The sequence below is a fragment of the Amphiprion ocellaris genome, chromosome 8, assembly GCF_022539595.1.
Source record: "Amphiprion ocellaris isolate individual 3 ecotype Okinawa chromosome 8, ASM2253959v1, whole genome shotgun sequence".
NCBI classification, from domain to species: Eukaryota; Metazoa; Chordata; class Actinopteri; family Pomacentridae; genus Amphiprion; species Amphiprion ocellaris.
This window is the reverse complement of record NC_072773.1, coordinates 30,204,789-30,275,701: the sequence shown is the minus strand read 5'-3', so window position 1 is coordinate 30,275,701 and position 70,913 is coordinate 30,204,789. Positions and strand designations below refer to the sequence as shown.

The 70,913-nt window shown below is 39.4% G+C and overlaps 4 protein-coding genes and 2 long non-coding RNA genes across 9 annotated transcripts; 2 read left to right on the top strand and 4 right to left on the bottom strand.

The window, feature by feature from the left end:
- Window positions 1-3,155: 3,155 nt before the first annotated feature.
- Window positions 3,156-4,510, bottom strand: LOC129349499 (uncharacterized). The gene is made up of 3 exons (XR_008602528.1): window positions 4,250-4,510; window positions 4,081-4,159; window positions 3,156-3,965 (listed from the first exon to the last, which is right to left on the bottom strand). It is a non-coding gene; the product is annotated as an uncharacterized LOC129349499 (long non-coding RNA).
- Window positions 4,511-11,099: 6,589 nt separating this feature from the next.
- On the top strand, window positions 11,100-15,330 carry copz1 (COPI coat complex subunit zeta 1). The gene is made up of 9 exons (XM_023291310.3): window positions 11,100-11,188; window positions 11,641-11,709; window positions 12,395-12,476; window positions 12,566-12,657; window positions 13,426-13,481; window positions 13,611-13,688; window positions 13,813-13,864; window positions 13,949-13,987; window positions 14,665-15,330. The coding sequence occupies exons 1-9, from the start codon at window positions 11,171-11,173 to the stop codon at window positions 14,710-14,712; spliced, it is 534 nt and encodes a 177-aa protein (XP_023147078.1). The 5' UTR covers window positions 11,100-11,170; the 3' UTR covers window positions 14,713-15,330.
- Window positions 15,331-26,499: 11,169 nt separating this feature from the next.
- Window positions 26,500-32,751, bottom strand: znf740b (zinc finger protein 740b). Of its 2 annotated transcripts, XM_023291299.3 has the most exons (7): window positions 32,652-32,746; window positions 30,920-31,062; window positions 30,518-30,751; window positions 29,908-30,036; window positions 29,681-29,810; window positions 29,158-29,276; window positions 26,500-29,010 (listed from the first exon to the last, which is right to left on the bottom strand). In XM_023291299.3, the coding sequence occupies exons 2-7, from the start codon at window positions 30,962-30,964 to the stop codon at window positions 28,861-28,863; spliced, it is 807 nt and encodes a 268-aa protein (XP_023147067.2). In that variant the 5' UTR covers window positions 30,965-31,062; window positions 32,652-32,746; the 3' UTR covers window positions 26,500-28,860. The 2 variants fall into 2 exon arrangements, with proteins under 2 accessions (XP_023147067.2, XP_023147069.2); XM_023291301.3 differs by lacking the exon at window positions 30,920-31,062 and having other exon boundaries at window positions 32,652-32,751.
- On the top strand, window positions 29,008-42,741 carry LOC118471710 (uncharacterized). The gene is made up of 5 exons (XR_004849058.2): window positions 29,008-29,664; window positions 32,713-32,865; window positions 35,149-35,199; window positions 38,240-40,429; window positions 42,325-42,741. It is a non-coding gene; the product is annotated as an uncharacterized LOC118471710 (long non-coding RNA).
- csad (cysteine sulfinic acid decarboxylase) lies at window positions 34,012-40,861 on the bottom strand. Of its 2 annotated transcripts, none has more exons than XM_023291296.3 (14): window positions 40,728-40,861; window positions 40,491-40,636; window positions 40,281-40,407; window positions 40,105-40,195; window positions 38,277-38,499; window positions 38,064-38,143; window positions 36,931-36,985; window positions 36,090-36,206; window positions 35,906-35,970; window positions 35,694-35,775; window positions 35,381-35,580; window positions 35,101-35,152; window positions 34,923-35,012; window positions 34,012-34,751 (listed from the first exon to the last, which is right to left on the bottom strand). In XM_023291296.3, exons 1-14 carry the CDS (start codon window positions 40,750-40,752, stop codon window positions 34,578-34,580), a joined length of 1,527 nt encoding a protein of 508 aa, XP_023147064.2. In that variant the 5' UTR covers window positions 40,753-40,861; the 3' UTR covers window positions 34,012-34,577. The 2 variants fall into 2 exon arrangements, with proteins under 2 accessions (XP_023147064.2, XP_023147065.2); XM_023291297.3 differs by having other exon boundaries at window positions 40,491-40,633; window positions 40,728-40,809.
- zgc:174906 (uncharacterized protein LOC571548 homolog) lies at window positions 41,737-45,160 on the bottom strand. 2 transcript variants are annotated; one of them, XM_035957709.2, is made up of 4 exons: window positions 45,037-45,160; window positions 42,691-43,021; window positions 42,515-42,586; window positions 41,737-42,428 (listed from the first exon to the last, which is right to left on the bottom strand). In XM_035957709.2, the coding sequence occupies exons 2-4, from the start codon at window positions 43,004-43,006 to the stop codon at window positions 42,148-42,150; spliced, it is 669 nt and encodes a 222-aa protein (XP_035813602.2). In that variant the 5' UTR covers window positions 43,007-43,021; window positions 45,037-45,160; the 3' UTR covers window positions 41,737-42,147. The 2 variants fall into 2 exon arrangements, with proteins under 2 accessions (XP_035813602.2, XP_035813603.2); XM_035957710.2 differs by having other exon boundaries at window positions 44,896-45,154.
- Window positions 45,161-70,913: the final 25,753 nt, after the last annotated feature.

Below are 70,913 nucleotides of genomic sequence, written 5' to 3'. Positions count from 1 at the left end.
TATCTAGAAAACCATGAAAAATGTCTGATATCAGCTCTGAAATTAGACTCTTATCAGCTATTTTTATTGTTATCATTATATTTATCCAAACAAATGTACCTTTAGTGGCACCAAGCATTAAAATGAACAAGAACTTGAAGAAAACAAGCGTGGTCTGATCATTTTTATCCATGACTGTAGATTCAATACTTTAAAGAACTGCATTATGACTCGGAGGTAATTCTGTTAAGCTTCCTTTTCAGTAAAGTAAAAGCTGCTTTACCATTTAATAGAAGCATAATGCATTTTTATCAAAGACATTTTTAATCTCAACTTTACTTCAGTTCAGAAAATATGAACAACAGATTGTATTAAGGTTCTTTCTGAGCCGACAGATCCAGTTTATAGAAGCTTGGTGGGGGCCTACATGGTCTTCTGCTGATTGCAGCTGAATAATGAAACTCCAGGGAGAGTCAAGAGAGTTTTCATTCCAATTTTCAACCTGAATGTGTCAAATTTATAAAGGCCTGCAGCGAAGAAAATGCTTACCTTGATATTTAACTAGTAAGGCTGTATCTTTTAGAACGGTCACACAGAATAAAGGCAATGATCTCCAACAATTTCTTTAATTGTTGTGTATCAGAGTGAGATTATTTCTTTATGTTTATTATTTAGGTGTATAAATGCAGTTATTGTGTGTTTTTCATTGTTGTGTCAACATTACCATGATAAATACCATGTACAGTCATTTTAATACATTGAGAAACAAATCACAATCTTTGAGTTTCGGAGTTCTGAAACAAATTTCAGCTCCTCTTAATGTCTTGTAGAGAAAAAGAAAAACTCTGAGTTCATTATTGTTGAGTTTATTATTCTATAAGCCGTTCTTAACCCTCCTGTTGTCCTCGTTTACGGGCACCAAAAAATACTGTTTCCTTGTCTGAAAAAAATCCAAAAATTCAGCAAAAAAATTCCCCCAGTTTCTGAAAATTTGCAAAACCTTCAGGAAGAAAATTCCAATAATTCCTTAAAAGTTTCCCTTAAAAGTTTTATTTTTTAAAAAAATCCTCCAAATTTGTCAAGAAAATATTTTCAAAAAATGAGCAAAAATCTTCCAAAAAATCCTAAAAATATCTAAAGTGATTACATATATATCAGTAAAACTTCTAATATTTTCTTTAAGAACATTCATATAAAAATCTACCAAAATCCAGCAAATTACGCTTAATTTTGGTAGATTTTTATGTGAATGTTCTTAAGAAACATTTTTAACATTTTTTTCCACCAAAAAATGTTCAAAGATTTCCCAAAAATGTTGAAAATGTGGACATCAGAAGTTTCACTGTGAAAATATTTTTTTTTTTCCCACATTTTCAAACTTTAAAACGGGTTAATTTGACCTGCAGGATGACAAGAGGGTTAATTTGACTTCCTTTTTTTGAGCCATGTCAGATTTCTTCACATGAAAATCACACAAGCTGCTTCATATTGTCTACCTGGTACATACAGTACATCTGTCTGTTTCTAGTGTCACTGGTCGTAGATCAGTTAAAGCTCTGAGCTTAACATCACATAGTAGGATGCAAGAATTTGGATCCTGTCATTAAAAGACAGGACCGGATCCTCACATTTGAAACAGATGGAGTAAAAGTAAAAGCTGTGCTCAAAGGAAACCCTCCATGCAGCCGCTCTTCTCTTACAGGTGAGTTCACGGCTCAGACTGATTGACTGTGACTTTAGTTTGATTATTATCGCCCCTTTAATGACTGTTGTTAACGTACCAGATGGTTGTTTGGTGGTGCAGCGGTCTGAGAAATGACCCAAATCAAACTAATGACCGTGTTTGATGATGGAAGCGTTACAATCACACAAACACTGTGGGCTCAAATACACTTTTAGAAATATACCAACTTTTAGTCTTCTGTCCTGAATTATTGCACTTTTTCTTTATTAAATTACCATTAAAGTATCTTCAGCTCCAGATGGTTTCCTACTGAAAGCTATAGGTGGAGTGTTTAAACCCCAGGACCAGATGGGAAACTGAACACTAAACTCCAGTCTCCTCTAACATCTGCTTGTACTCCTGCACAACTTCTCCTGGAGTTTCTCAGAGGTGAACGGTGGCAGATTGTTGTTGCATCTGGCTGTGTTGAAGTGGAACTGCAGGCCAGAGTGGGATTGTAGAGACAAGGACCTGCTTAAAATAGAGAACACTGCTCAGTGAATCTCCCTCGGATCAATAAAGGTGAAAAACAACACCAGACGATGAACTGTGCAGCTCGGCCAAGAGCTCTATTAATCACCTCTGGAACAATGTTAGAGGAAGGGAGAAGCAGAAGATTAAAGGGAAGCAAATCTATGATAATGAACAGGTGAAAGTGATCCTCAAAATTTCAAAAGCTGAGGAGAGGTCACAGTGATTCAAGAAGACTAAATAAAGTACAGAAAAATTTTTAAAAGTCCGATTTGATCTAAGTACCAATTGATCAATCAAGGAAAATGGATGAATAAAATTCCAAAATCTGATATCAGTTGAAGCCTATAAAGCCAAGAAAAAAAAAAGTAATTTCAACTAAATATCTTACGATTATGAGGCAGAAATGTTGCATCATATGACTTTTTTACTGTAAAAATATGAATATAAATTGAGCTCATCTTAAAACCAACAAGTTATTTTGCTCTTATTCGGTCTTGTCTGGTGGAAGCAACAGATCTACAGTAAAGTAATTAGCTCTGGTTTCCTCCCACAGTCCACAAACATGCTGAGGTTAATTGGAGTTTCTTAATTGTTTGTAGGTATAAATGTGTTTGTTTGTCTGCACTGACCCAGTGATAGACTAGCGACCTGCCCAGGGGTCGACTTCAGAAACCCACGACCTTATAGAGAATAAAACAGATTTTTCACAATTTTATAACGTCAATATTTCCAAGATTTACTGTGCAGGTCAATATATAATTGTGGGACTTTTTGTATCATAGTTGACATTTTTGCTGTTTTCAGGCCTAAAATCAACCAAACACCACATGGCATTTTTACAGAAAGATTCTTCTAAATATTATATATACAAGTGAGTAAAATTGAAATTGAAAGTTATTTCTAAAGATATTGTAGTAAACCTGTTGACATGCCATAAATCCACACTTGACTCTCACACTATTTTATATTAAATAACTCAGAAAGCCTTGGAGTCTGGCCAGTCTTTTCTTCAGGAGGAAATGACATCATGTGGAGCAGGTCATGTGATCTGGAATTAACACACTTCCTTGAGAGGTGTTTTTGTAATGGGTAACTTAAATGAAAGTGATTACTTGGACACAAATACAATTTGTTATATTCCATATAAAATTTGATATATTTTCAAAAAAATATCTGTCATGATTATCTCAACTTAATAAAAAGAACACAATCAAAACTATTTTTGAATAAGCTTATTTTATTATTGTTTAGCTAATTTGAAGGTGGTTGTTATTAAGATTGGATGGTTATTTAGTTAACAATTTAGTGATATCCAGTTATTTTTTATTAATAATTGATTGTTTCCATATTAAATAATTATGGAATTTGTAAAGACATGATCATAATGAACATAAAAAAATTATATATTTTTTTACTTTTCATAAAAATGTTTGCAAATTATATCCCATGGACTTCAAAAGTCCCCCAATTATATATTGACCCATGCATTTGTTGAAAAAAAAAATTTGAACATGCACCTCCATGATAGTAAGGCATGCAGTGTGGCGATAAGGCATATACATTTGTAGCTGAGATCAGTAATGTAACATTTTGCAGCAAAAAAAATAGAAACTCTATGAAGTGCACCTAGTGTATCAACTGCTATAGTTACCTGCAACTCTGTGATGGCCATCAGCTCCTGCCAGGCCACATCCATCTCCGTGTCCTGAGGAGCTCCATGAGACCTGACTCCAGGGAAATTAGTTTGCATGGACACTCCTCCACACAGCCTGCCTGGCGTAGCTGCTGCCTTGTATTGGGACAACAAATGATTGGATATTATACTAAAAAACAACAGAAAACATTCATGATTCTATTACAGGCTCAACTTCGTACTGAGCTTTCCACTTCACAGATGGACCTACCTCACAGGTTCTCCTCAGAGGGAGAACATAGTTGGCTGTTGAACACATTCAGGAGAGGCTTTTGCTGCAAAAAATCAACCTGGTGGGCACACAAAGCAACATGTTACTATCACCAACCAGCTTCTGAACTGTAACAGAACAGAAATAAAAAAAAAAACCAGCAACACACATTTAGTCATGTATAAGCGAACCGTTAAGTCACACCACGCCTTCCGACACAAATTCCTTTTAGTACATTACATATCCAAAGACCTGCTGGTGCTAAATAAATGACTGGATGTTGAGAAGGTTCTTTTGGAACTCATAAAGGGTTCAGTTCGGTTGAGGTGACTCCTCCCATGAGCTATACCAGGGTGCAGCTTTGCCAACCCCTGATAAGACAATCTGCGGGAAAACAGCATGCTCTACAAGACACACTGGGGCCTGATGGCTGCGTTGGAGATTTTGGTGTCCAGCTTACATATTGCCAATATTTTTTTTAGCTCTTTTAACTAAACTAGACAACATTGTAGTCTTGCTATATGCTACCTGTATTTCAAAATTTTTCAGTACAATATGGTGACATCTCTATGAATTAAACACACTCAGGTCATATTCACTTTTCACACACATGTATGTGTACATGCATGTACACTGACCAACATAAACACACTCCGGACCATGCACATAATCATGCACTGTATGCATTTGCTCTCCTGCTGTTTAGATTTTGTTTTAATTGTCTACTTGAATCAGTTGCAGCAATTTATTTGTCATGTTATTTAAAGCCGAATTTAAAACCTGAACCAGGGAGCAAACATCTGATGCACTGCTTCTCTTTATGTATGCCGTGTCCCTGGTAAAGAAATGAATAAATAACAAATAACAGTAGAAGTATTCTTATTGGAATGGATGGTTTAAAACTGCTTTGTTTTGTGGACAAATAACAATTGTTCAATTGTAGCCTTTCAAAATAAATGTCACTTTTCAAGTTTGAATGACACTCTTAAGACTGTATTGTTTTAATATATATATTTGAAAAAGCAGAACACTTTCCATCAATACATGCAATAAGTGATGCCATTAAGCGGCATCTACTAGCAATAATACAGATAATATTTTGTATGAAACAGCCTGAGAGTAGTCAGGGTGTGGCTGACTGTAACTTTGAAGTTAGAAATGCTTAAAAGTAAAAAAACAGGAGCAAACAACAGCCTGTGTGAGACCGAGGAACCATAGATGACAGTTTATCTCTGGGTGTAGCCTTAGAAGAGGCTTCAATGGTGTGGATCAATTAAGCTGATCTAGATCTGAAAAAAAAAAAAGTTGAAAATGTGGTGTATCCCAGTATAAGACATGTTTTGTGCTAATTCTTTCCTGTTGGTGATGGAAATATCCATGATCAACATCCTCCTTAACCAAATGTGTTTTTTTAGTTGTTATTTTTCATTTAAAATCACACGTCTAATGTCTTTTTTCTGAGCTTCAAAACAATCCTGTATATTTAATGTTTTGTTAGTTATTATTTCAGTGAAACCTGTTTGTATACGGCTGTTTGCCATCGCCACATGTTAGTTATTTTGTAATCCATAAATGTTCTGAGACATGGATTTATAACTTTTATATTCTACTATCACCAGTATTGCAGTGGTGAGTTTCCTAAAGCTTTTTCTTTTACTGTAAGAAATTCAAATTCAACTGTAAGAACTTCATTCAAACTTTTTCAAAATTGATCCAGCAAAGTTTAAGTTCAAATAAAGAAAATATGTAAATATATTTAAATATATTTCTTGTAATGTAATGGAAATCTGCATTATTATTAAATCACACTGTTCTATAGCTTCATTGTGTTACATGATGACGTGTAAAGTCTTTATGTAAAGTGTTACATTTACTTCACTATAATACAATAAATAATTCAAGTGGGAACATCTCAGCATAGCTTTGGAATAAAAACAGCGAGATATGACAAATCAGTAAAAAAGAAAATATGAATGAACATACCTGAGCAACATTCTCTGTGTCTTCAACAGGTGATGAGTAAAAAAATCACACTCTTAAGATGTGAAGCACGGTCCTGGAGGTGAGAACAAGAAGTTTCTGAGTGCTGTTGTTGTGCTGTTACTTTTAACAGATCACAAGAAGTAAGTAAAACACATGAGGCCTCCTGCTCTATGTCTCATTCAACTGTGTGTCTCTCTGTGTTCAGCAGCACTTACAGCCACCGGCATAAATGGGATGGCTCTGTGCAGACAAACGCAATCTTCCTGTAAAGCACCCACACCACAATTTTTTGCACTCTTGTATCCTTAATAGCACACTTGCACTCCAACCTCCAAATTTCCCTTTTGCCCACATGACAAACCACAAACCAACAGTCTGGCAAACACCACGGCAATTTTTCTGTCAGTCCACAGTGAAGTAGGTAGATGTTTACAAATCCAAAAAACACTGTAAGCAGTTTTGATTCTAATTGTATAATGACAATACACATAAAAGGAGCATTTCAAACAAGCTAAAAGTGAGTGAAAACTAGCCGTATGGTTGTCTCTGTCCGGGCCAAAACGTACAAGAACAATGTCCTCTCAAATCCTCCCAGGTGAAAGGTATGAGGAGTGTGATGTGGAGTACCTGGAGTCAGAGCCGGCGCTGCAGAGAGGGCCCTGTTCAAGCAGGGCTGGGTTGGAGGCAGGATTGAGACTTAGTTTAGCAGAGATGGAATGTACACCCTCCGACAGGTAAGAAAGACTACATTGTTCCTCTATCTGGCAGAGCAACCGCCAAGGGAGAGAGAGGAGCAGGGGGAGAATGGAGGGGAGCGTGTCTTACATAGCAAGTGACCATTAAAATCCTCAACAAAAAAATCCCCTCGCTGCCCTGATCTGAAACACTGTGAACAGTGAGCCCCACAAAGGCTATGTGTTGTGTAGAACTGGCCTATTGTGCAACAGCTTTCGCACAATTACTGATTATAGATATTGCATATTTATTGTTTTAATGCATATTTATTGTCTTGTACTGTGATAGATAGCAGTGACAGTCCATCTCATGGTGACTAGGATGATTTCGGAACTAATCTGGATCACATGAAATATTCAGCACCTTTCATTCTCTCTAACAGATCCCCTACTGTGTACATTGTGTTGAACATAGTGGATGGATTTCATTTTTAAAAGCATTAGTCGATGCTAACAAATCATTTGACAGACAAGCTGAAATATGCATCTGTTAATGCAGCTCCTTTGGCTGCAAAATACAATATATATTTAGGCCTTCTAGGTGTTTAAAACAATATCAGAGTGTAAAATAAGCATGCATGTTAGTAGAATTCCCTAATAAGAGATCACATTTCCTTAAAATTATTCACATAAAAAAACGCGGCATTGTGTCACAAATGCAAGCAGTGTATTAAAAATAAGCAGCTACACAGACTTTCTGAGAAATACGAAGCTGAAAACAAATGTCGCAATCACTTCTCACCCTGAATTGCGGTGGGTAAACTAACTTAGACACCGTTAAACAGAAAACACACATATGTATATGAGACCAACTAACAGAAATAGATGTAATGCGGAACTCTGAAAGCTGATCCTCTCATTTTGCCTCTTTTAACACCAACAGACTTCACCAAAGATTACATTTGTAAAACAATAATACAGGAAAAAAATTCAGTGATTCACAGCACCACCACACTTCTTATTCCACATATATTAGGATGCTTACAGCAGTTATGTGACGATAATTAAGCTTGGAGTAATCAATGCAAATGTTTGTGCTGAATACTAACCTGCAGCTGCATTTGATTGTGAAATAAATGCACATTTTAGGCCTATGGTTAATACTCTCAGTGAAACACTATATATATTCAAAAACCCTGAGAACGTGGAAGCCTTTGTCTGGCCCATTACAATATCACATCCCACTGAGACATAAATCACAATGTTTTCTCTGTCATTGTTCTAAGATGGAAAAAGTAGGTGGCTGACAAAGTCAAGAAAGGTGAATGTCTACCAGGAATCAAAGAAGGGACTTCCCAACTCAAGTTCCTAGCACCCAGCCCCTGACTCAACCACTGCCACAGCATGCCAAAGAGCACCCTGTTATTACTGCGACCACAGCGGTTTTGAATCTGGACACAGTTCCCAGGTCAACGCCCACATTCCCTGTTTGTGTTTGTTTGCTTCAATTAGTCTTTGACATCTCTGCTTTCCAGCTTGCCTGAACCTCTCAGGGCTGTCAGAGTTTACATATTGTGCACCTCAGTGCTACAAACAAGTCTACTTCAAAAACAGAGCAGACGTGTTGGCTGGAAACTGCCCACAGTTGACTCAGTCGAGCTTAAATGCTCAATGACCACCAGACTGTATACAGGGCTGTGTGAAATATAATCTGAATTTAATGCCGAAATGTGTTTGTTTGATTCTTGTTCTCCACCCCCTCTATGTGTGATTCTGTTTCCGTGGCATTTAATTTGTTCATTAAAAATGGAGGAATTGCGGCATCTTGGGTTTTGTTTTAACATCCAGAAAACTGTATCAGACAGGAGTGGAAAAACCACCTCACTACCAAACAAAATGAGTGTGTGCATTGGGGTTGTGGTATCAAAAAGGGAATATTTTTGGAGTCAGCTTCTGGGAAAGGAAAAAAAAGAGAGAGAAAGACAGAGAGGGCAGATGCAAGTGTTTTTTTTTTATATTAGTTATTAACTAGCTGCAATCTTGATGTGAAAATATGAAAATAAGGACTTTTAAAAACGAATTTTTACACAGTTAACATTTAAAATATGATTAAAACAACACTTCAAATAAAGGAAACATGATACTGATATAACATTTACAATTGTTTGACTGGACCTCAAACAGTGAACAGTTTGGCTGATATTCAGTTTCACAAACAGGCCTGTTTCTCCCGTAGACAGTATTAAAGACACACATTTCAATTTGTACTGTGATTTTTTCCAAGGAATTGGTTGCAAGATGATCCTTCTTGCACACAGACCACCTCAGAGAATCATGTAGGCTGATAGAAATGTGGATTTCGAGATAACCTTTCCATTGTTGACCCATAAAATGTCTGTCATGATGGTCACACATTATCACAACCTGAAAAAGATGAAATGAGGAACCTAAACATGCAGCATCATTGTTCTGAATGTCTCAGTAAGGCCTGTCCTTATCTTAAGATGTTTAAATTAAGATAACGTCTTGCAACACCATGTACATGATGTTAGAACATAGAATTACAAAAAACAATATCACCAAGGTATAAAAATAAATGATTCTTGTCTTTGTTCCAATTTTAGATTATGTGAATTAATTAATTATTGTACATACAGTGTGCCAGTGTGTGTATTATATAGACGCCTGTAGGTTCAAGGCAGGCTACAAATACACACACACACACACACACACACACACACACACACACACACACACACACACACACACACACACACACACACACACACACACACACACGCACGCACACACAGAGGGAAGGCAGGGAAAGGAGGATGTTGGTTGGCGGAAGCTCTGCTTGATGCTGATAAAAGGAGCACTTGATTCTTAGGAAGGGAACTGCTAACTGTTGTGGTTGTTGGCATGAGCTGAGGAGAGAAGGGCAGCCCATATTATCACACTACTTCACCTCTGTTGCTATCTTAATTTTATGTTTTATTCTTTGTACACATACGCTAATAACGTATAGACAAAATTTGCAGAACTTGAACAATAAGAGACATATTAGCCTTAAACAGTTCCTCGTTTACTGTTGTGTAGATTTTCAATTTGTTCTTTGCCGATTGAATATAGATGCTTATATTTATATACAACTTATTTTAAATCACTATCTACAGTATGGTTCCTTTTTTTAGGCTTGCCCGTGCACCATCCAGCAAAGTAACATTGTTATTTTTGTATGTTCATTCATCATACATGTTGATTCATCTTTCATCTTTCATTCACCACCATCGCCAAACTCTGCCAGTCATTCTCATCATCACTGTGATGCTTTTTAAACACATACATGTTCAAGAATATACTTTACATCTTGGGTGAGATGGCATGACTGTGACATCTGAAGTTCTTTTAACCTTTAAACATGAACAAGTTCAAGGCAGCATGTTTCCTCTCTAGTCGAGGCAATTTTGAAATCTTAGTGGCTGAATTGTGTAAACATGGCGCAGTATTGCAAAATTTCATGGTTTCCCGCAGCCCTGTCATGAACGCACATCTAAACAGTTTGTATCTCTTTACTGTACATGTTCTGCAGTTAAATAAAAGCTGCACACTATTTGCCTTCCGATAATATTTGAAACTCAGGGCCAAAAATATCCTACAGTAAGACCAAACAATGATGTAATATATGGAGTGAGATAGAGGGAAATCCCCATCAGCCTGGGTTTCCAAATGTTTCCCAGAAGTGGGAACTAAGATAATTGGGGTTGGTTAAATGTAGGAGGATCCTGAAAAAAGATGCTGATGAGTACGAGCAAGCTAAAATGGCTTGTAAAATGAGAGATTTCTGGTTACCATGCAGTCCTGAAAAAAATTTTAAAAAGCAACCACTTTAAGTCAGTGAACTCATAAAGTACCATTAGGTTTAACTGCCTTATTCATTGCAAAGATTTGAACTTTAAAATAAACCACTTGGTGTGCCGATGTACAGATCCCTAAAGTCATCAGCTACGTGGAATTACAAGCTTGGAATTAAAAGATGAACTTTAGATGTATGACAAAAGAAATAAATGGTTGGTAAATTATTGGTACAGAGTACATGACACAATGTAGGTGGAGAGTAATTTTAACTTTACCTAGGAACCATTGCAGAGTTGTAAATCCCCCCCCCCCCCCCCCCCCCCCCCCAAAAAAAAAAAAGAAGAACAATTGCATCTGATGTGGTGGATGTATTTTATGAATACCCCTATTTTCTGACCTTATACATACATTTTAAAGGTATTTCTCTGTCCTGGCTACCCAGTGCAGTGAAGTGATCTTTGTCCCGTACGTACAACGTAACGCACTGCGTCACCCAATAGGAAAGAGCCTCATTTCCTGTACGTGTTACGTAGGCTGCTGTTAGCTTGGTAGCTGGTGTGCTAACAAGAAAGAAGATGGATTCTCCCATGCTGGTAATGTTAGAACACGTTACTATTCAGACCTTCGCTCCTAAGTAGTTCACATTGTTTCTGTTCTTGAGATATCCTTCTCGATGTATGGCCATTTAGCGAGCTGGCGAGGTAGCTTGACATAGAAAGCTAGCAAACGTAAGCGAATTAGTTCTGTTGGCTAATCAGCTAGCCTCCCCGAAGTTAGCTTCGTATATGTTGGTGATGTGGAAGTGTCATGACTTCCATACGACTTGGCGAATAACCGTATATACTTAAATATTCGTTTTCTGACTCTGGTCGCGCTGCTCTTGTTAAATTCACTCCATGTTTTTCCTCCACTGTCGCCCTTTCAGAGTTTGTTTTTGCCGTTTCGTTTTTCGATTATGTTAAAATATATTTTTAATGACTTAATATAATGAATGACACTACGTGTGTACATTAAAGTCAGTGCTTAATGTCTGCTACCTTTACAGGAACCATCCTTGTACACTGTCAAAGCAGTTCTAATTCTGGACAACGATGGAGACAGGCTTTATGCCAAGGTATAATATTTGGCATTTATACTGTGCAATTACACCTACTGGTTAAACATTTCTCACTGGTCCTGTTGGTCCCAGATTTACAGCTTTATCTTCAATATTTAATCTGCTGATGTATTTTGAAAAACCAAGACAATAATGAATTACAGTGAACTGATCCAATTTTAACCGTTGTCTGGAGTTAAACCCTAATACAGCATGCACAGGATAACATATTCCTTTCTTACCATGAATGTGTGCTCTGTAGTTTATTTTGAGGGAATCCGAATGCTGTGGTATACTACTCACTAGTGCACCACATCCACAGCTAAAATGAATCCCTAACAAATGCACCATTTGTTTCTGATTGAATGCCATTTGCTATATCAATGCCATAATGTAACAAGAATTTGTCAAGCATTTATAAAAATAATAAAACCAAACTTTATGACAAGTGTCTAATAGAATTTCATTTTCAGTAACAACAGATCAACTTCTGGTCGAGTGCTGTGGATTGTGTATTGCGTGGGAAGTTGGAAATTATTGAGAGAATGCCTTACTTTTTGCTAGCAATAAGACAAGAAAAAATATCACCAGCCTCATCCTTTAATTTGATTTAAATTAAATATTTTCTGATGTGGATTTTAAATGTAATTTATTTATTATTTGGATATCAAAAATAATAGCTCTCATTGAAATCTGTGTACAGTATTATGATGACACATACCCGACAGTGAAGGAGCAGAAGGCGTTTGAGAAGAACATATTCAACAAAACACACAGGACAGACAGTAAGTAATGTTTATCATATTTAAGACTGTTGGTTTTTCTCAGTCTATATGCCTAGCAATATGCACTGGTGCTTTTTGTGTCCCCTTAGGCGAGATAGCATTACTTGAGGGCCTCACTGTTGTCTACAAGAGCAACATTGACCTCTTCTTCTATGTGATTGGAAGTTCACATGAAAATGAGGTAATTTTAAGTTTTTTTTTTTTTTTTGAAGAACTGTTGTTAAGTAAGCATTGAAACTAAAGTATATAGTGATGAGAAAAATCACATAAACGTTAACCTGTAATTAGTTCTCGTATTCTCCTCCTGTAAGACCTTTCCTAATGGTTTAAATCGTATTAGATCAAAGAGTAAATTTTGAGCATTGATATTTTCTGTCATATATTAATTCCAGAGTGCAAAAAACTATTTACTAGCAGAGTTTCATTTGCATTTCTTATAGACAGAGCTTTTGCAATTGTGTTTTTTTAGTGTCTCATGCACTGCAACCTGGTGTTAACATTAACTTATGACCCTTCTGTTCATTAAACTATCTGAATTTAAAGTAGTGGTAATTTGCACTTTAACATCCTTCCCTTTTTTTTCTGTTGTGTGATTATATTTATGTATGCAACAACTCCATTAGAGATCTGTGCTAACATCAGAAAGAAACTTTGCACTTGTCATGCTGAATGCTGAGTAATTTTGTTATCTCTTATTAAATTGGACATTATTGAAGTATTTTGTGAACTAAGAGTAATTTAGAGGCTGTACAGATTTGACAAGGGTCAAAAATTTAAAGATATTGAAATAGTGTGTGGGGTTTATGGTGCAAAGAAAATATTATCGATAGAATTCTCTGAAATGCATTTTTTTTTAAGTGATTATTTTCCCCCACATTCAAATCATAGAGCATTGCAGTGTGTTCATTAGTTGTGGAGAGATTCTAATGTGTTCTTTTATTTTCTGCAGCTCATGCTTATGGCAGTTCTAAATTGCCTATTTGATTCGCTGAGTCAGATGTTGAGGTAAGTCTTGGTAGCCGTTATTCACAAGACTTCAACCAGTCTTTTTCAGAGGTCTAAAATAGTTAAGCTTAGCATGTATATATATTTTAAATTGTGTCCTTGAACATGTATGTCTTTTTCACTCTGCAGGAAAAATGTTGAGAGGAGAGCTTTGCTGGAGAATATGGAGGGACTCTTCTTGGCTGTGGATGAAATTGTAGATGGGGGGTCAGTAACCGAGCGACATGAATGTTTTGATGCTGACTCATCTTATGTTAAGCAGACTAGCATTTTACTGCAGCCTTTTTCTCTAAATACTAATTGTCGGTTTGCCTCTGTGCATCTCCTGCAGGGTGATTTTAGAGAGTGACCCACAACAAGTTGTGCACCGTGTGGCTCTTAGAGTAAGCTCCTGACTTCTCAGAAATGTTCAGCTAAGTTTAATGCTGGTTATGTCAAATGTAAATATAATGTTGTTGTTCTTGTAGGGTGATGATGTGCCTTTGACCGAGCAGACAGTCACCCAGGTAAAATAGTAAAACACATTCCTACCGTGATCTTCTCGCTGCTATAAAGTTTAAAAGATCCATTAGTTTATTGACAGTTAAAACACATTACTTCAGAACCTGCGAATACAAGGACATTATTATAGCATCATTCTCCTCTACTCGTAGTTTGTCACTGGCCTCTAGGGTCTCATATTTTGCATTGCCTTGTATGTACGACAGTGTACATGATTACTAATTATTCAGTGGTGAGGTGGTAGGTAGCCAACGGTGGATCCTGTCTTTCAGCTCTTACAGGAGCCTGTCTGTGTGTGTGAGCTCCTCTTGATTAATGTTGTCATTTAAGAGGCCTAAGACTGGCTACCGCCATCCCTCCTCTGGCTGTGATTAATGGCTGTGCCCAGTCTCCATGCTTTATGGTTATGATTCAGCTTTCATTCAATGAATTAAGATGATTAATTAGGTCTTGCATATTTCTCTTCATTTATCACTTGTTCATCAGTTTTTTCAGTGTTTTGGCAATTATGTGTAACTTTTTTATCATTGTTACTTTTAACCTCTGCAGTGACGCTACTTGTTTTCATTTTGTTCCATTCTGACAGTTTTCCCCCCGAAGGGTTTATCTCATACTGTAGCCATTCTTTTCACTGGCCAGTACAGTTAAACTTTAATTAGACCAAACTATTTTTCTTCAACAGGTGCTTCAGTCTGCCAAAGAACAGATCAAGTGGTCGCTTCTACGATAGAGTCATGCCTGCACCAGTCTACCAGTGAGCCGCTGTTCAGCCCAGACTTAATGGCACTGATCCTCATTTTCCTTTTCCTCTGATTTCCACTCCTTCAATCAATGCTGTGAGGAGCACCAGTGACAGATCCAGTCACACTCCCAGGATGACTGCTTGACAAAATTTCATTTTCCTTTTATTTTTTTGCCTTTTTTGTTGGCGCGGGCTTGCATTGTACTCGACACAAGGATAAGATATGGTGTACATTCCAGTAACGGCTGGCCTGTTTTGTTTTGTTGGTTTGTTATTTTTTCATCAAGGACCTTGGGTGTTTATTAAAGCAGTGTATCTATCTACAGATGTAAAACGCTGATGAACACCACCATAGCCTGTGATAACATTCCATGTGTCTCCTACAACAAGAATTCTATCCTTAAGGACACCATCCTGTCACCTCCAGATTACTGTTGAAAGAATAGAGCCACTCTCTGTGTTCTTTATTTTACATTGATGTTGTGAATTAAAAATTGTACACCTAGTACTGTAGTCATACCTCTTAATACAGCTGTATGTTTTACATATATTTTTTCTGGGGGTTTTCCATCATCAGATACATTTAATAAACGTTTGTTGACACTGGGATGTGCACAGCTTTGATATTTCTTAGTGTACCTGCTGTGTTGTTTTCTTAACCAAAATTAGCTTTTAAGAGTTAATGTTTCCTAATTTCAGAACTGACACAGTGTACACTTTGTTCCTCAGGACCTCAGCAGGAGACATCTACACAGATGCGAGGGCTCCATCTACTGGTGTCGGCAGCAAAGTGCAAGGCTGAGGTACATAAATACTGTAGTAGAAACTAGAGAGGGGAGGAGACTCACTCATGCAGGTATGATCTGGAGCTTGCATGGCACTGTGTACTGTGACATGAAGATAAGTTTTATGGAGACATACTTGATTCATTTCTTCGCTATGGAGAGCCACTGTGTGCATCATGAATTGTGTGCTCCCATGTATGCACCCCCACCTTCACTCACTAACCTCATATACTCATTTGAATGCAAATGAAGGATACCCTCCAGAGAGGAATGGGTACGAGAATAGGCACTACATCATGTTGGTACCTGATGCATATTACAGGAGTATAAATGATCTATCTGCATTCTTCCAGCTAGGTATCCCCATATGTTCCCTTTCTGATCACTTGAAGATATTCGTTGCCAGCAAGAGATTTGTGTTGCCTGAGCAACAAACGGACCCAGCCATGCCTAATTCAAAGCACATTGGATGGCAGGTCTTGTTACAAGCTCGTGTCTCCTCATGTCTTTCCCTTACAATCACATATGATACTACAGTTGTTTGCATGCTGTAAAATGTTTGTTGATCTGTGTTGAAAGTCATTAGGTTGCTGTTTGTAACCTGTCATACATGGGGCATTTGCCAGTTTTTGAATTCGTTATCTATATCGAAATAGCTTGGCTCGGATATCAAAGAGAAAAACAGTGAAGTTGGATAAAGCGATGTAGAGATGTCTCATCGTGGCCTGGAGGACTTACTCGAAAAGATCACGTTAGTTGTAATGTTGGAAGGCAGACGGTAAATTAGAGCGTTTCACCCTTTATTTGCCCTGTGGGAAATTTTATACCTCTTCACCTGGAAAATAATTAGTTAAATCCTGTGAGAAGATGGCCCTGAAAGTGTGAAATGCAGTCCTGATATTCTGAGATTCTTACATTTTAACTGCTTTTGTGTGCATAATGAACATTAGTATTTCTCTTGGAAGGGACATATATTTACGTTACGTAGCTGAATCAAGAAAAGAACACCTAAAACATCCTAAAATGCTCTCTGTATGCTGTTACAAGATGAGCTGTGTATGTGTTGTTGCCCGGATGCATGTGGGTTGATGTTTTCACCTAACACAAACTAGTGTAGTCAATAAAACTGTTATTGGCTCTGACCTGTGGACCTACTATCTTGGCTTAACTCCAGTTTGTTTCAGTCCTTGAATCTGCGGCTCTTTATGGCTGCACAGATAGCATGAATGGAGGCTGTCTTGATGCTACTGACTAAGTGTTTTGCTGGACAAAGAGCAGCAAGAAAGGGAATGCTAATAATAAATGGACTCCATTATTGCTCCAGTTTACTGTTATCGCGCCAGTTTGCTGGTATAATGAGGACAGCTTATGTCTCAGTGTGTGGTTTCAGTGAAAGGGGGGATGAAGGTTAAAGAGGACGAGGTTAGCAGAAGTAGACAGCAGTAAATGTAATTAGATGAGATCCCAGCGAGGGCACTGCGGGGAAGAGAGAGGGTTAAAACAGATCCCACCCAACGTGCCTGTCCAGACCCTCACTTTTCATCTAGATAGCCCTGCAGCACCATCGGCAGCTCTGTGACTTGCTTTCATCCACTAATTACAGCTGCACCATCATAAAAACCAGCGAGGTAATTTATATTAATTATACAGGAATGAGTATAACAGTTTGAAACGCCATGGCTTGACATGCTGTACATAACATGCAGTAAAATTGTCAGAGACGTGTGGGCTAGAGCCTTGTAATTGATCGATGCATACAGTGAAAGAGTCGCTCTCTTTCTTTTGTGTATGCGTGTGTGTGTGAGAGGACTTTGAGAATTAGAGTCAATAAATTATCATCATCTGTAAGCTTACAGAGTCTTTATGTCATAGTCAATGGGGCCGAGCACCCATCCAATGGCTTGTCCTGCTAAACAGAAACAACACGGGGGAAAACAATGACAGCATGCTGGATCCAGGACAGTAAACGCATTAGAGGAAGTGCCATTATATTGTCTGAACAGGGCAGAGGGCAAGACCCACATGATGTTTAATGACCCACTGTGTTAAAATTAACAAGCTATTTTACCTCTACTGTTTTCACATTTCTATGCAGTACTAACATATAGAAAAACAACCTCATTTGAAAGGAAATTTGCCTACTTCTGGTTTGTTTCGGGTCAACATTAGGTTTCAATTTTCCAAATAAACCAAACCCCGTTCAAATCTACAGATTGACAGTAAACATAGCATTTTGAAATAGGTCATCAAAGGCTGTTCATACAGAATGTAGTTGTGTGTGTGTAGAGAAGAGGAGGTGTGAGCCCAGGCCTGCTCCCCTTTGCCTCAGCAGCGTTGTGGCAGCCTGATGTGGTTTATGGCCCCAGTTGCCCTCTCTGGGTCTGTTTATGGATTCCCATAGAACAGAGAATCATGGCCACTCCAAGGAAAGCCAGCCAAAAACAACACCTCCACCGCTGCACTCCTGCCTGCCTTTGCCATAACTCATCCTACTATTTATGCTTCTGACCAAAGAAAAAAAGTTTTCATAGTAATGACATAAGATGAGTGTAAATTGTGATGCTAATGTTTAATTTTTTTGTTGATGCAAAATGAAAACGACACCACAAATGTGTCTGGTTTATTGGGTGTCGTTACAACTTGGTGAAAAAATTGTGGGATTTGTTAAGGGAACGTGTTTTTTTTTCTTCCTGATGGAATAGCATTGCTTTGCAAGACCAGTTATTTTATGAGATCTGTAAGATTTATTACATGAAAATGTTCAACTTTGATAGGATAATGAAAGTACACCACCAAGGGCACTGTTAATCGAGGAAATATTCTACCTGATGTGTTTTCCCTCTGCTGTTTTCCCCACAGTTCTCTTGTGGTAGGGCAGTGCATTACTCTTCAGTGAAAGCATGCTTGTGAAGAATGATAGGGGACGCTCTCTGGATGTGAAAATACCCCTTGCTGGCCGCGGTTCGATGCGGCAGGATACTGTTGTGTTTCTTCGTGGCTCGATGGCAAAACGAAATCCTCAAGTGCAGTCGTTCAGGGTTTTTGCTGTGCTGAAGGGTCAATTCCATTATCCCCTGAAGGTGCACAACTGGGGCACATCTGGTTCGTGGATGGGCTGAACTGGACCCCGGTTTACCCTCCTCCAGACCCTCACAGGCAAGGTGTAATCCTGAGGCCTGCAACTGACGGGTGCTGTGTCACAACAGTCAGGAGGTTACTGCTGTTGTCAAACAGTCAACATCAAATTTTGGTGTGGCAGTGATGCAAAAGAGCACTAAAGGGCCATCGGTCATTTTCACTGTAGACAGTGAACATCAGACGCAGCTATGCCGGCCGTAAACCTTTATGAGTGTTTCTGCTGGTGTTATTTAGCTGCCACTGCATCCATCAGGGAAGCATGCACTCTGTTTCTCCTTTCCTTTCATGTTTAGTCTTGTTTTGCATGACAAAAAAATCCTCTGCATTCTCCCCTCAGTTTTACTACAACATGCATGTTTTTGTGGCAGGGGCTAAAGAATGTAAAGGAAAGCATTTTCTGTGGCATACCTCTAAACCGTCACGTTGTTCCCTCCTCCCTCTGTCATCTACTCTTTCTCACTTTCTCCCCTCCCTCCCCGTGGATTCCCCAACCACACCACAACACCGTTAACAGAGCGGCCCTGACAGATTTACTGCCACCGTCTTTCCATTGGCCGCCAGCGTGACAGCAGAGATTTAATGCTGCCTTCTGATTGGCCAAGTCCTGACAGGTTAATTTATGGGTGCACTGTGATTTGATGCCTCCTGCCTTTGAAGTGAGTTACAGCTCTGTGGCTTATAGGACACAGAAACGGTGTCAGGTTGCAATCGTAAAATCTTATCCCTGAAGGGAGGTGGCACTGGAGTATAATAGTCCTTACATCATGAGAGCAGAAGAGACCTTCCTGTGAACACAGAGGGAGAACAGAGAAATGCGTGATGGGATTAAAAAAGAAAACTGCCTGGTGTCCATCCAAACACCACAAAACATCATAGCAATGCCAAAGAGCAATCCGATCAGTTTGCAAAGAAATGAAATATGGGGAAATTGTGTGATTGTGCCTGTCTGCGTGAATCCAGACACATCTAACATCTTTCTGCCTTTGATATCAAGTCTTCTACCTCTCAAGTATTTTCTTTCTTCTCTCGTTCAACATCTTTTAAGGTCATGAGGTTTTTGGTTGACTGAGAGGTCAGATGATCCTACATAACAGGTTCAGTCTCTATAATGCAAAGCTGATCAGCAGCAGCAAACTGCCAAAGTCACTTTGGTGTCTGACTACCATATCTGCTCACTGCAGCTCCAGTGTTCGTGCAACACCATCATCTATCTGCAGCCTATCTCTTCATCAGCCTGACAGTCTATCCTGACAAGATCAAGAAGAGGGAGAATGTGGCCCTGTAACAGCCTTGACCCATGGAAATATCTAAGGGTAAATAGCATGGCTGCCCCTGCCCTGTCTATCAACCTCTGGCGAATTCATGCACATTTCCCTTGGATATCAAGTCCTTCTCTTTACTCTCTCACTTCACACTTGAGGTTGTCTGTTCAAGTGGAAAATTGTTGGACAATAAAGAGACTGAGGAAAGCCCTGGACTTACCTTGTCAAGTGGGATTGCATAATTTCATAAAAGACCTTCTCTTGAACTTAATAACTCGGGGTTACACAGCGTGCCCTCTGACAATGTGCCATGTAAGAGAAAGAAAACAGGTTTTACATCTTAAAGAGACATGATCCCTCTAAACTCACACGAGTGATGGATTGTTGGGGTTAAGACAAATATACCTCTGCAGAGTGAACCATTACGAAGACGTCTTTCTTAAGAAACATGCCATTAGCAGACCTTCAGCTTTCCTTTCCTGCAGTTTTTAATGTTTTTACTACATGATTGTGACCAGTAAAATCACTTAAAGGGATTTTTTTTTAACCTAATCTACAGGTTTAAGGCCATGGAATAAGCTTTGTTGAAAGCTGATATTTTCTGATAAACTCACACTAGAGAAGCTAAATGTGATTCTAGTCAGACTTAAAGCTCATGACTTCCTGATAAATAATCAGTCTGAGACAGAAGACTACACCCCTATGCAATGTCATGTAAACATCAAATGATTCAAGATGTTATCACCTTACAGTAACTGCATTACTTCAAAGTTCAAAGTATTTTTTCAAATGTAAAATATAAAACTTAGAGTTCATAGTTACTATATCACAAATACAGACCCACAGTAGAAACAGTGCAACTAAAATCAGTGCGTGCACCATTCATGACTGAGATTCAGATCTTTTTTTTTTTTTTTTTTTAGGTATTTTGTATCTGCACCTTTACATTTAAACAACAGAATCATTACCAGTCATTCTTGGCATTGAAGATATCAAATTTCTAAAGAGATGTTCTGCCATAGTTCAAAGAGTATTTATTTCAGCTGCTACTTGCTGGAGGGGTAGTGCTGCTGTCTTTCTCTTTAAAATACTCCATAAATGTTTTATTGGATTCAAGTCAACTGACACACTTGGTCAGATCATAGATGCCACTTTTTTCTTCTTTAGAAACTCTTGTGTGATTTTGGTAGCATGCGTTGGTTTGTTATCATGCTGGAATATTTATCTTATGCTAAACTCATGCAGACTGGGAGTCGAGCAGTATTTTGGCACATCTGCAGACATTCACGGTGCCATTTATAAAGGTCATCTACAAAACAATTTTTTGTCCTAATGCTGCCCTATATCATTGCTCTCCCACCTCTGAACATCACTGTTGGGACGATGCATTTACTGTGGCAGTCCAGGCCAGGTTCTAGCCAACATGCTGGACTAGATGTGATCAGAACAAATTCATCCTGGTCTTGTCTGATCAATGGACATGCACTGTTCTTCAGGCTTATTTTCATGTTACTAAGCAAAATATAATCTTGCAGTTTTGTTTTAAAGAGCCAGCAATCTTGTCACAGGTATTAGTTTTCCATTAATAACCCATGTGCTAAGTCTAAGGCCGTCAACGATGTGTGGCACCACAGCTCGTTTATATCGCCAAATTACTGTGGCAACTGTGTTTTGATTGATTTTTAGCAGGTCACTGATCCTTCTGTATCCTATTCCACAGCCAAGAGGTCCAAATTGAGTTAATTCTAATGTTTACAGGTGATTTTACAACTCATGCTCACACAATTAGACTAACTGGAAACCAGAGGTGCACCCAAGTTTGTTGCAGTGATCACAAGTTTTCTAACTTGTATGTCAGTGATCACAGTCATATTCCCATTTGTTGCACTGTGTTTCTACTTTGGGGCATGACGTTTCGATACAGTTTTTTTTTTTTCAAAGAATTAGTTTTTGATTTTTCTAATAATGCAAGTAATAAAATAATTCAGTCGTTGAGGGGTGATAGCATTTTGAATCATTCCAGGTTTAGGTGATCTTGCACAGAGGTGTATTCACTTCTAATCTATACTGTATCTCCCCACAGGGCAGTGAATATCTAGCCACTCTGAAACCCTAATGGTGTATTTATAATGAAGGAAAAGGTGACATTCTAAAACTGGAGAGATAACACAGTTGGTCTTCTCATCGTGTTTTAATTATAAGCAGCAAGGCTTAAATTCTGTAACCATGCAGCTGTGTGAGACTCTACTAAAGCATAGCAGCCCTTTGAGGTAACTGCTAAACTAATTGTCAGCGTGCACTGTCAGGGTATTATGAAAGTTGGTATAATTCATTATGATGGGGACATGAACATATGTACCAGATTTCATGGCAATCCATTTAATAGTTGTTGAGACATCTCACTCAAAGCAAATGTCTGAAGGCAGGATTAGAGGAAGTGCTCAGACATCACAAAGCTCAGTAGGATACAGTGTCTGGACAAAAAGGATATCTGAAGCAAATTTTGTGCCAATCCATCCAGCAGATGTTAACCGATGACTGATAGTGCTAGAGGAAAAGTCAAGGGAAGTCTTTAGGATTCGTCCTCCATAGAGCATGAATGTAAAATTTCATGCTGTTGAAATATTTCTTCTGGGCCATAGACATGGACTGACATTGCTATCACTAAATCTGTGCCACTAACATGGCTTGAAGTGGCTAAATCTGTGTATAATATGTACTGAAAGGGACTACAGTCCAGCTTCTGTTTCACCAAATCACCTACATAGATTTGTGCAACAATCCATTCAAATGCTGAATAATTAGACTTATCCAAAGCTATTTTTTGTGAAGGGAAACTATGAATAAAGCTTTGAATTTGCTCATCTCATCTCACCTATTTGTTTGCGATAACAACCATATAGTGTCAGCAACAAATCCTGTATAGTACCGGAGCTGATGACAATATGTCACTGTAAACTATATAAAACTTTAACAGCAGTGTTTCTGTGCCTGCTATAAATGATTATAAAGCAGTTTGTATGAAAGTAAAAGTGTGTTGCCCATTTTACTCACTGACTCAAAGAATCCTGTAAGATTAGAAGGCAGCAAACCACTGAAGTCTGTGATGCTTTCAAATCGCTCTGTTCAAACGTGTCCCAACAAGCTGTAGATTAATAGGGTGGCGTGAGGCCAAGGCATGTTAATCTATCTGTTGAGGCTAAATGCACCTGTGTAAGAAAGTGCTTCTTACACAATCGCTACCCATCCTGTCAAGGGGGATGTGGATGTCTCTTAGGCCATATAAATCTCAGCAACAAGGTCCTGCACGACTGAACTTGATCTTAGTGAGTACATCTGCATACTGTCGAGGTGAAAATAGTAGCACAGGATGCTCAGCAACATCTGGGCCTCCTCTTCTCTCTCTCCTCTCTTTGTGAGCTCTGTCTATTATTAACATCTCTGAAATAGTAGTGGAACGTTTTGATAAAGAGTCCTTTAAAATCAGCAGCATCTCTACACTCACATTTGCCTGTCAGTTCATATTGGCAGCCCTGTGTGATACAGCACATCAGGAACAGTTGCGAAATAACATTTTTTAACAGCAGATGTTTTGGTTTGTCTTTGCAGGAAAAGCACAGGGTTTTACAAATAACATTGAAAGTGACTTTACCCTGTTCAAGCGTCTCAGTAAGCCAAGCCAAGAGAGCACATCACCGGCACCCTGAAACTGAAGCTGCTAATTGAAATTGAGCTGAAAATGCCCAAATTTGTCACGTTTAATATGTTTGCAGCAGCCTTAAAGTCTTTTTTTCTATCCATCACCTCAAATCTCTTGTCCTGTTTCCCCTTTTCTTTCTCACAACCTTCATTAAGCCAAATAGCGAAAAGGTACATTTAAAAATTCATTTTGTGAGCTTCGACTTCACTTGAGGTTCATTTTCAAACATGAATATTCATGATTTTACTATATCAAAATGCAAGTAGGCCGAATTCAAACTTTTCCCTTGTTACCCCTCAAATAGGTGATAGCTTTCGCTCCTCTTCTCCTCTGTTTTTTTTTTTTTGAGTATTGGGAATGATATACAGAGGCTAATTAATCTTGTTGAGCTACACTAATTAGAAAAGTAGTGGCAGACATCTAAATATGGGACACCTTGAAGCCTGACGTGCCCCAATGTTCCCATCAGAGACGTTTTGGGAAGCAGGTGGCTGGCAGACATCCCCTTGGTAAATTACCTACATTTACAAAGATTTTGGAAACCCTGTAGACTCTGTTTATGCACTAATTTTGTGTACACTTTGGAGGCCATTGTGTCCATCTCTGAATGGTGTAAAATGGCTACCATTTGGGAAGACTTTAATTTTGCACCACTAAAAATCTCATTTTGGTGCATGATGCCTTTTGGTTATAACATAGACCAAGATTCAGCCACATAAATAATTTATCTCTGAATAATAGCCCCTAGTATTTGAGAATATTACAATATTTGGTAATCATTAATAAGTAATACGTTCACATTTTCACCGCTCATTGTTTGATGAGAACTTTAGATTTATGGCAAATTCTTTCACGTAATATCAAATGATTATTGAGCAAGTGTGATAAGTCAAATTGATGTTTTTACTTTCATGCTGACAAAGTTGGTTTAACATTAAAATGCATGAAAGAGACAGAGTGCACCAACAGAGACGTGTTCACAGATAATTAGTTTAATTTTCGATTTCCCGCTTTACTTTTGTGCGGAGCACACTCGATTCGTGCTTTAAGGACGTGTTCACTGAGGTGTCGAGGAGAATGGGAGTAACCCGGACAGAGGAATTGAAATTTTAATGATGAGCAGCACCACCATGCTGACGGCCATGGAACACCTCAGACAGCTTAAATATCACTGCTAATTAACACAGAGAGGTGGGCTGTCACAGGCATGATGGATGTTCGGAGGGGGCAGAACGCTGCTTTCAACCAACCAGCGATTCCTTTATTAATCAAAGCCTGAGATGAAAAGGCTCTCCCACACCTCGGGGAGAAGGAGATAGCAGGAGCTATTGTTGGGAGGGTTTCAATCATTTGCACTGAGCCTGTGATGGGTTTGATCAGGGGGCAACCAAACATTTGTAGGAGACAGAACGTTTCTGCTGCTGAGCACTTGTTTTTGTAAACCTCTGAACCACCCATATGTTGACAGAGCCACAGTATGCACAGTCAGCCCAGATTTACTGGTTGTTGGGAAAATTTCTGTTTGGAGGACCTATTTTTTGTATTCCCCTGACAGGAGAGGTGAGCGTGTAGAGAGCCGGCTATCAGTCTTAGAGAGAGCTCTCCTCCCTGATAAAGTGAGCCAGACTGAGGACGAGGCAGCACTCCCACACTTTACCTCTGGACTGACTCCATGATCAGTCTGTCTCGCTGAGATGATTTCGAACCTAGATGATTTCAGCACTTTGTGCATGAAGATGGAGTGTTATCTCCCCCTCACTGATCTCCTCCCCATCTACCTCACTTAAGGAGGTCCATTGTTAAGTGCCGGGGGCCTGTGGGTGCTGTAAATCAGGCTGCAGAGGGAGGGGATGTCTCCCATGGGGGAAAGCGCACACTCCCAGCAGCCTTCAGGCTGATCTCATCCTGCCTATCCTAATGCTGTAATTAAAGAACTGGTCAATAGCAAGGAGGAAGGTGCTAAAGGGTATGATCTGCACTTCCTAATGTACGACTGATGTCGCAGTACCCACAAAGGTAGAATTACAGGGCAATGTACTTGAAGAAATTCTTTCCTCCTCTCTGAACAATGCGGGTATCAGGTATGGCTACACAGATAGTTATGTCTGTTTGATTGCCCACTTGGACAATAATATTTCTGAACAGAAACATTCAAAACAAATTATCTCTGAGACCGACTACTGTGTATTTTATATTCTTCCACTTTAGATTTTAGAATATTTTTAGGATTTAATAAAATGCCACTGTGGGAAATTTACTTTACTGCATTGTACTTGTATTTGCAAGTTCCAGTTAATGGAATGCAACATTAGATGTGTTTATATGGCAGCCAAATCTAGCTCAGAATATCAGATAATGTGTATTGAAAATCTCTTGTCTTGGCTTCAGTAATTACTGAAAAGGGCCTCTGAAACCTGCAGAGCACTTAGCTTTACACAGTGCAACTACCATCTGTTCCTTAGTATCAAGAAAGGTTGTAGAGACACTTTCTTCCTGTAGCCAAGGTTTTGTATAATGGGACAAAATCATGTTGCATTGCGAATGTTTATTAATTTGTGGTGATAAAAAGAATGAATTATTTTGATTACAAGTTACAGCTTCATATTATATATTTTTTTAAAAAGACTTTGCTTATGAGTCTGGACTCTGGCATGTGGAGGTATAGTTCTCTGGTGCAACTTAATTTCATAATAATTCACTGTAGGTATTTTGATAGTAAACACTGTGATCAGTTTGAATTTCTACCAATTTGTGTAAAAAAAACATTTTTCTGTCTTTTCTGTGCAGAAAATTCACCCTCACATGGTCATGGCTGCCACCTGCTGACACAGCTGGTGCATTGCAGGTGAAAATCACAAGAAACTTTGTTCTACATGATATGAACAACATGCAGTGTTTAAAAATCAACACCTTTATTGTGACTTGGGGCCTTTAAAACTCCATTTAGTACAGTGTGACTGAGTCAACACTGACCTCACTTTACTTCTGACATGACAAAATTGTCGGTCCTCACATTATTTTTTTAACAAAACAAAATGTATACAAGCTCCTCCAACAAATACATGCAAATTAAAAAAAACAAACAAAAAACATCCTAACTAATCATGGCTGCTATACTAAAAGGGCAAGAGTGGAAGATTTTACTTTTCTCCTGACAGCAAGTTCAACAATAACTTACCACGGTCTTTTCAGCTGTCATAACAAATGATCAGACTAAGGGTTACAACTTAGTAAAAACTTTGATTTGCTTTTGGAGTTCAGGTCCCATACGCACTAATTTCTACCCCTAGTACAATTTAAATATATATTAACTTCATAAACAGTAGACAGCGATGAGCCCCAAACTCCTCTCACATAATCTAAAAGTCTGACAGCACAGAACTGAACTACATGTCTACTCTGAAACATTTTAGTCTAAATAACTGTTAAAACTTGTGTTCTTCTAAACCTTAACTAATGTCATCAGTCCATTGTTTACAGACTGATTTAACCACATACAGGCTTAGTAGACTTAGTGTGCTGCCATTTATCATTATATAAAAGACCTTGCAGACCTTGTAGCCCCCTTTCCACAAAGTACAATTAGTCATCTTCACTGAAGATGTCCGAGGTTAAACCGGAGATGAAATGACATGGCACTGGATTCAGATCACGTTCAGTCAGACAAAGACACAGCTCTGCACTTGAAATCTGTGGATGAGCCAAATTATATTTGTTTTCCTCTTTCCTGTAAAATTAATCCTTAAACAAGCACAGATTAAAACTAGTCAGAATCAAGAAAATTCTAAAGTACCTCCAGTGACAAAAATAGGCTAATGACTCTACTGATCCAGTGATTTGGAAACAGTTTTCTGACAAGATTTCACACATAAATGAACTCTATCAACCTTCATGTAAACCTAAAATTTCAGATAACTGACCAAAAACACCTATCAAAGGATGAAAATCTGTCAGAAGAATCTATGATAACAAAACAGGAAATACAAACAATACTGTGGTTTCTAAGAAGAGACCGTAAATACAATGGATATATATGGAGGAAACACCTACTTTTGTAACAGACAGGTGAATCCCACATCCAGTTAACATTATGAAAAAGCTCAAGAGTTCAAGAGCTTTGAAAAATCTGGACTCCTTGAAAACCTGCCAGCTTTCCATTGTATTAACAGTCATGACCAAATCCCTTTAAAACAAGGTAAAACGAATATGTGTGCCTACAGCCGCAACACAACTTAATACCAAGATTAGTTGAAAACTTGACATTTGAGGAGCATCTACACTATCATTCAAAAGTTTGAGGTCACCCAGATAATTTCCATGAAAACTAACACTTGTATTCATGTGCTAACATTATTGCACAATAATGTTTGCACATGACATTTCTAAGTTACCTCAAACTTTTGAATGGTAGTGTAGTTAACCCCTAGCGTTTATGAGCCGATTTTTACATATCACCAACAGAGTTGCCCATGTAGTTGCAGCAGCTGGTTGAATAGCAGATAAGAAATTATTACAATCCATTTAAGACTTGCGTGTTGGAGGAAAAAGGCAATCTTGTATATGAAATAAAAATGAATTACTTTTTTTAAATATTAGGCTGCAATGAGCCCCTTTGACATTTAAATCATCAAAAAATACTTCAAATTTACCTACAGTATTTAGGAAATAGATGGTTATGTCTTCAGGGCAGCACATACCACAAGCTGGTGGCTGTTACCTTTTACTCATCAGCAGTAGCTGGTACATGAGAAACACAAAACAAGTAGGACTTTAACACTAAAATGCTACATGGTTTTGTATGTGTCCTTTGGTGAAATGTCCACGTTTAGTAACAGGTTGACCTGGAGTTGACTGCAGGTCAAAAGAAATCTGATAGCTGCTGCATGATGTACTGACTGTCCATGCAATCAAAAAATACTTGTAATCTCTAGGCAGCGATACCAAAAAATACCTGCAACCTTTCAGAAAAAAGGAGATGTGTGCATTTTTCAGTTCAGTTATTGCCATAATACCATGGTCTGTTGTCCAAGATTGTAAACTAGTCCATCCCCTTTTGCTTGTTGCATGAATGTAACAGTAGGTTAAAAAAAGCACAAAAAATCCACTATCAAGCTCTACAAATGAGCTGGCGAGAGCAAACTAAAGTTTGGTTGTGTTTGGGCTACGTTCTTCTCAGGTCGTAACTCCAGTGTGTGGCGTCACTGAGCTGCAAACTGCTGCTGTCTGTTGGGTCTCTATGGGAAGCTGAGGGTCAGACAGTCAGACGGGTGTTTGAAGGCTGTAAGGGGCTCCAGGAAGCTGGATGGCCAGATGCATCCTGGGAGTACTGGCTTTCCTCTTTGCTCATTCCAACTGTACAAAGTCGTCGGTGTCTCAGCAGCCTGTCCGTCCGTGAAAAATTCTGAAACAAGGCCAAAAAAGATGGGTGCTTCAGCCAAAATAACAAATAGTTGCTTTTGTTTAATGCAGTCAAATCCTGACTAATATACAGACACCAAACAGTACATATAAAGTATATTAGTTGTGCTAAAAAAAATGGCTGACCAACCTGATGACAGCGATCACACTGGTACGGTTTTTCTCCGCTGTGCACCCTCTTGTGTCTGTCCAGGTGGTAACGTTGAATGAACCGCATATCGCACGCATCACAAGCAAATGGCTTTTCCCCTATAACCAATCACAGGTAGGGATCAGTAATAAGCATTTATCAGGAGTCACCACATATTTCCCTGGCTACTCTAATATATCACTTGCTCAAAGATTAAATACATTTATTGTTAAGATCTCTTTTTGACATTCCTAGCCAATAGAGCATATATAATGTTGCTCAAAGCAATATAGAACCAACATTTAAAATTAGAAAGAGCACAAAAAGGAAGAAATGCAGCACAGCCAAAAAATAAAAACCTTTAATTTCTTAACAAACACATAAAATTACATAAGAACTGTACACTTTAATGCTTCATTGTTTTTTTCTCTCTCTTTTCAAGCAGATGGAGCTTCAGAGGGGAGGATCCTTGCTAAAGTCGACTGCGTGGACGGTGGCCATACTGAGGTGAAGAAGTTCTCACCTGTATGTGTAAGAATATGTCGCTTGAGGTGGTAGCTGCTCCTGAAAGCTCCATAACAGTGATCACAGATGAAGTTCTTCTGGACTTTTAAGGAGCTGTCATCATCCATATCAAGTGGTGGAATTAAATGCTATCGACAAGAACACAAATAGACAAAACTGAACTTAACACCAACAGCGTGCTATTGCATTTTTAGACTTTAAATAGAGTTTTTAAAGCATCCTTACTTCCACTTTTACTTTGTTGGATGATGCTGATTTTTTGTGTTTCTTCTTGGGTTGCATATTCTGGTTTGCCTGCATGTCCTTTGCATCAATCATCCTTGATGAGTGATAATCCCCGTCTTTTCGGATTAGCTTTTAGAGGAATTAAAGATAAGTATTATTATATCAGGTGCACTCCAGCAAACAGTTTACCACTGAGTTAAATGGTTTACATGTTCGCATCTAATCAAGCACTAAACACATAATCACATATACAGGGAAACCCATTACTTTCAGCATATCGAGATAAAAGATTATAACACATTTTAATATAGTTGGAAGATAGCATATATTATTGAATTTGTCAGTAATTATAGCCCCCCTGGTAGGTATCCAGAGATGGAAGCTGGTTATGAATGGTGCTTGTAAATTTGACATTGGATTGAATTATCATATAAAATCATATCACATAACTTCAATGCAAAAATATGTGGTTGTCTTTTTTGAGACCCACTGGAGAGCCAAGTTTATCCAGCCTATGAGTTTCACATTACTTAAATGTATTTCACGAGCTGCAAAATAAACAAGGCAGCTCTTGTGGTGAACATAGAGTTGTGGATGACATCTCTCTCACCAGGGGTGGACAGCTCCCCGCTGAAGGATGGCCCATGTGGCTGTGGTGGGCTTGTCCGTGGTGAACCTGGTGGCCATGGTGGTTGTGGCTGTGCTGCGAGTGTGTTTGGTGGCTGTCAGGGCTGGCCCTGTGCCCCTGAACTAAGGGTTGCATCATCTTCTTCTGGCCTGGGATGTTGTTGGCCTGCATCAGGGCCATGCTGGACAGCACCGCCTCGCAGCCCAGCAACCCAGCCTGGCAACACAAACAGCATGTCAGAGCAGAAAGAGCGAACTCCAGGACTCCTCACAGAGACAAGAAGCCAGAGGGGGGAGAAGGTGGGGTTGACTAATAGGTCTGACAGATAAATGCAGGCACTAAAACCATGATGGTGATTCTGGAGATGAAGAGACTTCCACTGACCCATTTCATATGGTCTCGAACAGAATTGTTGGAATGGTGTGTCATCGTCGTGGTTTGAATGCGTGCGTGTTTGGGGAGACAAAGGGGGCTTCACTCAGAATGAGGGGTGACAGACACCCACCCAAATCATCAGGGGGCAAAGCCTGAAAATAGAGGTATATGGATATATGACCAGAAACCTAGGAGCAACATTAAAATTTGCTGTTCAGGTTAAAAAAAAAAAAAAAAAATAATAATAATAAAAAGCCCCAATGGTTTGGTAAATGCTTCTGGTTCACATGGTTGACAGACATGACAACACTGAGACAGAAGCAAAAAAAAAAAAGGAAAACTGATGGCGGTATGATACATTAATCCACAAATGCATCATACATGAGGTGATACTGAAAAATAGAAAATACATCTGTGAGAGCAGCAAGTGTACTTGAAATTTCTATCAGAATTAAAGTGGATAATTCAATACAGACAGTGGGAAATACTTTCTAAACTAACTGAAATTTTAACTTTGCCCTAATGCAACTGATGAAGTAAGTCATGGAGACAATAGTAAGATAAGATAAGATAAGATAGTCCTTTATTACTCCCCAGGTCAGGGGGAATTTCCATTGTTACAGCAGCAAAAATCTTTCATAGCAGCACTAACTATATGTACAGTAAAGATAAAAATTACAATAACAATAATATATACAATATATACAAGAATGAGGAATGAAAAATGAATAAATAACGTATTTCTACTCTATAAGTGACATTAGCATAAAGTGGCTGCTGGAATAAAAGTAACTGTAAAAGTGCAGAAAATACCAGTCAGTAGAGAAATAAGAGGCTGAGATGTTAAAGTATCAGGACACCTGCACACAATCTGAACTTTAGATATTGTTACGATCATAGATATGCACAACCAAGTTCCTGTAATGTAAGGATCATTTTTAAAACATGATCAAAATCTGGCAACTAATGTACATGTAAATACACTTGTTAAAACAGTGCAATTAACAGTTTTCTCCTTACAAGAACAACAAAATGCTACTAGTAAAGGTTATATCAAAGGAAAGCATAAGATTACTACAACAAAAAACAAGGAAATCACCTTGCAGAAGGCATATCTGCATATTACCACCATGCACAATGCGGATTATGCAGTAAGAAGCTGCATGATTTTTACAGTCCTATGATTGAACTACTTTGGCAGCTCCTCTAATAATACAGAAAAAACTGTTACTCGTGAATTCAGAGTAACGAGTTTGCATTCATTCTTAGATTTGAGAATGATTTTTTTCGGTTAATCATTTCTGGTTAAACAAGCATGATCTGTGCAATACTAGTTAGCTAGCATCGTCTGCTCAAAGCGTTTGATACCTGATTGGAAAAGAGAAAATCCATAGACAAGTGAGCTTTAATAATCCACTGGGGCCATGTGAACCTGGACAGCCAGTTTGCTGTATTTTAGAACGCAAGCACAAGTGTGAAACATGCTGAGTCTGTGCTGAATGAAAGCGCAAACAGAAAATCAGCTAGCTAGCCAGGAGTTGGGTTTTGGGACAACTCTTGTCCGACTGAGCCCCCACCCCCCGCCCCAGACAACACAACAGCCAGGCAGGGCTTTCGGGCTCAGCGCCGACCTCAAATAACACCTCCCTCACCGGCCACAGCGGCTCCAAACAGTCCGCTAACAGATTAGAAAACGCTTAGAGGGCCGCGAGTGAAACGTGTGGCAAGCGTGATAGCTTACCTTCCGATTTTCAGAGTGTTGAAGATTATTAATTCTTGTCGCACTTCCAATTTTTTCGCAGTTTACAAACACTGACAGGAAACACCACCGGAAGTACTCCCCGGGGAGAACCCTGATTGGTCAGGCGCCTAATCACGTGACTGACGCGGACTGACCCACATTGGCGGCCATAACTGTGAGGGAGTATTGGTGCCAGTATGGATGTGCGAGTAAGGTAAAGACACAACAACTTAATACTACTACTACTACTAATAATAATAATATATTCATGTGGAGCATATTGTGACCTGCCAAGGGACTGCAGATGGAAATTAGCTTAAAGCTAACTCTGGTGCAATACATCAAATGGAAACATTTATGTTTAATATTGTACATGGTCCCTTTTTAAATAAGCTGATAATAATAACAATAACAATAATAATAATAATAATAATAATAATAATAATAATAATAATAATAATAATAATAATAATAATATCATAAATAAGTCTACATAAAGGCAATTTAGGATTGTTTTTACCCATATGCTATATGTTTTGTACCACAAACCAGACAAAATGACAAATCTTTCTAGTAGGTGGTCAAACACTATACCATGAGCTGAATTTTACTGTACAGAAATTGTCACTGACATCATGAATTTAATTACTTTTTATCAGTGACCTCTGGTGCAGTTCCAAAGCACTGCATGATAATGACCCAACAATGTATACAAGGGTGTAGTGTGTAAATGGATGTATCTGTAACAGTACATACATAATTACATTTTTCTGTGATGTTTTTACTACCCTCTTAAATGGAGGTATAGTTAAGTGAAAATGTAGTGCTGCTGCATTTGCTCTTCCAGTGATATATATTTAATTTCTCTCAGCTGTTTAGGACAGTTGTAAAAAAATGTTTTGATTTTTAGTGCGGTTGTTTCAACAAGAAAAGCCCTCAGAGAGCACAGTACTCTGCCAAGGCTGCTCAGCTGTTGTATGATTTCCTACATATGAGTCCTGATAAGTCCTCAGTGGTGGATTTTTAGTAGGATCGCAATCATGTGATCGTCAGCAGGCAGCTGACGTAGCGTTCACTTGTTGTCATAGTTACAGTGACGCCGTGCCGCTATCTCACAATGATACACAAATCTTTAACGAATCCATGGATCCATACTATTAGCCGCATCACTGCCAAAATCTAATCAGGTAGTCCTTATGTCATTTCTGACCTTCCATGAAAATTTCGTCCAAATCCGTTTCTCCATTTTTGAGTAATGTTGCGTACAAACAGATTAACAGAAGGACAAATGTACGCCGATCGTCACATAACTCTGCCACGTTCCTTGGCGGAGTAACAATGATGTACTGTCAGACTTACATATCTTACTCATGCACGCTTTTATTCATGTGTTAACATAATTGCACAAGGATTTTCTAATCACCAATTAGCTTTTCAACACCATTAGCTAACACAATGTAGCATTAGAACACAGGAGTGATGGTTGCTGGAAATGTTCCTCTGTACCCCTATGGAGATATTCCATTAAAAATCATCTGCTTCCAGCTAGAATAGTCATTTACCACATTAACAATGTCTACACTGTATTTCTAAAGCGTTTAATGTTGTCCTCATTGGAAAAAACTGCTTTTCTTTCAAAAATAAGGACATTTCTAAGTGACCCCACACTTTTGAACGGTAGTGTCTAATTAATTGCACATGTTTAAAATTTCCTCAGATGACATTTATCAGGAACACAAATTTTTTGTTTTTAAGTTATTAACTATATTACTTGGTGCATTGTGGCAGCTGTTTGAATCCAGCAAATGATCTAAATTGGTACAGTGATTTGTTTGTTAGAATCTGTGAAATTCCAACACCTGGCTTCACACACAACATTAAATTCTAGATGAACAAGGTGACTCCATCTGAAAAGCTGGGTTTAAGTTACAGATCATCTCCTAGTCTTTCGATTTCGTTGAGGAAGAAGTCCAGGTCTTTCTGGGAAACGAGGGGAGAAAAAACAATCACACGGAAAAAGTTGACCTTGTTTCCCAGAGGTTGGTAGCCCACCATCATCGTGCCTTGTTTCATCATGCGCTCCTTGATGGTTGGAGCTACCTTTAAGCAATAGAAATAAAAACATACATACACATTTAGCTTTAAGATTCAAAAGATGGAAGCCTCTGTGTTTTGTAACAAGCTGAATCTGAGTGTGACAGAGTGAAAAAATCTTAAATGCGGGGACTTTATTGTTTACTCTGTCCTTGGATGTAAAAAACAGAAGCTTACTTTTGCCAGTCGATCCTGATAATCTGCATTTCCTTCCTTCCCTCTCAGACTTGGTGGTATGAACCAGAAGCATACGTTCACAAACTCTGGCTGTCCATGGATGCAAATACAAACATGTCATAATCAAAATTTCATGGTGGAAAAATATACTTACTTTGTGCTTCTGATTTGATCTTACCTCACGTAACAGATGGAACCCATCTCTTTTCTTCATCTGCTCCACTAGATACCTGCAAGAACAAATTTTCATATTCTGTTGGCCTGGAACAGCTCTCAGGTATGACCCTCAGAAAACCCAACATTTCTGTCTTTTCTCATTTTTTTTATTCAATATGTAAACTGCTAAGTCACTGACAAGTATTAAATCAGTTTGACTTAAATCAAATACAAAAAGAAATACTTTGAGATAAGTTTGACTTTACTACCTGACATGTGCTACAACTGCATGCCTTATTTACCTAACATGGACAAAAGCTTTGTCTACACGCTCTGCCAAGCCACTGGAGCCAACAGCTTTCCACATCAACCATAACTTCAGACAATCCACCTTGCGGCTGCACTGCACAGACTTATCTCCGATGTCCAGATTCACATCATAGAATTTGTCTTGCTGGAAGAGGTACGTTGCATTGGCACTGTGGCAGCGCTTCAACAAGTTCTGAGGAACACAAGAGGATTGTCAAAGAAAAAACAAAAATATAAACCTGTTTTTATTAGAAAAAAAAAACATTTCAAGTTTTAATTCTGTAGCTTTAAAGTGTGAAGCCAAACCGTTGTGTCCTTTAGCAGCAAGGCAGAACACTGCAGGCCGGCCACCAGCATCTTGTGTGGATTCCAGGCTACTGAATTTGCTCTAGTTCATCACAGGAACACACACAAACACACACACACACCCACACACACACATTGAGTGTTGCTCATCTGCCCAACTTTGTAGTTCATGTACAGGCTAGATGCTGTCTTTTTGGTATGCATATTACTACCTGTCAGCTCCTTTCATCAGATGTCTGTGTTGCTTGGAAAAGAGCACACTCCCGCCCCAGGCAGCCTGAAACAAATGACAAAACTGTCAAAACACTGCATGTTCTTAACTTTGAACAAATACACCACAAGCTTCATAAAACCAGGACCTGTCTACACAGATTAGTCATCCAGTGGGGGACTCACGTCGACGTGCATCCACAGCTTGTGTTTGTCACAAACATCAGCAATGCGATCCAGTGGGTCAAAAGCTCCCTGTACTGTGGTCCCTGATGTGCAGCTTACAAGGAATGGTACTGCACCCTGAAAGAAACAGACTGAAAGTGAGCACAGTTTACTTTCACTTGGTGTTTTCAGGTTCACACAATAATAAAACAAGAAAAGCACTCAGAGAGCACAGTACTCCGCCAAGGCTGCTCAGTCTTTGTATCATTTCTGAGATGAAATCTTTAACAAATATGACCTTCCGCTGAGCACAGGCGTGTGTTATGCAGGTGTACATTATGTACAGATACCGAATCATGTAGCGTGCGGCGGGAATTGATGGGACTCAGAAACACCCCCACAATTTAATCAGCCGTTCCTTGTATAATTTCCGACGGATAAATCCCGATAAGTCCGCAGCGGTGGATTTGTAGTAGGGTTGCAATCATGTGATCGTCAGCAGGCAGCTTATGTAGTGTTCACTTGTTGTCATAGCTACAGTGACGCCGTGCCACTATCTTGCAATTATACAGAAATCTTTAACAAATCCTTGGATCCAGACTATAAGCTGCATCGCTGCCAAAATGTAATCAGGTGGTCCTTGTGTCATTTCTGACCTTCCCTGAAAATTTCATCCAAATCCATTATTCCATTTTTGAGTAATGTTGCACACAGATAAACATACAAACATACGCTGATCATCACATAACTCCGCCGCATTCCTTGACAGAGTAAAAAAAAAGTGCTACATATATAGATAATCAAATAAATCGGATGTGCAACATGTTATCTCTGAGTTCATATGAAACATCAGTGAATTTACCTGAGATTTGGAGAGCTCTATTTTTTGATCCAGGTCCTCTGGAATCATGCGGCCTCTGCAGCACATGAGAAAGTACAGCAAATTCAAAGAAAAGAAAACAAGATATCATTTAAGCCCCTTTAAGATATACCTTCTTTACCATTAACATGTCAGCATCTGAACAGGTCGGCTTTATGTCTAAATGTTGATGCAAAAGCAACAAACTTTTGAGTTATGTGAAGCGATTTAGGGAATGCTTTTCCATATCAGCACCAGTATTGGTCCAAAAATTTCTAGATAGCACAAGACACAATGTGTGTGTGTTGATATCTCATTCACTTTGGACTACGATTTTAAATTTATTATGAACTGAGATGTCTCTAAAAATAAAACTTTACTGCGATGAAGACAAAAGGTTGTAACTGGATAAAAAATATTACAAATATTTAAAAAATATTAACAGAAGCTCAGGTTCAGTTTGATGCTTCCAGCTGTTTGTCAGAGTATTTCCTCTAAATTTATTAAATAAGCTACCTGCAGCATCAAACAGCAGCAAGATACATACAAGGACAGCAGAAGTAGCTTCATGAACTACTTACAGTGTGTACTTTTCTTCATTTCAGAAATTCGAGCAGTTGCACTTTAAAAGCTGCAGTTTGATCCTTTGTTATATCTTCAGGTTAAGTAATGGACTCCATCACAAATATTGGGATATTATTTTAACATTTGTAAAGTAGCATTTAGATTATCATCACTCATGGACAAACTTTTCAGCTTTTAGGAAGTCATATATAAAATATGCTATTAATTATTTTTATATTTAAGCTGTTAGTTTAGATTGGATGTTTTCATTATTAGTGCATTATTATGCATTATATATCACCTGATGTTTAGTTTAATATTATGTGTATGACAAATATCACGCACACCAGGGCTCCCTCTGTCACTGCCGAGGATATATCGTAATAATTTTCAAATTGTGTTTTATCTGATAAATTGTTTAAAGTCCAAAGGTATTCGATTTTACCATGATATAGCATAGATGAGAATAAGGTACAACCAGATAATTCTGCCATTTTTGCTTGATAAATGATTTCAATGGTCTATGGTTTCTAAATCAATAGTTTCAGCTCTTAAAATAAACAATCAATTACCCATCATCCACTTTCACCATGATCACGTTGTCTGTCCCAATGCCCAGTAGTGCAGCCCCTTTCTTCACAGAGTAATGGCTCTGGAAATAAAAAAGAACATGAGGATGCATCTTTAAGACACATATATCTGACATCGACACTGACCGCCTCTCATGAAATTTCACTCCTCTCAACAGTGTAATCAGACATGCAGCGTTGAACGGCCATCCTGACCTCTGGAGATGAGAAGATGGCCAGTCGTGGGAGACCATACAGGCCCTGGCTTTTGACCTCTGGGAACAGTTGGTAGCGTGCAAGGTTCATGGCATAAATGTTAGAGGTGGAACCCCCGGGGCAGAAAATACCGTCACCTTCTGTCCAGCCCACCAGCTGACGTAGTCCTCTCAGAACCTCCATCTCCATCAGCACAAAGACCGGAGCGACTTCATAGGTGAAGCTGCAATTGACACACAAAAGCATAGTGGTGCATATATTGCAGTTCCACTTGCAATGTCGTCTTTTTTTTATTTTTTATTGAGAAGCACCTTGTGACTTCTTACCTAGAAAAATGCTATATGAATAATAATAATAAAAAACCTTCAGTTGCTTACAAAAATGAACAGAGTTGAAGGTGCTTCAAGATAATTTTTAGGTGCTTGCACATTTACTTGATTGTCTTAATTTTCTGCTACTTTGTACCTTCACTCAGTTACTTTATTGGACATCCATAGTAGCTTGTTGCTTTCCAGATTCTGCTTTAATAATCAATATATAGTAACTGATGCATCATTTCAGATAAAACATTATCTTCACTTTGATCATCGTCATTGTCTTTCTGTGTATATGTATCAAATCTAATCATCCAATTATATGAACAAGAAAAGCACTCAGAGGGTGCAGTACTATGCCAAGGCTGCTCAGTCTTTGTATCATTTCCGGCAGATTAAATCTTTATCTTTAATTTAAAAAATGACTTTGTGCTGAGCACAGGCGTGTATTATACATGTATGTTATGTATGGATACCGAATCACGTGTAAATTACTCTTATAAAGGTCTGTTGATCAGTTCATCAAGCCTTTGTTTTACTAGTGTTAAAATAACCGTACCCTTCATGCTTTTAGTTTGACGGCGTATTTTTAATGTCACGGGCTTTTATTTCGGCACCATTCGAGCGACACAGGAAGTGTTTATCTAAGAAGCGGTTTCTTGATGAGGAAGACGCTGTTGAAAAGTCCGAAAACAAAGACACGCTGTAGCTGTCTAGCAAAGGATGTGTATGAACTTATAAGCACCTTGCTGGAATGGAGACAAGCTCTTACTGTGTTTCCTGAAGAAAGGAGTGAAGGACAGAAAGGTGAATCTGTGTTCAAAATAAGGCTGACGGCTGAACGTAAATAAATGCTTTGTGAAACACCAGGAGCTTCACCATTGTCTAGCTGGGGTTTGCTACATTACGTGACCTAAATATGTAGCGGACGGCAGGAATTGATGGGACTCAGAAACACCCCACTGTTTAATCAACTGTTCCTTGTATCAAAGGGGTGGATTCGTAGGAGGATCGCAATCATGTGACTGGGCTGACGTGACGTTCACTTGTCATAGTTAAAGTGACGCCGTGCCGGCCGCTATGGGAAATCTTTAATAAATCAGTGGATCCAGACTATAAGTCGCATCACTGCCCAAATCCAATCAGGTGATCACTGGATCATTTCTGACCTTCTCTGAAAAGTTATTCCAAATATGTCTGTCTGTTTTTCAGTAATGTTGTGCACGGAAGGATTCATGTACTCCGATTGTCACATAACTAATAAAAATATGAAAAGGCTACAACACTCTAAGCCAATCGGTATAGCAAATACCTTGGATCCTATTTGACTAGACCCAGCTGCTTATTTACTTTCACTCACTTTTAGTCCTGATCTTCAACAAAGTATCTCTACCGTTTCTACTAAGTCAAAGATCTGAATGCTTCTTCCATCATTGCCTAACGCAGGCTCAACAGCTGTTTTTTTTTCATTGCATTTTAATGGGTTCTTTATATACTTCACAGTTTCATCTTACAGGTTTGTGTTGAGAGTCTCAGTGAGGAACCGTCCGGCCAAAGCGTGATAGTCCACACCGGCAAACTGCTGGTTGAAAAAACGCGGGTGACCTGAAATGAAGAAAAAGAAAGTCTCATCAGGAGGGAATGAGAGTCAGCTGGTTTATGTGGGTTCAGCTGTTTCTGCCAGTCTCACTCGTCTTAATGCTGTACTTGGCCACATCTCTGACTCTCTGCAGGAGTTTTTGTTGTCCCTCTCCTCCTTCTCTCAGCTCCAGATCCAGCAGCTCAGCCAACTCCTCAGGCTCTTTCCACTGGCAAACCTGCACAAAGGAAACACGGACTGTGAGTTTTCTTCAGAGTACTCATTAGTGTAATGTGAACCATTTTATGCTTCATGACAGACCTTCTGTTTGACATCTGTGCCCTTGCAGAGCACCTCCTCCACAATTATATTGAAGGCTTGAGTCAAGAATAGCTGCCCCTCTGCATGGTCAATGAGAGGCTCATTCAGGTCACGTAGATTAGCTGGTTCCAGAACATGTTCATCTGCTGTTTTTATAGCAGGTTAACACATAAACAAATGCATGCAAAAGGAAAGGGTTGCAATCAAAAATAGACACATACAGCACACTGTACTTACATGCGAGTGGTAACTTGTCTGCCATTTTCACGTTTTAAAAAGCTGGAGAGTCTCTGCTGAATTATTCCGCTCTGCTGACTGCCAGACTGCAGGAAATGGCTTCAAAATAAAAGTAAGGGATTAGAGGAGTGGGAGGAGGCCAACCTTTGGACCAGGATAAGTTATCTAATGTTCTCTGAGATGAGGGAAGCCAACTGAGAAACAATACTAGATATACAGTACCTTCTGATTTATGAGTTTCTGTCACGAACAAGAAGAGTTGGTTAGTTTTACCAAGTCGTGTGAATCTCTCAAGAATAAAGCAAGGCATTGTGCATTTCATTTAATGACTTTCATCGGTTCACAACCAAGAGTATCAAATTAACTTGTGAGAGAAAATACTGACAACAAAATTCATTTGATTCAATGAAACAGTTTTGCGTGTTATATTTGTCTACCCTCTTTTACATGACAATGTAATGCTTAGCTTGTAACTTATAACACACACCGTGATGTGAGGCTCGTTTCATCTAAAAGACATCCAAGGAACATCCAAACGTGAGCCATCTTATGCACTGGTACACTTTTACTTACAAAGCAATCCTAGACCTACTTCCACATTATTTATGCGACTATATTTCTAAAACCCACAGCAATTACTGTTTACGTTCCAGTGATTTGTACTTACTAAACGTGCTAAAGGTTCATTCTGAATTTGGGTAACACTTTTAAATGCTCTGCACCTGCTGCCTGGAACTCACTGCAGAACACAATGAATCTGAAGGAACTCATCACCACTGGGATTTTTAAAAACCATACGAAAGATTTTGCAGCAGCTACTTATCACACTAGTTGTTTTATTGTAAATTCTTAATCCTGTACTTTAATCTAGCATGCATTTTATTTGTTTTGTTGAGTGAGTTAGTGTTGTCTGTTTTTAATTGTTGCAGTTTTAATGTTTCTCAGGCTGTTGTCTTGCCCCCCTCAACCTTCATTAAATGATGAGTTCAGTAAAACATGAAACAAAACATAAAAGAAATATAATTTTATTCACCTCTTTCAATGCACACTAAAATGAACTGAGCACTGCTTAGTTGTTCATCTAATTTCTAAAAGGAGAATAAAAAATAACACAACAATCATTTTTTACAGCAGTAACAACAGCTCTTAAGAAGTAATGCATCAAAATAAATCATTTACTATTTTTCTATGTCAGCAGCACCATTATATAGAAGTGTAGTTTAAGGTGAACAAAGGTCTCTTTCCCAGAGGCGTAAATGTTACCCCACTGTGGGGTAGTTTTATCAGGTAGTAAAATCATAGTCCTGTTTCTCCCCTGACATAAAATGAGTCTTTATGATGAGAAAAAAACACTAATCCCCAGTAAAAACATTTCCTCTGAGAGGGTTTAATTCCCAGAAGGAATCAGACAGTGAAGGCCTCAGTTGGTCTCCAGCAGAAAGTCGATGCTTTCAGGTGGCAGAGCCCAGTTGTCCTGACTGAGGAGGGAGTGCAGGTGAGCAGCAGTGGCTTTGTCCCTCTGGCGGGTTCTCCAGTAACGCAGCATGGCGAAGACTCGCTCCACATGTAGCTGATGATCCTCTTCGATCTGTTCCAGCTTCACAGACGGGATGTCTAGAGCCAGTCTGCCGATCTCCCGCCAAGATCTGCCAATGGCACGAGCCACAGACATCAGCTGTTTCTCCTTCACTAAACTGGATGCTGCACAAAAACAACAAAAGCAGATAATGAAGGCGATGGCCTTATAGTGTTATTAGTGGAATTAATTTCAGTAGAGTGTAACTCACCATTTTTGCAGATGTTTTTGGCTGGAATTATATCTTGTAATTCAGCACCTTGTTTTCTCTTTCTTGATGTTTCTATTTTCAATTGTAAAAAAAGAAAATGTATACATTTAAGACAGACATCTAACAGTATTTAATAACGGTTGCTGAAAATACTAAAAAAAAAAACTTTGTTCTACCTGAAGACAGCGAGTTGACCTGCAGATCATTAATAAAACAAAGCATTGGGAAGGTTTCCTGCAGAGCCTGGTCCTTCAGTAGTTCCAGTAGCCCTTGTGCTGCTTCAGGACCTCTCTGAATGATATGATCCAAAAGGTCTGTAACCTTTTCACTGGGAACACGGCAAGATTTCACCTGCTGGTAGCCGCGAAGAGACAGCAGACGGCGAGCGTCTGCATGCTGCAGCACAAAATCAGCATCTGCACTTAGAATTTCTATCAGCTTTGTCTTCTGGCTTCTCAGCAACTGGATTTCTGCTGCGGGTTCCTCAGCCATGACTCAAATCAGCTCCTGAAAAAATAAAAGCAATGACGAATTCTTCAAATGCAAGCACAGATCAAATATTCTTATTCTCAGCCATTTGTACACTATAATTTTTATGTCGTATAAGATAAGATTATCCTTTATTATTACCAAAGTGGGTAATTTTGTAGCGTTATGGAGCAAAGACAATACAAACATTTAAGGAATGTAGTACAAGAATATAAATAAACAAAGATATATGCAAGCACTCGTTCTAAAAATAACATTATTGCACATATCAGTGATAGAACAGAAACACACACATACACTTATTGCACAGACTGTACGTACGTAGAAAATTAACAAACTAGCATATATTCTACTGTACGTATAGAGATAGACATTGCACAAGGTTTTAAAAGTGCAAATTATTAAGAATTGAAAACACAACTTCTGCTGGCAGCCACTCTGCCAAAATAAATGAGAATCCTGATGCAGGTTTGCTGATGTAGTTTGACTCTGAATGTGGGATTTCTGGACTCTGGTGCTGCCACAGTTACTGTTTGTCTCCGACAGCTCCACCTAGTGGCTTTAAACATGGAGGATGCAAAGATTTTTATCTTTAAGAAAACAAAATCATTTGTATGCTGTGTTTATATTTTTGTTCAGTGTACATTACTATTTAAGTTCAAACACAGACCTGCCGGAGTTTATTGTGACTCTACAGCAAATCAACAAAGCCGATGTTGTACCAAAAACTGATTGCTGTGTATGGAAGCAATTGTTTTGTCTCTGCATGATTTTATCTGCTCTGTGCCACAGATTATAAGAATTATTTTTACTACCTAAAATAAATTTTAAAGACATATAATGTTTTCAACTTGACAAAAAAACCCAAACATTCTGACTGGCATGTTATAAATGCTTTGAAATGACTTGATTTCGTTTCTCAGGGTTATATTTTAAAGACCATAGCCCACAGGATATTAGGAAAAGAGGCAAATTCACTTTTTTTTAAATCATGAAAATCATGTTAATGATAATCTACAAAACAAACATGTAACAAAATATTAGAAATACCAAACACATAAAGTGTAAATACCTGGGTCAATATATAATTGCGGGACTTTTTGTATCATAGTTAACATTTTTGCTGTTTTAAGGCCTAAAATCAACATGGCTGCCTATAACCAAACACCACATGGCATTTTTACACAAAGACTCTTCAAAAATATTATATATGTACTCAAATGAGTAAAATTGAAATTAAAAGTTATTTATAAAGATATTGTAGTAAACCTGTTGACATGCGATAAATCCACACTTGACTCACACACTACTTCATATTAAATAACAATAATAGCTCATTTTATTATTGTTTAGCTAATTAGAAGGTGGTTGTTATTAAATTCAGACATTTATTTAGTTGACATTTATCCAGTAATTTAAAAAAAAAAATAATGTGATGTTTCCATAATAAATAATTATGGAATCTGTAAAGACATGATCATAATGAACATGAAAAACATTATTTTTTTTATTTTTTAATAATAAAAATAAATAATAATAAAAATGTATGCAAGATATATCCCATAAACTTCAACAGTCCCTCAATTAAATATCGACCCAGCTCGTTAAAGTTTCTCAAAGAAACACTTTTGCTGTTTTATTTGCATGTTCTGTCTGTTTGATCCGGATGAAAGCAGATAAAGACGTAAACAAACTGGATGGATTCAACCGGATGATCCGTTTTCGGCAGACGATCACTTTACGGCACGACACCGGTTCTGCAAGCCGGTTCCAGTAAGTGTCACAATGTTCATGCAATTAGGAGTATTAGTGGGGAAATATTTAAAACAACAGGTGCTTATATTAATTATTTAACTTTAAAATAAAACTAAAGACAGACATGCATTTATTACTTTTTCTTCTCTGTCCTGCATTCTGCAGCCCCTTGATGTTCTGACTTCCGTGTTTTCGTCCATTTCCAGCTGCGAGGCATAAACTCGCTCTCTCACACCAAATACAACATTAAAGTAAATGTATCCCCATTATTCTCTTACCATTTATTGTAAGAGAAAGAGCAAAAGAAGAACAACAGTAGCTTTTCACAGACAAACGAACGACAGCTCCTCTGTCGGTCTGGATCATCTGATTTTCATGTTGCTTTCCTCTGGCGGTTTTTTCTTCTTTGTCTTCTTCGGATTTCTTTTTAAATTTCTGTTTACTTCCATCCAGTGGATGGATGATCCAACTGCAGTCTTCTGCCTCAGCTGTGAGGATTTGGTGGCATCTGCTGGAACTATTTAGACATTACACTCAGGACTGCCGAGACTTTATTGTGAAATTCAGGTAACAACACCACAGAGAGTGACTGAGGGTAAAGAGGTGTTGCAATTTCAAAAAGAGATTTGAAAATATTCAATGTAAATAGAGGTTGGACCTTCATTGATGTGCAGATTCTAGAGGAAGCCATGGTGCTGATATATCTAAGTCATTTTACGGCAGCAAAGGATTATTTTCAGGGGAAAAAACATCTAAGTACATAACTTTTATACACAGATGGAAGGTTTGTTCCAGGGTGCAGGAAAGGATGCCTGTCGAACCTTGAATTCAGGAGGAGCAATGTGGATTCTGTTCTGGCTGTGGAACAGCGGGCCAGATTTTTATCCTTGTGGAGTTGCTGAGGGGGTTTTGGTAATTATACCTTCCTGTCCAAATGTGTTTTGTGGTTTTGTAAAAAGCCTCTGACTATGTACTGTGGCAGTAAGAGGTACTGGCTCAGTTGTTGTGAGTCATCCAGTCCTTATACAACCGAAGTAAGATCTGTGTTGTGATGTCAAGGTGCAGCTGGGGTGAGTCTGGTGTCTGGTTTTGGAACCTCAGACATGCATATTTGGTTTTTGTGGATGACGTGGTTCTGTTGGCATTCATCAACCAGCATGAGAGTCAGCACCAAATCTGAAGCCATACTTCTATTGTTTAGCTAAACTAGTGAACTGTGGGAGTCATTGCCACAAAAGAAGGAATTTAAGTATCTTGCAATCTTCTTCAGGTGTTATGGCAAAATGTGGCATAAAATGGACTAACAGATTGGTGCAGCATCAGCACTGATGCAGGTGTTGTACCAGACTGCTGTGGTGAAGAGGGAGCAGAGCTGAAGGGCAAAACCTATAATTTACCAGTCGCTCTGAGTTCCAAACCTGATCTATGCTCATAACATCTGGGTTGGGACCACAACAATGAGGTCAAAGATATGGCGGCTGAATTTAGTCTTCTTATTTGTGTTTCCTGGACTAGAGACAGGAGAGGTTGGGTGGGGAGCTCAAACATCCTGAGGGAGCTCGGAGTACAATCGTTGCTTCTTGACATCAAAAGGAAGCAGCTGAGGTTGTTGGGCATCTGATAAAGACGCCTCCTGGGTGTCTTCCTTTGGAGGTTTGTCGGGCACATCTAACTGGGAGGAGATGATGGGGTAGACCCAGAACTTGCTGGAGGGATTTTATATCTCATCTGGTCTGGGAAATCTTAGGATCACCCAGAAGGAGCGGGAGTGTTACCGGGGAGTGGGCATTCGGAAGGACCTGCTTAGCCTGCTGCCACTGCAATCCGACCCCAAATAGTGGCAGAAAATGGATAGATGGATACATAGTTTTTAGGGGTCTAATCAATGGCAGGTCATACACTTTAACAGTACAATATTAGGAAGTAACAAGGCTCAAAGTAAATATAATATGATGTAGCATACTGTATATAAACCACAATACAGAAACAGAAAAGAACAAGTAAAAAAAAAAATAGAATTGTATGCATAATTCTGTGTCTGCAATGATCTCAAGTTCGTCAACCAGGAAACAAACACTCACTGCTGCTCATATTCGATGAGTTTGTTAAACTGTAAACTAAACGCCTGAGCACTTGTTCCCCAGAACAAGTAGCTCAAACATTCATGTTTACGCTGAGAAATCTGTTGTTGTTCATACTGAAATAGAACGCTGTAAACATATGAATAAATATTTGATTGTTTTTGGTTGAGCCGAAGAGACTCACTGCGTGAATAACAAATAGGAGATGCTTGTGTTTTTATCTAATGTGTGTGTATGCACAGGTACATGCCAGGCAACGTGAATAATTGAAGCTCTACAGTACATTTTAGGTTAGTGCGTCATTTCAGAGGAAAGGCCTCCGACTGTTACTGGACGACAATTATCAGGAACCACCGGTCACACGGCTGCTTAGCTTGTTTACTAAGCTTCAGCTCGGGGAAATGACAAATCAATATCTTATTCCTGGACAGATATTTGGTTTGTGTGAGAGGAAAAGCCTCTCGAGCCCATTTCATCCACACACAGTGTACACTCTGAGTCACTGTGTGTATTAGCCCTCTGAATAAATCCAGTTTTCTCTTTGCCTACAGTGGGTGGAAAGAGTCGAGCGAATCATCATTTATTCTTCTTATTTATTCTTACCACCCAGGTGAGACTGCTGTGTAAGAGAGGAATGCATAATTTGTCTACCTTGCTGTTCTTCTAATAACCTTATTATGCTATAAATTTGAATTATATTCAGTTTTGATCTTGAGGAGATACATTGCTGAGGATTTACACAGAGCTGAAACACAGTGATCTACTGATGTAAGAAAATATGCACATGTTGACATCCTGGGAGCTTTCAACTCCAAATGCTGTATAATGTGCTTGTGAAGTGTGCCGTTAGTTATTTTGCATTATATTACTGCAGCACAAGTGGAGCATATTCTGTATGGAAAATGACAATGAACTTACTTTGCCGCTGATCAAGCATGATCCCACTCGTACCCTTGTGCTTTTCAGGCCCCATCGCGCTCTCTGTCAAGTGGTAAACCCCACTTGTATGTGCACGCTAGTGGTGGATGGTATAATAGCTCAGACTCTCTACGCTGCTGATGGAGAAGAATGCAGTTTCTGTGTGAGTGGCTCTGACTCTATTCTACAGACCTCTGCACCTGTAAAATTGGGATTTTGTAGATCAGAGTGTGTACGTGTGTGTGTTTATTTATGCATGTATACAATTCAAGAGTGAGCCAGCGCAGCAGCTTATCCCCTCCACGCCTTAAGAGAGAAATTAGATTTACATGTAAAATAACTGACGAGGGAAATCGCTCTTGCTGACAGTCTTTAGCACTCTGAACCGCAAGGGACAAAACGGAGTTGGGTCTACATTTGTGTGGATCAAATATTGCTTTGTGTCCTTTTTGGCAGTAAACAAATTGGGACTTTTATGTTTGTACAAAGACATAAACGTGCACAAAAACAGAAAATAAAGTTCTTGATAAAGAGACTTTTCTCTCTTAATAGCTTCAGACATGAGCCCACATCTGTAGTGATTGTGCACCAAAGCTCCACTCTCCACTTGTATGACTTCATGCGATGAAATAGGTTTCACCTTAAAGATTTTTGTATAAATAGACTGCTGTATAGCACTAAAAATTGATTTTTTTCCCCCTGCAGAATGTACAGTTTGTGTTTGATGTTGCTGACTGTAGTTCAGCCGGGCCTCGCCTGCACATGGAGGCCTATGAGACGTGACCTTCCTGCTCCTAGGGTGGATGGAGCAGCAGCGAGGGGACAGTCATGCATTTGAGTGACTCTGACATGTCTGTTTGTTTAACATGCATTATATATGAAAGACCAGAGTGAGGGAGGAAAGAGCATGGCGGCAGGGCATCCAAACAGAGGGAGGGAGGGAGGGAGGGAGGGAGGAAGAGAGTAATGCAGCTAAAGAGACAGACACTGGGGAAGATAGAGAAAGAAAGAGAGGGCAAAGGAAGGCTGCTATTCACAGCTGAGTGAACACACACTGTAGGTGGAAACTTTCAGTTTCCAGCACAAAGACGCTAGATTTAGAATCATGAAAGAAGAATTTCGGCTTGGCTCAAGTCAGACCTTTTAAGTAACGCCATCTGAGATATTATCCTTACTTTTAGAGGAAGATGGATGATATTATGGTATAACAGCAGGACCATCCATTATCATTCATCATGTTGTATACATTCTCCGAGATCAAATATATATGAAACTCTTGTTCATTATGGGAAGAAGATTGTTTGCGGAGGACTTATAGATTGAGTCTGTCATGAAATTGATGGGTCCATTAATGCTGATAGAAATGTAAATAATTTACGTGTGTGTGAGAGTGTGTTCTCGTCAGCAACCCTACTCAGAGCGGTACTGAAGAGATGACCAACACAAAAGCATTTTCCTTCCTTTAAGTATAACAAATGGAAAAGACAGTGAGTCTAACTGACAGAGCAGACCGATTCTCAGACTGCATTAAAGCCACGAAGGAGATGCTGGAGAAACTGTATTTGTGAGTGATGTAAGCAGAACACTGAGCAAAAGGGAGTGTTTGCAGGAGGAGGTCAAAGATGAGTTTTTTTTTTCAAAGAGGACAGAGTTGAGGAGTGCAAAGGAGCAAAAGGGAGTCAACACAAAACAGTGCTTTTACTGCATGAGATCATCACAGCTGAAGTCACCAGGAGGGGCAGGTGTCAGCTGATGTCAGCATTTGAGGCTTGCTGTAACTCGGTGACATCAGTGTTCTGTCGAGATTCTGTTTACAGGATTCATCAAATCTGCATCATCACATCAAAGTAAAAGGAACCCGGTGGAAGAAGGGGAATTGGTGTGCTGACTGCAGTGTGAGTCGACCTCTAGAGGGAGCTCTTACCATTCTAAACTACCTGAACGCTTGTGGCCGACCCCTGCACTCAGCTGTTCATTTGAGCATAGCTTTTGTATAATCTGAGCCATAACGCTCAGACTTCCCTCAACCCAACAGCTACTCTGTTTTTGGCCATGAGACGACACAAAATCCCTCTGGCAAAAAAAAGGACGAGCCAGGTGTCCTGGGCTCCCAAAAGAAACCCATCAGCAAGAGAGACCCACATTCTGCTGGGCTTTGGGGGTTTGGTCAGAGCTGTCTTAAACTCAGCGACCTGTGTAAGAACTGGAGAGACTCTGGGACACTGGAACTGCAATGTTGTCTGAGGACATCACACCTGACAGATGTGGGCCACTGTCACCCACTGTGACTGAACATCAGCGGTCATCTGCTAATGCATTTGATTAGTAATTGGACTAAACACGAGAGTAATTTAAACTTGCAGGATAAAGTAGCCAGGATGTCTTACTACTGTTTCTTAATGAGAACAAACCTTCAGTTAATCACATCATCTTCCTTTTTACAACACATCTCTTCCAAAGTCAGTGTTTGCCTTTGATTTCCTGACACAGACACCAACTTGTATTGCATATTATGAGTGGTTGTGAATGGGGCTAAGTTTAACCTGTTTACTGTAGGATTATTGTATCTATAATGTGTTTCAAATTCATGTTTTTTTTATAGTTCAGGCAACTTGTGGTTGCTTTTGACAGCTTGATAAATGTTTAAAGATTGCTGCTGAGAGTTTTGCATATGTACTTTACAGGAACTGACCTGTCTGAAGTTGTACCATCACACACATCATATTCAGAGAATGAACTGCTACCTGTACCTGGAGTCAAAATTCAATAGCATTGGGAATATGACAGAATACTCAAATCTTGCGGGTTGTATTATCTATTGATGCTGGCTACCTTTAAGAGTGTGAACATAAATTAAAGTATTGTGTTTGAGTGTGTTTATGTAGCCGAAGTTACCTGCAAGCTATTTACCTGCTTTATGATTAATGAGATGAGGATGGATACAGACAACTAAAATAAATAACATTCCCTTTTTGCACACAGACACTGCTGTGCACAGTACACACAAAAAACATTTACATATACATATTCACTTGAACTGGTATTGGTTTTTTGGGCTCCAATTAAAACAGTAAAAGAAGTTTTCATTTCATTTGTTGATAGAGCACTTGTAAATAAAACACTTGGAGAGAAAAAAAAACAAAATCCAAATAATAGAAATGGCTTATTATTGAACTGTTTTCATCAAGTGAAGACTTAAATTATCCTCAGTGTTCATTATCAGCTGAAAGAATGCCATGAATTTCACTGATCTGATCAATACATGGAAATGGCAGTGATTGCGACAAAATTAAATCCAATGCCGGTATTTTTTATTTTTTTTTGCAATCATAAAAATTATGACAGCAAATCGTTTTTCATTTTTTCCAGTCAGCCCCTGACTATCCCATTACCAGCAGACCCTCATTTCTGTTGCAGTCACCACATTCTAATAACACCATTAATGCTGAGAAAACAGCAAAATCTATGAATGTTAAAAAAAAAGAAAGAGTCCACTGGATATATGCAGGGTGTGCTTCTCCTATACACTTTTCAACACCCTCCTGCACTGTTGAAATAAACCACCAAGAAACAGAAGACACACTAATGGCTTCTGAGTGATTTACGCATGTGTGAGTGTGCGTCTGTGTGAAAGAAACTGTGCGTACATCCAGAGCTTTGAGGTAGTGTCTATGTCTCTGTGATTTTTAGTGCTTTCGACAGCCATCGCTCCCTCCTGCTGGGTTTCCACTGAATATTGGTGTGAATGTGTGCATTTGTGCCTGTGTGTGTGTGTGTGTGTGTGTCTGTGTGTAGAATAATTGGTGGTAGCCCGGATATGGCAGTGATTCATATTTCAGTGTTGCATCACACCCAACATCCCCCAAGGGAGGAAGTATCTTTACTGATTGAACTGAAAAAAAAAGCTTTGCTTAAGAGCCTTATAATAAAAGGATGAAGCAGGAAAAACAAGAGTGCTGTGTAATTTCATATTTGTCCTAATGAAATATGTAGAAGTATTTCATTCACCACTATTCCCATATCACCTTTAGTGCTTGTGCAGCATCAATTTTTGATGGCCGATGCAGATATGTATTGATCGAGTCACTAATTGCTTGCATTTTGTGATGAATCTGCGACTTATGAATGTTGCTGTAGAAATATTTCGTTAACCGATGAAGTTTCAGTAGTTGTCTTACAAGTTCCTTAAACATATCCTAATCTTTCCTTGGGCTGCTAGCCATATTTTTCGTGTTATTTTATGTCTTCAGATCACATTTGAAAGGAGAGTTTAGAAGTAGACAAGGAAGAGAGAAAGGAAAATCTGCCACATAGCTGGAATCAAAATGTGAATGTTATGTTGTGTGAATTTAGCCATCAAGATGCCTGCAACTACCTAGAGTTGAGAAAATTCTTCAGTGCATCTGTAAATGAAGGAGTCATTTTTGAACAAGGGCCTTAAATTAAACCCAACCCTTCTGTGTTTTCTTATTCTCAACATGTTCACTCAGGTTTTCTTCCACAGTGCAGATACATGCAGGTCAGGTAGACTGACTGCAGTCATAGTGAGTATATGTCTGTCTGTGTATTTTCTCAGCTCAGTGCTGGCAGTCGGTGCACTATGGTTCCCTGCTATTCATCCATGCTGGGATGCATTCCAGAAACTAAAAACCATCATACCCACCGTGGTCATAAAGGCATAGATTTACATGTTTTTAGGTCTGTTCTACAGCAGTAGTGCCCATGTGTACATTAAAAGAGGGTTTATTTGCAGTAATCATTCTGTGTAAATTCATGTTTACACAGAACAGACATAGATGTTGAGGGTTTTACATGGAAAAGTGATCTGCATGAACAAGAGCAATGATTCCAGAAAACTGTTTTAGTACACATATGTTCACCTGTCTGATTATTAAAGCACGTGTGGTTCATGGAAAAGTCTGTGTGTGTGTGATCGTGACTGCATACAATTACATTTGTTTGGGTGTGTGAGTGTGGGCTTTTTACTCAGCCCACATCCCAACATTACTCTGTCTTATTGAAAAACTTTACCCAGCCAGTCCCCATAGGTCTCCGTGCTATAACCAGACAATCACTTAGTGTCTGGCTGTGGCTTGCAATCCACAGACTGCACTATGCCTCTCTTGGCCACAGGAATAGAGTATTATGCAACGAGTGGCCTACCTCAGGTCATTAAGATGCCCTCGCTCAGCAAAACTGGCACATCTGCGTGTGCTGATCAGCCTGGCCCTGTGGTTGGCAGAGGGATGATAACTGCACGCTAATTAAAAAGCCATTCATTGGAGTGAAAGGCCAATTAAAGGCCTAATATTTGATAAGGCTCTCAGTTCACTCAGCGGCAAGCCCACCTGGGAAGTATTTATTAAATGTTAATGGAGACTGTAATTAATATCCAGGGCAGATTAACGTGCAACTGAATATCATTCACATTCACACAGAGGGGGGAGTCAGATGGTGAGAGAGAGAGAGAGAGAGAGAACAAGTACAAATGAGAGACTGATGTGTAACTCAGCATTTTCCTCTGGTAAGCCGCCTTGAACACAAGAGGCTCTTATACAGATGTGTCATCAATCCACAGCATTGCTGCTGAGGATCAGACTGCAACAATTGTGCAGAAATATTCAGATTCCTTGTCGCAGTTCCTGTTTTCCAAATATAGCAGCCAGTTAGATCTTGATAATTGGGTGCTTGTGGCTCTGTATATTGATATTCACACTGATGGGCTGTGTAACTAGAGAGTGTTTGTGTGTGCATTTGTAAATTAGCTTGGTGAGTGTCTCTAGCTGCTTCTGCATTGATGGTGCATGCTGCATTATAGTATTTAGTGCATGCTGTGCATACAGAAACTGGAATGGAACGTGCAGAGAATAGTGCAATATGTACTGCATAACATGTATGAAAATAGTTTTTTGTCATTACTTCACGTTGACATCCAAGAGATCCTCGGAGGTAAGGATATTTCAGGTTTTTCCTCTTTTACCCTGAAATGAAACTTAAATGTGAATTTCAAATACAGGCCACTGCTCCTCTTCTCTATTTTTGGCCTTATTGATTGGAAAAATGTCCTTTGACCCTGTTGTGTGAAGGAAACAAGTTGTACCAAATAATTGTAATGCAGTTTTAAACTTTCAGTGTCAGCTTCATGGCCAGTTTTTGTTCTCATTTGTATATGTACTGTACCTTTACACTAAGCTTAGCAAAGGGTCAGCCAGCATCTTCACATTCTCACTAGTTATTTTTCCTGCATCTCCTTCTTTTATTTTTCCTATTTCCAGCTCAGTTAACTATGTGACCTACAGCAGGACAACCCAAGGACTCTTCATATACTTTATCTTCTGACTTTTGTGTTGTGCACACTGTTGAAATAATCAAATTTCTCTTTAAGCCTCCATTTAGATAAAGTTTTCTCATTGCGGCATCATGTACTGCAAGTGTTCCATTGTGTCTGTACCATTTTTAGCATAAAACCATCAGACACTGCCTTATGTTTGACATTCCTTTCTGTTTGTCCCTGCTTCACTGTGTTGGTATGTTCTGTTACCGTCCTTGTTTTTGTCCCTCAGAAACTGACCTCTATTTATATGGTGTACTTTTCTGAAAACTGTCCTCCTGGCCCTCCTGAGTGGTGCAAAACTTGTTAGAGACTCTCAGACAACAGAGGACAGGCCAAGTTGAACTGTAGGTAATGTACATGGAAAAATGATTTCCCTCTAGAACAGGCTTCTTGCTCCTTTTTTCCTGTTACAGATAACTTTGTTTGTAGCTGTGAGCTGCGTTTCTATCTGGCCACAATGGTAGTTTTCTTTAATTTACCTCTCATTGTGATGAGCTGTGTTGGTTTTACTTTTGACCTTGTTTACATCCATTCTAGCGATTAGGAACTATGCAGTGTATCTTCATTACTGAGGGCTGCTCTATTAGTCAAGACTAATAGACATGGTCACAGAGGACGGACATGCCAATAGCAGTAAAAATGCTAAAGCTAATGGCCTATTGGATTGGTGGCAGGTTTAAGGTTATAGCCAAAGGTTGAGGTTAGAATTACAATTTAACATTGGTGAAATGGATTGTGTTTAGTGGCTCTTTCCCGGTAAATTGTCATGTGGCCAGTGTCGGCTGTTTACCAGCGGCAAAAAGGAGGTAAGCCGATGATAGAGTGAGCGCACAAACACATGGGTGATATTTTTTAATCTGGTTGTTAATCTGTGTCCAATCTGTGAGTGATTTTGGCTTGCATGTGTGCACAGTTTTGTGTGTGTGTGTGGGATGAGAGGTGACATTAGGGCCATAAATAATATACATGCTTAAAACCGTGCTATTTAAATGTTCCATTAATAATAAAGAGACACTGATCCAGAGCCTTGAACTAGTGCACTTTGACATTAGTTACATGCATGGCTTTGGCGGAGAGGGTGCTTGACTTTGTATACTGCATGTGCATTCGAAAGGATCGGTGATTGCAGTTGCAGAGTCGAAAAATCTGATTATATCGGCATTGTTTCAGTTAACTAAATTAGAGGACAATTAGCTGATTTATTGCCTTTCATCTGCCGATTCCTGAAATGTCATTCTGTTTACTGTAAGCCTGCAAACAACAGAGCAGTGAGACTCTTACATGCGTCCAAGTGAGGAGAGACAAAGAACCCCATAGTAAATAGTGATAGTTTCAATAATAGATGCGTGTGCGTGTGCGTGTGCATGTGCGTGTGTGTGTGTGTGTGTGTGTGAGAGAGAGAGACTGCATGGTGAGCAAACAGCAGGAATGAAGTGGGTGTGTGTGTATACGTGGTCTTTAATGGTCAATAAAGTACCCAGGCTTGTGCTCGAGTGTAAATTTATTGTTTTCGTGGTCAGTTAGTTGCATGTGCGCGAGTGTGTGAAGCAGTATTAAGACTACAATATCCAGTAAATCAGTCAGACACAGCAGACAAAGCACTATGTTAAAAAGTCACTGTGGAGCAGCAATCTGAGATGGATGGGTGGGGGTGGGGAGGGGGCTATTAAAGGATATAAAGTAAGGAAAAGGGGAGGGAGGGCGAACGGGAGGAAATAAGCAGGAAACGGCTGTTGAACGGCGCTCAGATCAATACTAATAACCACACAGAAAATGACTTCCTCTCATCCCTAATAACTCATGCAGAGGAGGAGCGGGATGGGGGCTCGCATGGCGAAGCGAAGTGCTTCGAACATGGAGGGCCGTCGGAGGCGAGGTGGGGGAAAGGAGGAATGAGTGCAAAGTTCTGATGTGTCTGTTTTGCAATCTCTGTTGGTCTCCTGCTCCCTCATTCTCTTGCTGAGCTGTTTAATAAGAAGGCAGGGCGGGCAGACGGCCATGTTTGAGGTGCTACTTTATCACTGTGGAAAAGCGGTGCCACCCATTTCCACCTCCTACAGCCCTCCCCGAGCTCACAGAGCTACAATCATATTTGGAAGATTCGAGGAGTGTGTGTGTGTCCATGAGCGTGTGTGTACAGAGTGTTGGAGAGCTATACAATTTGTGGTGAATTAGATTGTTCTAAAAGCATCTCTCAATAAGAGGCTGGTGAATGCGTTTGCCCTAATGGCCTGCCTTTTTATATTTCTTTAATGAAGTTACAGAAGAAGAGAAAATGGTCAACCCCGCCGTGCTCCCCCCACACACATGCACAGCACTGATTTTCCTCCTGAACCGAGGTGCACACATTAACCTCGGCTAATTCTGTCTGCCGGAGAGAACCTGAAGCTGCATAATGCTTATCTTCTCACAGCTGAGCACAACGGCAAATTCACTCTTTTCCCTGTGTGTGTTTCTGTACCTGTGAACATATCAGTGTTCATGACTATGTCAGCTGAACTTACCAATACTGTATCAAAGCATATTAATGAGATCCTAGCCTGCTCTCGAGTGACAATCCCATTTCGCCCAGGCTTCACAGCTTTGGTGAAATTTCAACACCTTGCTCAAAACTCAAACATATTCACGCTCCGATGAGTCGAAACCTTCCCATGAGGGTGTGTGTGTGTTTCAGAGACAGAGGGGCAGAATAAAGGAAGGGCTTATCTGATGTCAGATGAGAAAACTATGTCCACATGCAGATATTTCCTGAAAGCGGAACGACGAGACCCGATTCTTCTTTTTGGTGCCAAATATGAGAACCAAAGGTGATAGATTTCTCCAAAAGGACGCGGCTGTTTGAAGAACCTCTTCAGATCATTTCCAGTCACTGTGCGTGTTGGAAATGATCTGCACGGACTTGTTGTGGCTCCCAGATGGCAGACGGCCCATTGTCTGCCGCTACATACATAAAGCCAAATTTTAGGACAGAGCTTGCATAAGCCGGTCATTATGGTGGGACTCTGGAGCAGATGGCCCCCTAAAGCTCTGCCTGGAATTTTTGCTGCCTAAAACCACCACTAGCACATATTGCCTGTAATAGTTTTTATGTATTACTTTGCTATGTAATGACCCTTTGGGTATTAAAAACAAAAGGGATGATATGAATCTTAACTTAAAAAGCAATATGTTGCAATTAATTTAAGTAGTGTTTGTTGATCAGAAATGAAGCTTTGTGTGTTATCCAGGCAATCTGTTCTGAACAAAAGGCCCTTTGTGAACAACACCTGAATGAAAAGTTTAACTGCTTTGAGGACTTTAATTCTGACAAATACACAAACAGACTTGAATGTTCCATATTTTTTCTTGTACAGCACACAGGACAACTTTGAAACCTTATAATTTGCAACAAAAACAGATGGGCTTAAACAGAGAATAGTAGGTGTTTTAGGTAAAGTTAAACCAAGATGCAGGAGATCTCAATTACAGATCCTGGATATGTAATATATGTATATAAGTCGGGCTTAAACAAGACTTTCATATCTTGATTTACTCAACATTCATTTATTTATCTGTGCAACCTTCTATGACACGTGTGCTGATCAATAGTTTATCTTTGCTTATAGATTTTCTCTGGGGCTATCTTCAGAGATGGTGGTACAGCTTATTAAACAACAATGACACATATTGCTATTGACCCATCTTGATCAATTATTCAATCCTCAAACATACGCCATATCTGACGTATATTAAAGGTCTCTAATAGTCACATCTGCCTGCTTCTCTTCCTCCATTTCATACAAACACAAGACATAGCCGGATGGTGTGAGTTGGTGTGTGTGTTTCTGCGTGTGTGTGCACTAGCTCTCACTCACATGTGTGAAGTGGGTGTGGACACGGGAACTAATGGTGACTTATTAACATCATAATTCAGCCAGGCTGGACAACTAATCACTGAGACCTCAGATAGACCAGCCACAGGGGGTGATGGATGAAGCCTCTGTGTGTGTATGTTTGTGTGTGTTCATGCTGGTGTGTGTGTGCTTCCATCTATGCGTGCGTGCTTGTGTGCGTTCGTGATAGATGGCTTGTGTGGGCCTCCTTTCACACCGAGATGTCTTCTAATCAGTCTTAATGATTAGGCTTCATTGATGAGGTGCATTGATGGGATTGTAGGTGCAGGGCTCGGTAACAAAACTCTCTGGAAAAGCAGATACACTCAACCGAGCATCTTGTCTGCTTTAGAATTTGCAGAAATTATCAGACCAAGCAACAAATCGCTATGCCTCTCACGTCTGTGTTTTTGTATGTGTCGGGTCTCTAGCTAACAGACGGCCGGGCTGAGGGCGCTCGTCATAGGGAACTCTATAGAGGCGAGTGTGGACGTTGCTTCTTCTGTCTTCTCCTCCTCTGCGTCTCTATCCATCTCTTGGCCTCCTCCCTCTGCGCTGCCATTCATCCGTCTCTGGCCCAGTCAGGGCTGTTTACACTCATTTAGCTCCAACTGAGGTGCAGCAGGGCGGGCTTGGAGGTATTTATAGACAAGGAAGGAATACGAGAGCAAACAGGATCCAGATCTGCAGATAGGCCAGAATGAGGCTACGACGAGGCCTTGTGCGCTCTTTAGCTTGCAGTTATTGTAACTAATGTAAGCAATGAAATTACTCTGCGGAGATAATTTAGCACTTGTCTGATAGGAGTTATTCATAATATGGACATTTCCCCACCCTTCCTCTTTCTCTCTCTCCATCCCCTAGCAAGCAGCGAGGGCCAGCGGAAGAAAGGAAGAGACAAACTGAATTAGTGTTCTTTTCATCATCCGTGACCAGCGAGTCGTCTGATAACCCTGATCTCATTATGAACGCTAATTGTTAAGTTCTCTCTCCTCTCATCCTCTCTTCCTCAGCACACACACACATTTAAAGGCCCATCCCAGGGAGAGGAAGCTTCTCTCTCTCTCTCTCTCTCTCTCTCTCTCTCTCTCTCTCTCTTTCTGTCTAAGTATTTACTTCCTGCCTGCTAATGGCACCAACTTCAGTTCCAATATCCACTTTTAGCATAATCATCCTGAGCATGGGCAGCAACATGAGAGATTTATGATGTGCTGAATGCAGTCTGGCAAATCTTCCAGCTTTCACATTTCAACCTGTTAGCTATCTGTTTTCCCCAACCACCTCCACCCTGCTCCCCTTACTTTATTCCAACTCATTCTTGCATTCGCTGCATGTTTGTGCATATATATATATGTGTATGAGTGCATGTTTGTCTGTTTAGCGCTTGTATTTTTTTTTAAATTTGTACCTCTGTTTTACTATGTCTGTGTTTTTCTCTCTCAAACAAACATTTTTCATATTAGACCAGTTAATTCTTTGTCATGTTTTGTTTGAAACATTTCCATCATATCTGGTGTTCTCGCTTCATAAAGCTGAAATTCTGAATTTGGGACATGGGAGCATCAGCCATGTTTTGATTATTGGTTTCCTCTATGTTCCTGCTGTGAGTAATGACCATGACTTTTAATGGGGGGTCTTACCAGTGTCCTGCTATTAATTAAAGCTTGATTGGAAGAATAAATTAATCTCGCTGCGGTCTGCCCGATCAATAACCCATATGAGGGCTCCATTAAGCACCAAGGGCTGAGCACTCTGCATGTGATATGTGTGTGTTGAAGGCGTTAGGGGAGTCAAATGGGTCTCTTAGATTGCAAGTGATTTTCACCCCTGTTAATCATAACAACCTCATCAAGTCACGGGTGGTGTGTGTGTGTCTGTGTGTGTGTGTTCCAAACCTCAGTATCTTGTGATTTTATTTATTTTTTTAACGCAATGTTAATTGATTTTGGAATTTTTCATGTAGACAGTGAACAGATGGTATTTTGCACATGAAAGTCAGGGGAATCTGACATTTTTCACTTGAATCAATGAAACCCTCTGCTATGAACCACAGGCAAATGGCATTTGCAAATTTTAAAGTTCACTCAAATGAAATGCTAATCCAGGATCCAGAGTCATTTTCATATGCAGGCCCAACTTTGGCTAAATAATTGTACGGAGGGAACTTCATAAAGGTGGCAAATACCATCGACCGATGATGAAACAGGTGAGGAGAGTTATATTTAAAGGAATGTGTCCTCAATATGAACCTAGCATGATGAAATGTGACCACTGCTAATCTTTTTTCTTATAATTGGAGAGGGCTTCATCTTATTGCTTTAGAAACTAACTCATTACATTTATTCTAATATATTCTGGGCTACGGATGCTTCATATCCAGGTCAATTTGTACACCTGTGAGCAAAGCATATAAATAGGAAACATTGCACTTACTTCAGTGCAAGGATTATAAGAACAAGCACCGAGTGTCTTAAGATCACAGATTTAGGATTATCATCTGAAATCAAAACAGTCCCGCAACTTTACGCAAGTAATGCACAGCAATACAACAGCAAACACAGTCATTTGTTAGGAATACTGATGAAAACACATATCTGTGAAATAAATATACAAAGATAGTGGGTTTTTGTATTGCACTATGGATAGAGGACCTTTGAATTTACATCACTGGTGACCATTGCGTCCCAGCTCCCTTTTCTGGTCCCTCAAGTCCTTTCTGAGTTTCGTAAGTTTATTGAGAAGTGGGTCGAGGCTCTGTTCGTACCCGACTGCAGCCATCTCCCGCTGGAACTTTTCGAACACCGGCTCGGTCCAAGAGGCTCCCTCTAACTTCGAACCACAGTGCCAGGAAGCACTCCTCAGACCACTGCTGCTTGGATTTGGCGTCCATATTTACCGGTTTGAAAACACTAACACTAAACATTACTACTACTACTACTACTCGCTCGGCTGTTTAAAAATGGCAGTTCTGTGTTTCAGCTATTGATTGTCAGTCACTGTAACCCCGCCCCCAGCCTGTGACGTACTCGGTTCTTAACTCTGGCCCAGCAAAGAGTTGGCGCCTTAAAAACACCAGCTTTTGGACCCTGGTGCCGGTGCTTGGGTGGTGAAAACACAAAGAACTGGTGCTAAGTCAGGCCCTGGCTCCGACCTAGCACTGGAACCAGCTTGGTCAAAAAGGGGCCATTTGTGGCAGTCGGTGCTAACCCATCTTGTGTATCTCTACCTGCATTTAACTGTAGGAGCTTTCTAAAGATCCATCAAAGCGGTGGAGACACAAATCACTGCCTCCATTCACAATTTTCATAATAACTAGAGCAAAAACATAGCAGATTTTTGTGAGTTCAGCCTTGAGTTCATGTGAGAGGCTTTATGTCCAAGCAACCATTTGCACCACTACTTATGTGGTTGCATGAGTAGAACTAAATCTGCTGGGAGACCTGGGATTGAGATTGTGGATCAGGATTCCACCTGAAAAGATTGTTATATGATTTTTAGACCATGTCACCAGCTCCTAAGGTGCACAGTTATTATTATTTTTCTTCGTGGAAGCGGGCCTTACTGTGTGTGCATCACATTTAAGTAAATTACCACTGCTTGAGGCTTGGAGACATATATTTTGGATTACTGTAGAATTTGTGTTAAGTGATTTTACCATATTCAGGTGGATGGTGATAATAATAACATGTTTTTTTTAAATGAAATGTAAATAATTAAAGATAAAGATAATATTTTAATTCTGCTACGTGAAAATGTTTTTTTTTAGCCTCATATTGTAAGCTAGACAGATATTTCTACTTCTCATCATGACAGTATGTAAGTAATTAGGCCTCCTGTGGTGTTAGCAGACATACTTTAAAGATGCTAGCGGGGAGGTCGTGTTCTTTACCTTTGCTGCTACAACTCCATTCTGGGGGAAACACCGTGAAGTGAAATCATTTTCAGACTTTAATGCTCTACCTACCTCACAGATTGAAAACCTAACACAAAGCATGCCAATAAAAACTATGAAGAGTGTAGTTATTTGAATAATAATCAGCTTTACCCATTTGATTCAAAGTGAATGAAATTCCAAAGTGAAAGCAAAATGAGTGGTATATTGCGGTGGTTTATTGAAACACATATGCAACTTTGCTTTCTTATTGTGCATCCGTTTTACATCTAATAACACTGTCTGTTCCCTGCTTTTGTCTCATCAGAATAAGTGTGAAGGCTTATTTACATTTTGAGAGGTTTAGAAAAAGTTATGTGGTTGTTAAACCAAACAGAATAATGTATATTAGAAGATGCATTTGTTTGGAGTAGTTGATGACAATACTGTATCTTCAGCATAATGTTAACATTTTGGTCTGCAGCTCCACTCGCCCTGCTGTGTCCAAATAATTTGTCACATTCATACAGTGTAAACTTCATTTGCATATGTAAGCCAAATGCTGACACTGTAGAGTCCTGCAGAGGTTGCATTTCTTTTGACACCAGTTCAGTGTCAACCTGTAAATTTTCTTTAATTTCCAACAGGTCTCTACAACGGAGAGACGTGTGACTATGCACAACACACACACTGAACTTCCTAAACAGAGATGGATTGGTCATCTATTTGTTATGGGCGTCACGAATGAGCAAATTTCACAGAAACAGAGAATATGTTGCCACATTCATGTCTGCATTTGACATATCACAACCAGACATTGTGATTGCAATTAGAGTAAATTTAGCAGCACCTGTCAGGAGATCCAAAAAGAATATGATTATCCTTGTCGGGTTGGAAGTATCTACAGCAAATTAATTTTAAAGACTGCATGTCATCAATTAAAGTGGAAGCCAAAGGAACGTTTTGACCTTATGGCGGTGGTAGGTGAAGGGTCAGGCCACTAGCAAAATAGTCAAAATAATAAAAATAACATACATTCATAAATTCAGTCTCGATTCTGGGATGATTAGTTGCAACTACTAGTTTCATTGCAGTCTATTCAGTGGTTGGAATCTGAATCTTGCTCTGAAACAGACTCATATGCCAACCAGGGCCATTCAACACCACTATACCTACAGTATACCTAGTATAGCAGGGGGACACTAGGACCCAGACAATTTTGGCCAATTAAGGTGAGAACACCTCACCTGAGCATGAAGCACAGGTACGTTTGCTTCACTCCAGCTCTGGTGATCTTAACCTGGTTCACGCTCCTTTGGTAAGCAAACAGGCTCAGTTTTTTTCATTAGTATCATTGTAATTGTTAGGGCAATGCAGGGGTGAAAACTGAGGATAATGGATTTTTATGTGGAATTTGGAATGTTTATAAAATGTGGGCCTTCTGAAAATTTGTTGCTTTTTTCTGTGAAGAGTCAAGAAGTAGTGGCAGCAGCAGGGAGATTGTCTTCATTGTATTAAGCTGAGTTTTTAACTGTGTTTACAAGAGTTTAATTTGTATCGTGTTAAATTTACAGGATGAAGCGCTGGTTGCAGTTTATTTTTTATCTTTTTTTTTATTATTATACTGTCTTGTTTTAAGTACTTGTCAGGTTAGTTGACAACCTGCCAAGCATTTTAGTGCTACAGGCTGGTGTCACCTGTTGATTTACTGTGATATGATTTGAGTTTTTTGGTGTGGCACTGATGGTAGTTTGGGTATTTTCTGTTGAAAAATAGTTCTATTTTCTACATAATTTTGAACATTCACTGTTAGGACACTCTTATCAACAGCCTGCTGATTGGTAGCCCCCCCACCACAGCAAATCTCGTGGACTTTTAATATTAGCGACTTTAATGGATTAGCCTCTAATGTCATGTTGAGCCACACTGACTCTGTAGTGCAGTTTACCTGCGTTCTTATGTTGGGCATTTTCAGGTGCCACATTAACACCAACACAGCAGGGCCAGAACTGGATACTTTATGTGCTCTTTACACAGCAGAAGAGGGAAAGAAATGTAGTATATAAACCGCAAAAATATTTCACACATGAACAGGTACAGTATAAAATCTGTAGTTAGTGTGTTGTATCAGTTTATACATTCTGAGTAGCTTTAGGGCTGAAATTATACAAAAGATACCTAAATGCTCCCATAGGTTTACAGTTTCTGCACCAGCAAGTGCCGAATTTCCATTCAGCTTCAATATAGAGTGTTTGATATTTTTTTTAAAGTGATATTTTCTGTAGTACAGACTTATTCTATATGCTTCTTGTCTGTCTTGGCTTCTCTTTGTAGGATTTACTCTCTCGCTCTCTCAAACACAGCAAGTAGGTCTCATTTGGATATGCACTGGACTGTGTCGCCATGAGAACTTGAACAGATTGGGGCTAGTTGGACACAGAAATAGAAACCCCAAGCAAACAGCACCAGGAGGTTGAGAATGCACTCTTTCTTATGTAGTGTTGTAGTGCTTGTTAGGCTCGTAAACTGTTTGTTTTGCTAATGATTCATTTGTTGTACTAGAGGTTTTCCTTGCAGCCCAAAAAAACTGATAATCAAAATCCCTGCTCTAATTTCATTATGGCATTTGAAATATGCCTCACACTGTTTCCCGATGCAAATGGAGAAGTCGCTCTCTCGCCTTTCTGCTCTTTTGCTCCGGATTGCATTCCATTTGAGAATAAAGAAACCAATAAACCCAAGTCCATCTTATGCTATGCATAAATGAATTTCTTATACATAAAGATGTCAAAACTATTGTCTTGCACTGCCTCTCATTTTGCTTTCCATTTTACTTGCTCTTTTTGTATTATGTGTGTGTGCATGTGTGCAACAGCATGTGTCTGCGGGAACATTTGTGCTATTATGTGGCTTTCCACAGTTTAATGGAAAACCTTCCTTGGTTTCCCCTACCTCATTATTTGATAGACCAGATGAGAAATAGATTTATGGTTCTGATTAATAACGTTAGCCAGAGTTCATTGTTTCCGCCAGTCAGCCGAACAACTTCATATCAGTCCCACTAATGCGTTTGAAACACCAGTGCTGTGTGTTTAATAATATTGCTGTTAGAAAAGCCATTTGTTCTCATTTGAGCAGCAAGTCTCATTTGGTTGGATGGAGTAGCTCTCCACCTCACCAATCCTCCTGACACAACGGGGAATACCAGGCAAATGAAGGGTAGAAATAGCAATATTTCTACTATCTCATTGCTCAGATCTCCAAGAGTTTGTGTTTTATTATAGGAAGAAAATACATTGAGAGAATATATTCAAGACATTATGGGAAAATAGCTTAAAACATTTTTTTTTATTTCCTCTGGACACAGCTTTTCCACGTGCGCCATCTTCTTAGTAATGTGTACATGCAGATGTGATAAAACATGTTAGTTATGTAATCTGAATGAGATGCATCTTTAGAGCTGCAGAGCAAAAAGCTGAATGTATAAACAGTATTACCCTCATGCAGTCTAAATGTTTTTTAGTTATCTGAACTACAAAAGAGGAGAAATTTAAAAGGTTTTTACATGCATTGCATAAGAATACATATGTGAGTAATCTGTGTTAATTAGAAGTGATCATAATGCCATTATTTAGGGGATGATCATGCCATTAGCTGCACAGGGATATTTCCTAGATGGAGCCGAAGAACTGGATGGATGAGAAGTGAGGCAGGACCTCTGATGAGTACAGGAGAGCTCAAAGCCGTAGATGGCGGTTTTGATGAAAACTGGAAGTGAATGTGGTGGAGGAAGGTTACATTGATCTGAAACTGGCGAAATGATTGACTCAGGAGTCGTGGCAAAATCAGATCGGTTTGGGAGCGGGAAATGAGAAAGAAAGCGCGAGCGTGCGGAGATAATCCTCCTGATTAAACGGTAGCTAAGCTTCATTTGTTGAGAAGGAACAGATTTAGTTTCTCATTTACAGGTTGGGAGTTGTTCATTAAGTCTGGATATAGTTAGTCCAACGTGTTTTTAACTGAGGTCGCATGCTTGGGGAGGCTGTGGGTCCCACTTGCAGCTGTGAACAGGGGTGCACGCTAACAATAAATGAATGCGACAGCGAAGAAGCTAATCGGCCAAACAGTGCTGGTCACAACAGGATACCAGCAACCCTTAATCATCAAGCTGCAGCAAATTAATTACCACAATCATCTACCTACGGCAAATTAATTATCACAATCAATCACCACAAATTAAAGTGGGCCTTAAAATAGCCCAACGGTCAACTGGCAATCACTGCCTCTGGCCTGCACCAGAGGCAGTAAACGAGGCTTGAATGATTATAAGCAAGAAATGTGCCTGCACACATCAGCATTAATACATAATACACGTGCATTTATATATACATACTGCATATATTTCCATATAAAATAAAAACACACGCCTACAGAATTAATTGGAAGAGAATGGATGAGAGTCATTCAACAGTAAATGTCATCTAGTCAGCCCACTTCATTAGAGCTGTAGAGCTAAAACAGGGAGAAGGAAGTAAGTAGTGGGAGGTAGATTAAAAAAAGAAGATTGGTAAAACAATGTTGAATTTAGAAACTAAGAAACACTAAAAAGTGAACAGCACACAGTGGTATATTGGCATCAGTTCTACTGCTAGTGAAGCTGGGTGAAAACTGACACTGAAAACAATTAACTTTTATTTTTCATAATTATTTATTAACACCTTCCGTGAACATATTTTAGCAGCTGAGACATGTTGTGTCACTAAGTGGCTCCATAACTCTGTATGTGGTGTTGGTGTAGGAGGGAAACCTGAGGGGAAAACCATTTTATTTGTCTGACTGTGACATATATGTGATGCTGGCGAACTGTTTTTTCTGCCTGCAACCGTCTTTGGTCGAACAAGCCAAGGATATTTTGCTTTTAGCGCTCTGTGTTTTTTGGAAGTGTATGCTTGTGAAAAATCTACATCTATCTTTAACTAGAACATCTTGCGAACACGTAGCAGTTTTGGGTGCTGAAAGCCACTGCTGAAAAAATGCAATTAGACCAAAGAGTCTTCTTTGACCTGACTTCAGAGTTTCCAACATGCTATCTGGTAAACTGTGGCCAAGATTGAAAATGAACTTTTTCAAGCCTTTTCAGCAGTGAATGTCTCTTTGCCGCTCTTCTACAAAATTTTGACTAGTATTGAACTTGCAACAGCTGGTGTATGCACAGTTTCTCCCATCTCAGCCACTAAAGCATGTAACTGTTTTGGAGGGGTCATGGGTGTCCTGGTGGCCTCCCACTGCTCTTTTTCTTGCACAGTCACTCAGTTTTTGAGGATGATCTGCTCAAGGTTGATTTCTTGAGCATGTGCCAAATTCCTTCCATTTCTGAATGACTATTTCAAACAATATGCAGTGGCTTGGAAATGTTCTCGCATCCCTCCCTAACCTAGGCTTTTCAACATCCTCATCATGGCGCTGCTTGGGATGTTCTTTTGTATTTATTGCTTAGTTATAGACAGAAACACTGATTCAGCAATGACTGGACATGCCAGATACAGGTGTCTTAATACAACATATTACCTGAGACATTTGCACTGCACTCATATGATCTCCATTTCACTAATTGTGTGACTTGTAGCACCCATTGACTGCTACTGTTTTCTATTAGGCAGGTCACCTTAAATGGGGTGAATACTAATGCAATCATTTATTTTATATTTTATATTTTTAATTCATTTTCAATACTTGCAAATCTGTTTTCACTTTGACATGAAAGAGTCTTATTTTGTAAATTCTTGCCCAAAAAGCCAAATCAAATTGACCATGATTTGGTTCAAAATCCATCCATTTCATTATCTACACACCGCTTAATCCTCATTAGGGTCGTGGGAGGACTGGAGTTTATCCCAGCTGACTTTGGGTGAAGACAAAGTCAGGGACACCTTGGACAGGTCAGTAGTCTATTGCAAGGCTACATTTAGACAAACAAGCACACTCAAGGTGCGTGTCCACTAGATGTGAGTTTCCCGCACGGCAACGCACCGCATCTGAAAATGGCACGGATGGCGGGCGATCACTAGCGGACCACAACATTGTCACGTGACAGCGCTTTCAGCTTGACAGTCCGGCAGATGAGTTGGATAAACACAGCGGCTTTTATTGTCGAAGATGTTGCATCATGTCTGAGTGTACATCTGTCTCAACTTCACCCACTGTACAACACTGACCACATATCAGATCTGTTTTTGTGACCGGCTTACTGGATTGGCATTGAGTAAACAAGCACATTTTAAAGGTTAGATATATCAGCTAGACTATATAAGGCCAGATCTGTTTCCTTACTGTACAGAAACCAGTTTCTTTCCAGGTGTGCTGTGAAAATGCTCCAATGCACAGTGTTATATCACTGGAACCATTTTCTAATGCACAGTATCAGGAGCGAGTGAACCGTGAAGCAGCACAAACAAGCAAATAGCAGCAAGCAGCCTCAATTAATGATATCTGAACTGACAGCTCATGCTGGCAAGTGATGCGAGCAGAGATGCTTTTGGTGAAAAAAAACTATTTCAGTATTGCAGGTCGACCTCACTTCTGAAGTGCTGCTGCTGATGGTTAAAAACTAAATTTGAAATGCAATGTTTTGTTCATGATAGGGAGAGAAGAGAAGCCATCTAAATTCTGTCCAAACTCTCACTACCACAGAAATCTCACATTGATTCTCTTTCCCTCTAGAATACTGCAAAATGTTATAGGGAATCATTCAAGTAGCAAACTTAATGCTTGCATTTATTTATCGTACAAAACACACAAAAACATTAAAGTTGTGGGACTACTCCAAGATAGCTAGTTTCCTTTGAGGGCTCAATAACATTTTAATCAACTTACTTTTTTTTTTTTTTTGCATTGGTATGTAATGTGATTGTACGGGGATGTATTAAAATAGCAATGATACCTTGGGTCTGGTTAAAGAGTGACTGAGATGAAGAGGGTTTGTGTGTGTATGTCAGCAGCATTCTAAAAAAAACACTGTACATCAGGGCTGAATCAATAATACAAAAGACACACAAACTGCCTGTTATAGAATGTTGCATGGCCATTTGCTGTATAACATTTTGACTGTGTTTTATACTAGCGCTTTGAATTTACAGCTCCAACGTATTGCACCATATTAAAAAATGAATCATTCTGTGTCAAAGCTGAAAGAACCTCGAATCCATTATTCATTATACTCCTGCTTTCAGTCATGTATGGGAGTTCCTCCTCCACTTTGTGTTCTATTGTCTGAGGTCCACCTCCTCCTCTGTAGTGTCTGCTCTTCTTCCTCTATCCTCTCTAAACTCACTCCCTTTTTTCTGTGACTTTCACTGTTTGTGTCTGTCCCTCTTTCTTTATCTGTGTCACTCACTCTCTATCATTCTCTGTATGTCTGTCACTCCTCTGTCTCTCTTCTTTCTGCTCTCTGCTGGCACTGCTGATCTCTTGGAAGCTGAGTAGATGCTGCTGAGTTCCTGTGGGAGCTGGACTTAGCCATATTGTGTGACACCTTGATGGCGCCTAAAGGCAACTTTGCACTCACACACACATAAACACATGAACACAACAGAAGTCCTCTCTGCGTCTCTCATACATACAGGCTTAATGCATTCAAATTTAAAAGCACAGGGGGACAAATTTAAGTGCAGCTTTATGTACATGTTTACTGTGCTTGTATGTACTTTGCCTTTCTCTTATGTATGTAACTTTTGGGATGCATTTTTGTGTGTGTTTGTGCGTGTGCGTGTGTGTGTGTGTGTGTGTGTGTGTGTGTGTGTGTGTGTGTGTGAAGGATTAAAGGGAGTAGTTCATTGTGTGGGGGGTCCCTTGATGGCCTTTAGCCTCTCATCTGGGCATGCTCCAATACCACAGTCTGATTGGTCTCAAACTGTCCTGACAGGAAATCCATCTGTGTGTGTGTCTGTTTGTGTGTGTGTGTGTGTGTGGGTGTGTGTCTGTTTGTGTGTGTGTGTGTGTGTGTGTGTGTGTGTGTGTGTGTGTGTGTGTGTGTGTGTGTGTGTGTGTGTGTGTGTGTGTGTGTGTGTGTGTGTGCAGAGACGGATGCATCTGGATGACAGTTAAATTGAATGCCAGGGCCAACAAGGCCACAGGATCACAATGAGAGAGATGAGGACAACACTGCACAGAGAGAGACTGAGGGGAGAGATGCTGGCATTAAGCCCAGAGATGACATAGAGAGACAGTTGTTGGGAGGTGTGTGTGTGTGTGTGTGTGTGTGTGTGTGTGTGTGTGTGTGTGTGTAATTGATTGAGTTTTAATGTGGTCCCTGATGAGGAGTCACTGACATCAGGGGGAGGAGAGAGGAGGAAGGAAGGAGAGGATGGGATGGCAAAAACAATGTCTTCTTCAAAGCAAGATAAAAGGGATCATGCACACTTCTCTATGCATGGAGAAAATCTTTTACCCTGATGGTGGAATGCAGGAACTGCCTTCCAAAGATGCAAAGTCAAATGTGGTTCATTTTGATAAATATAGAGTTAAATGTACCTGCAGCGTACACCCTGTTCAATAAATGCTGTGACTGCATTTTGTCTGTTCTTTGTTTGGAAAAAAATGTCTGCTGGTTGGAAAAAAAGTATCAAATTAACCAGAGTAACTAAAGAGTGTCATAAATTTATTTATATGAGAGTTTATGTGAACTGATTTAATTTTTTTGTTGCAGAAAAATTACCCTTTTTCATTTTTTTAATTGCATGCATGTTTCTTTTCAAATTGTGCTCATTTTTTGAAAACTCAATTGATGTATTGAGTGTTAAAATGTCTTTCTAGTTATTACAACTACCCAGATAGTGTAATTTGAGATAATTGGTGCTGCTGCGCTTACAGAAACACTTACAGTCTCAGTGGACTTTTCACAATTCAGGGGACTCAGGATAGTTAGTTTGAATCATCGACTGTATAAAACAGATGATCTCGATATCTGGCTTGGTTTGTGGACGGTTGATTTAGACATTTGATTTGAGTTGAATTTGATCATCCTTTCTTTGGTCTTTTAAAACTGGACACTTAAAGCCAAGGGGTAGATCTGATTGAGAAC

Bases quoted from the DNA above. Each gene is read 5' to 3' on its own strand.
- zgc:174906 (XM_035957709.2), bottom strand. From the start codon at position 43,006: ATGGCTGAGGAACCCGCAGCAGAAATCCAGTTGCTGAGAAGCCAGAAG. The intron at 42,587-42,690 runs GTAGAACAAAGT...AATTGAAAATAG, and splicing joins GGTCAACTCGCTGTCTTCAG to AAACATCAAGAAAGAGAAAA. The intron at 42,429-42,514 runs GTGAGTTACACT...GTTTTTGTGCAG, and splicing joins CAAAAACATCTGCAAAAATG to CATCCAGTTTAGTGAAGGAG.
- copz1 (XM_023291310.3), top strand. The intron at 11,710-12,394 runs GTATAATATTTG...ATCTGTGTACAG, and splicing joins GAGACAGGCTTTATGCCAAG to TATTATGATGACACATACCC. The intron at 13,988-14,664 runs GTAAAATAGTAA...TTTCTTCAACAG, and splicing joins CCGAGCAGACAGTCACCCAG to GTGCTTCAGTCTGCCAAAGA.
- znf740b (XM_023291299.3), bottom strand. From the start codon at position 30,964: ATGACACACCATTCCAACAATTCTGTTCGAGACCATATGAAATGG. The intron at 29,811-29,907 runs GTAAGGATGCTT...TCTTGTCGATAG, and splicing joins CCAACAAAGTAAAAGTGGAA to CATTTAATTCCACCACTTGA. The intron at 29,277-29,680 runs GTGAGAACTTCT...GATTGGTTATAG, and splicing joins ACATATTCTTACACATACAG to GGGAAAAGCCATTTGCTTGT.
- csad (XM_023291296.3), bottom strand. From the start codon at position 40,752: ATGGCAGACAAGTTACCACTCGCAT. The intron at 38,144-38,276 runs GTCAGGATGGCC...TTTTATTTCCAG, and splicing joins CCATCTTCTCATCTCCAGAG to AGCCATTACTCTGTGAAGAA. The intron at 35,776-35,905 runs GTAGTAATATGC...GTGATGAACTAG, and splicing joins CTGATGAAAGGAGCTGACAG to AGCAAATTCAGTAGCCTGGA.